Here is a 69,187-nt window from a genome sequence, read left to right on the forward strand (position 1 = left end):
TCTCAGCACCATTTGTTGAGAAGGTCTTTTCTCCAATGTATTCTTTTGACATCTTTGTAAAAAAGCAGGTAGCTATTGTGTGGATTTATACCACCTCAGAATTCAGACGAACAGAAGAAAGCAAGAGTTTCTGAATGCCTCAGTTTGGGGTCATGATGAGATCAAGGTTCACTCAATCAAGGGCTGGAGAGATGGCTCAGTGGTTAAGAGCCCCTGCTGCTCCTGCAGAAGACCAGAGTTTGGTTCCCAGCACCTACATGGCAGCTCACAACAGTATGTAACTTCAGTTCAAAGTAATGTTATGCCCTCTTCTGCCCTCCAATGACATCAGGGACACATAGTGCACAGACATATGTGCCAGCAAAACACTCATATACATGAAAACAAACAAACAAACAGAAACTTCTTTTTCCTTTGGTTTTTCGAGACAGGGTTTTTCTGTGTAGCCTTGGCTGTCCTGGACTCACTTTGTATACCAGGTCTGCCTCCCGAGTGCTGGGATTAAAGGTGTGCGCCACCACCACTGGGCTCCAGAAAACTCTTTAAAAAGACCCATTCAACAGTCCGGGTCTGGTGGTGCACATCTTCAGTTCCAACACTCAGGAGGCAGAGACATCTTTGTGACCTTGAGTCTAGTTCTACACAGTCTAGTCTACACAGCAAGTTTCAGTATAGCTATGACCACAGAGTGAGATTCTGTCACAAAACACAACAGGAGTCATTCAATCAGAAGACATGAAGTGGTTCCACCCTTAGCTTCTCTTTGTTCCTGAAAGGGTCTCTCAGTGCCCCAGACTAATAGCTGCCTGCTTATGTTAAACTTCTTGGACCCTTCTTTAGCAACCTTGCCTTGTCACACAGAGGGGATGCTCACCTTGTTTCAGCAGAGGGCGGTAGCCAGTGGCAAAACTGTTGTCTTCAGGTTTCTATTGTTGTGAAGAGACACCATGACCACGGCAATTCTTCAGAACAAAACAAAACGTTGATTGGGGCTGGCTTACAGTTTAGAGGTTTCGTGCATTATTGTCATGGTAGGACACATGGTGCTGTACAGGCAGATATGGTGCTGGAGAAGGAGCTGAGAGTTCTACTTCTGGAGTGACAGGAAGAAAAAAAAAACAAAAACAAAAACAACGCCATGCTAAGCCTGGCTTGAGCATCTGACTTCCTCCAAGGAGATCACACCTACAGTAACAAGGCCACACCTCCTTATCGTGTCGCTCCCTGTGGGCCTAGGGGGGCCATTTTTATTCAAACCACCACAACAGTTTAAGAAAATAATTTTCATTTTTAAAAGATTTATTTATTTATTAAGTATACGCAGTATTTTGTCTGTATGTATACCTGCATGCCAGAAGAGGGCACCAGATCTCATTATAAATGATTGTGAGCCACCATCCTCACAATGGTGAGCCACAAAACCCCAAAGGGTTAGGGTTAGGGTTAGGGTTAGGGTTAGGGTTAGTTGCTGGGAATTGAACTCAGGACTTTTGAAAGAGCAGACAGTGCTCTTTTTTTTAATTAATTTATTTATTTATTTATTTATTTATTATGTATACAGTGTTCTGTCTGCATGTACACCTGCACGCCAGAAGAGGGCACCAGATCTCATTATAGATGGTTATGAGCCACCAGGTGGTTGCTGGGAATTGAACTCAGGACCTTTGAAAGAATAGCCAGTGTTATTAACCTCTGAGCTCTCTCTCCAGCCCTAGCCTACACTTTTAAATTGAGAAAGACCCAAACCCTATGACCACCTCCAGTGTTACACAAGCTTCATGCAGTCTCCAGTGGGGTAGATCTTCCTGCAGACAAGCTCGACCTGAGTCAGCAACTCTTAGACGACCTTTCCCCTTGTGAGAGGTTAGCATCATGTGACTTGTGGAAGGCTTCTGGAGAGGGAGCGTGGTTGTGAAGAAAGAGTGGGAGTTTGCAAGGTAGCTCTGCTCACACAGAGCAGTTCCACAGGGCTGGGGGCAGAGCAGTGGCATGGCATGGAGTTTGGGATAAGGCTGAGGTGGGGGCTGGGAATGGTGGCAAATGCTTTTAGTCCTGGCAGAGGAAACTCCCTTCTCTGGGAGTTGGAGGACAATCTGGCCTCCATAGACATGTCTAGGCTAAGCCGGGTGTGGTGGCCCACACCTTTAATCCCAGCACTTGGGAGGCAGAGGCAGGTAGATTGCTGTGAGTTCGAGGCCAGCCTGGTCTACAAAGCAATTCCAGGATAGCCAAGGCTAACACACACACACACACACACACACACACACACACACACACACACACAGAGAGAGAGAGAGAGAGAGAGAGAGAGAGAGAGAGAGAGAGAGAGAGAGAGAGAAGAGGTGGGGATATGATGACAGCCCTGAAGTGTGTGTGACTGTCACCTTTAAGGGCTAGATGTTCTGAGGAAAATGGGATGCCTTTAAAGCAGAGAAACAATCTGATCCATCAGATAACCCTTTTCCTTTTGTTTGTTTGTTTTTTTTTTTTAAATCCTCAGTAGTCAAGAGTACTTGCCTCTCTCCCCAAGGACTGGGGTATGAATCTCAGCTCTGGGATCTGATATTCCTTTTTGGGAAAAGTAGTGTTCTAAGACCTTATTTTAGCCAGATCTAGTTAAAACCCGGGTAGTTGTTGGTTTCTAGTAGAATTTGGGAGGGAAGGGGGAAAAGCTCATCGGGCAAAGACGTTACCTCGCTGGAGCCTAAGGAAACTGTAGGTGCGGAACTGTCCTGTCACTCTGCAGCTCAGTGGTGGATCGCTTTGGATCTGGTGGTTTCAAACATTCATTCTTGAAACCGAGGCTGAAAAAACAAGAAAGCAAAGACCAAACTTGCTGTGGTTATATAAGAAAAATAAGGAAGTGATTTTTACAACAGATATAAATGAAAAAACAGATGGTTTTAATTGGCCATAAACGCAGTTTGAATTTAAAGGCGTACACAGAGATCCAATAAATCTTTATACTGTCTTGTACTCTTAACTTTTTGAAACCTATTAAAATACTATTTTGGGTTCTATTTAATGGTTCTTACCACAAGAACATGCTTTGAATACAGTATTGAGAGATAGCTGATCGTCAGGGTGAGGCTGGCACTGTCAGCCCATAGAAAGCTTGCCTAGCATTCATGAAGCCCTGGGTTTGCACTCCAGCGCTGTATAAACTAGGGGTGGTGGTGCATGCCTGTGATGCCAGCACTTGATAGGTTGAGGCAGGGGGATCACAAAATTAAGGCCAGCTTTTGCTACAAGCAAATTCAAGGCCAGAGCGATCAGGAGATAGGAAGTGGTCCAGCATTTTAGGTACTCAGTTCTTGTTCATGTCTTTGGCTCTGTTGTGGTCTGAGACCAGAAAGGCTAAAGGAGCTGAGGTGAGGTCTGGCTTTTCTTGTTCTTTTTCTTCTCCTTTTATAAGACCTTCTGGTCATTTGTGAGGATGTGACCAAAACTGAGGTACATGGACATTGCATGGGAGAGCAACAACACTGACCAGGTCATCCTCCAGGCCTCAACCCAGACAAGCCGTATTAACCCAAAGATGCTCTGGGCTTTTTCACTTTGTCTCCGAGGCCACCACATCCTTCTGCCACAAGGATGCTTACAAACATTGTGGTTGTTTCTCTTCCTCTTCTCTGTCTCCTTCCTCTAGGCAACCTCCAAGAATTACAGCTTACCTAGCTTGTTTTTCTCTCAAACTCTAAAGAGTGTTATCAAACTGCCTTTCAAGTCCATTATTATTATTGTTGTTGTTTGTAATTAATGAATCCCTGGAAGGGTATCCCAGTTTTCCCAGAAACAAGGTAAATGTTTTGTTAAGTTACAGATTTTGCACTGACTACATTGATGTTGATTTTCTTAGAAAACAGGCTCTAGAAATAAACTAAATTTTACCTATTGAAAGTCAAGGGTACGAGAAAATGAGAGGACATAAAAATCTTAATGTTAACCAAATACTTAGAAATAATATACAATTTAAATCTCCTTATTGTATTATTGCTATGCGGTTTTTCCTCCCCAAGAATGTTACCAGAGATTTTAAAAGATTCAACGCTTTGGCTTAGCTCAGCCACTCATCCCAAATATACCAATTAAAGAAACAAGTAATATAAAAAGCAGAGAGAGAGAGAGAGAGAGAGAGAGAGAGAGAGAGAGAGAGAGAGAGAAGATTGATTCAATGTGGCCACACTGGAGAGAGAAACAAATGAGGGGGCTAGTTACACCCAGATCCACCTTCAGGTTACTAACATGACGTTGATATGTAAATAGAGGTCAAGGAGTATGCATAATTAGTTCTGGTTAAGGGCAGGATCCGTCCACACTGACCCACCCCTGATCTGCTCTTCTGTCTGTCCAGCAAGACGGTCTGATAACTATCAGGGTTGTGTGGAATCTTCTCCTGGGAAACAAGTTCCTCCTCTGGCTGCCACGGGGGCTTCCTTCCCCCAAACGTGGGATTCTTGGGGAAATTCTAATTCTTTGAGGTCTATTGTTTCAATAGTCTGAGAGCCAAAGAAAGGAACATAAATGGCCTCCTTTTGTTTTTAGACCTCAACCTTAAGGGGTGTGAGGTGATTTCATGGTATGCATGTGATTCTTAAGAATTACCATTGAGGCTGGAGTGATGATTCAGCAGTTAAGGGTGTTTCTTGTTCTACCAGAGAATCTGATTTCACTTCCCAGGACCCACAACTACCAGTGACTCCAACTCCAGGGAACCTGACACCCTCTTCTGGTTCCCATATGCACCCACACACACACCACACACATGGCATATATTCATACAGACAACACAGATATACACAACTAAGAGATAAGTTGTTAAGAAATGACATTATTTCAACAGGAAACTCAAAATTTAACATTTCTTTGTGTAGCCCTGGCCACCCTGAAACTCATTCTGTAGACCAGACTGGACTTGAACTCAGAGATGTGTCTTCCTCTGCCTCCCAGTGCTGGGATTAAAGGCTTGAGCCACCACTGCCTGGCCAAAATGAACGTTTCCCTATCTATAGTCTAGTTGGCAGAGCAAGATAACGTTCTTGAATAAACAGGGTTTTTCCCCTTCAGCCCCAAATTCTACAGTTAACTTATTCTTCCTTTCTTCTTTCTTTTCTTTTCTTTCTTTCTTTCCTTTCCTTCCTTCTTCTTTCTTTCTTTCTTCAGTTCTGCCATTGAGCTATATTCCCAGCCTCAGCTGACTCTCAAGTGCTTACACTTTAGCTAACCATTTTTGCAAAAAATAAAAAGCGATGAGTAGAGAAAGGAAAGAGTAAAAGCAGAATAGACAAGCGACAGTATCTGTGCATCAATGTAGTCTAAAAATCACCCTCAAGACACACAGGCGAGTGCGTGCGCACACACACACACACACACACACACACACAATTTTAAGTATTCTCTACCAAGAATAGTAATTTTAATATATAGTTAGTGGAAAAAATTGCAAGTCAGTTAATTTAGGAGCTCTAGGAGCAGATTAACTCTTGCCACATGCTGTTTCAGACACAACCTGAAACCCACAAAAACAATTACATTAATTCAGGCTCCTTCTTAGATAACTTATCATAAGTTTACAACTGTTCAGCTAGAATTATCCTAGCACAGTACAGAGAAATCACAGTTTCCTCAACACTATTGTTTGGCACTTTACATCCCTTCCTTGCTATTTACCAAAACAATTTAGGTAGGTGCCTAAGTAGTGTACCAAATTCCAGATTAAGTCAAAAGAGCTCAGGAAGAAAAGCCTATCACAAAACATCAGACACCTGAAGAGTTCAACAGAGCCCCAGTTTGGGAAAAAAAAAAAAGTTCCGAAGAGAAGATGGATCACAAACATCCCCCAAATGGAGCCCCAGAGGTTCAGGCAAGGAGCCATTCTTACTGTCAGACAAGTGGTAGAAATTCAAATTAATTTTAAAAAGACCCAAATAGCTCCAAAGAACCCCCAAACTGATGAGGAGAAGGAAGGGCAAGGCCCCAGTTGTACCCACCAGGCGCTCTTACAAAGGATTGGACTTCAGGGGTGTTGAGGTCACACACCCATTTCTCTGCCTTACTGAATAGTGATGTCACCTGGAGAGCAGGTGACACAGGCCAGACAAAGGCTCCAGGTTAAGGTGATTCCAGCATCTGTGTGGGACCCCTCAACCTTCCCTCTGCACGTGTGTCTGAGAACAAACACCTAAAACATGGCTTTTCTCCCGGCTCAGCAAACAGTGCTGCCAGAGGGTTATAAGGTAAGAGCTGATCCCTGGCAGGTCCAACCAGCCTGGCTCCCCAGCTCCTCTACGCCAACTAGAGAAACAAGTAACAGTCTTTACCAGATGGTTGCCAGTATGGACATGAGCTGCAGCCAGCCTACCATGTTGACCAAGGTAGCCAAAGTGCTGGATGGGATGGGGCACAGGGACGGCGCACACATCTGTCCTAGGATTCATGAGTAGCACCAGCTGCTCCATATTCTCTGCAATACGAAAAGGTCGTTGTGCTGCAGCACGGTCATTGCTTGCTCTGCTGGGGTCAGGCAAAGAGTCTCGGGCTGCACTGAACTTGCTGCAGGATGCTGGATAGCCACCATTTGGCCTGCGGGATGATCTGCAACAGTTAAAGCTTTTGGAGAGAGAGGAGGAGGAAGAGGAAGAGGAAAGGCTGTGGTAGGTGAAAGGGGGCAGGGAGATGTATTCAGTGTGGGCACACTGGGAAGAGGGACAGCCTAGCTAGGGTTTCTATGGCAGTGCCAACACCAGATGACTAAAAGCAACTTGGGGAGAAAGGGGTTTATCATCTTACAGCTTGTAGTGCACTGTCCAGGGAAGTCAGGGCAAGAACTCAAGGCAGGAACCTGGAGGCAGGAGCTGATGCGGACGCCGTGGAGGAGTCCTGCTTACTGGATTGCTCCTAATGGCTTGCGCAGACTGCTTTGTTATAGCTCCCAGGACCACTGGTCCTGGGGTGTCACTGCCCACGAGGAGCTGGGCCCTCCCACGTCAATCACCAGTCAAGAAAATGTCCCCTTTCCTGGAGGCAAGCTCCTCTTGTGCCTGGCACTAAAGCTTTCTCCCGTCAGCCTAGGATTCCTGGGAAATTTTAATTTCATTGTTTCAATAGTATGATAGGCACACCCGTGTCACTTTAGACTTTCTCCCCTCCGTCCAGGGTGGGTACACTTAGAGTGGGCCCATACACCTTATTTGTAAGAGACACCCCTATCTGACAAAGAATACCCACGTGTTGGCATCACTTCCTAAAGTCCAGAGACCTGGTGGTACTTTGTTCAAGGTTATGTGAGTCCACCATTGGGCCAAAAATCAAATTTCCTCTTTCCCTTCCCTTCCCTACTTAGGCAGTTAGAGACAAACCTTCCCTTGTAGTTTAAGTCCCTCGCTATGTTGAAGGTCTTGGCTTCCTTAGAAATAGCAGCCTGGTACTCCCTGCACCCCGACCCCCTTCTCAGTAGACCTCGTCAGACTGTTGCTGCTCTGAAGAAAAGTGACCTGTGGACAGACTTACATTCTGGAGTTAGTGATCCTCAAGGCCCAGGCCATTTGCATTTCTAGAAGGTTGGGGATGGTGGCCTTTGATTTCCTTGGTGAGGTTCTCAGGCTAGGCGGGCGATGCTGCTGTTTGGACCTAGCTGAGATGTCTTGAACCAGAGTCTCTTTAACTCAGCCATCCTCCTCGACTCGCTCTTTGTGGTTGCTTTTCCTCACAGGCCTGCCCTCCCCTGGAGGTGGCATCTGCTTGTAATGTCTAGGGAGACTCAGTTCATGGGGAAGTGGTTATTACCAGGAAACCCTAGAGGGGCTGATAAAGTAATATCACAGGGAGCCACTGAAATGGTGGCCAGGGTGTTAGGAGGAAGAGAAACAAAACAACTGAGAAGAAGGAACAGGATGGGCATGGTGGCGCACGCCTTTATCTCAGCGCTCTGGTAGCGGAGGCAGGCGGATCACTGTGAGTTCGAGGCCAGCCTGGTCTACAAAGCAAGTTCAGGACAGCCAAGATAACACAGAGAGACCGTGTCTCAAAAACAAAAACAACAAAAAGAACAGGCAGAGATTCTACAGGATCGGAGAACCAATCGAAGTTTACATCTCTCATCTACTCTTCTCAATCTGCGGCTATAAACACAGTTGATACTGGAAGCTAAGAGCAGCGAACGTGACTTTTCTAGTCTTTAATGACAGTACTTCTAAAGAGAAAATATGTCAATGCCTTAGGAGTTTATTGTTGTGAAGAGACACCATGACCATGGCAACTCCTATAGAGGAAAACATTCACTTGCGGATGGCTTACAGTTTCAGAGCTTTAGTCCGTTAACGCCATGGTGGGAAACAGTGAGACGCAGGCAGACATGGTTCTGGAGAAGGCGCTGAGAGCATCTTGATCCACAGGCAGCAGAAGGAGACTGTGTGCCACACTAGGTGTAGCTTGAGCATAGGAGGCCTCAAAGCCTTCTCCTACAGTGACACACTTCCTCCAACATGGCCACACCTCCTAATAGTGCCATTCCTTTTCTGCCAAGCATTCAAACATGAGTCTACGGGGCCATCCTATTCAAGCCTACCGGCCAGTCAACTTTTAAGTGGACCTTTATTCATGCACTGCCTTATTAATCTTTACAACATAAATACTGTTTAAAAAAAGAAAACAAAACAAAGGCTATAGTAGAAGCTGACTTGTAGTTTTAATGAGTTTTATTAGGAGGCGGCCAAGGCCACCTTCAGCCTCAAGGTGGAAGAAGTAAGACTTTAATGGGGAAAGGGGGTTTCCCTCTAAAGCTCAGAGCAAAGACTCAGTCATACTGAAATAAGAGCGAGCTCTGGGGTAGGTGGGGGCATACCATGAGAGGGATGGTGGAGGTAGGCCAGGTAAGCTTCTTCGGGGAGTATCAGCCTTCATTCACCTCTGGACCAAACCTCCATGCAGAGTCTTGGACTGATCCCCTGTTGTTTAACAAAATCTCAGTCTTTCAATTTTACCAGTAAATACTTGGGATCCAGACGCTGGGTGAATGCCTGCTAGCTCAGAGAGTCAGAGAAAGCACCAAGCTGACCTTCCTCCTCAGTCAGTGTCCCAAAAGCAACGCTTCTTCCCCACACACTCTCAAAAATCCCTCAAACTGAGTCTCCCTCCTTCTACTTCTTGTGCATCTCTCTATCCATCCTCCTGACTTCCTCTTCCTCTTTATGTTTTTTTCCCCCTACATTCACTCCCTATCAACTGGTTGCTTCCTCTATCTCTTGACCTATGGTTGATTTTATTTAGTTCAAGCAGAGAGCTCTTGGATTAAAGGTGTGTGCTAGGACTGAGCCACACCACAACTAGAAACTGGTTTTTCCAGGAAACAACACAATCTTGGGGTTCACAATGTGATCAAATATCCTGCAACAATCCCCAGAACAAAGGAAAAGTCTGACTTTTTGTAAAGTTTTGGAGGGGGCGGGAAACTTCGTATGATTTAGTGCACTGTAGAGCATGTGACAGAACATGGAGAAGCCAGGTACCATAAATTGAGAGCTGTCAAGTCACAACACAGAATGCTCCTTAACTCTGATCCAGTGAGCTCTGCAGAGAGGCATCACCTGATTCAGGCCTTGGTATCAGGCCTAAAGGCTTGTGTTTTAACACTAAGAAAACCCTCCATTTCACAGAGCTTGGAAACAATATATCCAGGACTGTGTGTCTGCTGAAGGACCAGGCTTTTGCTCTGCGTCTGTTCCTGAAGCCTGTGATCTTTAGTTGTTATTCTTGTTTGTTTTAATAATAAAAAAAGAATTATTTATTATAGTGTTCTGCCTTCATGTACACCTGCATGTCAGAAGAGGGCACCAGATCTCATTATAGATGGTTGTGAGCCACCATGTGGTTGCTGGGAATTGAATTCAGGACCTTAGGAAGAGCAGCCAGTGCTCTTAACCTCTGAGCCATCTCTCCAGGATGTTTGTTTTAATTTTTTTTTGAGATAGGCTCTTTCTATGTAGCCCAGAGTAGCCTTGAATTATTATGTTATCTAAGTTTTTATTGAGTTTACCATCCTCCTGCCTCAGTCTCCTGAGTGCTGAAGTTACAGATGTATACCGCCATGGTCATCCTGTTCTTTATCAGCGGACTTTCATGATTTCTCTTTCAGTTAGACCTTTCCTAGGACTGGACATACACACTCTCTATCTCAAGCCCCTTCTGAAGAATTTTCTTTTCCGGCTAGCATATTTCAGTTTTCAGTTGTTTATCTTCATGATTACAACCATTTCCTTTTATACGCATCTCCTGTGGTGTCCTTTCCCAGCTGTGATGGGAAGAGATTCCTAGTTTCAGTTTAGTATTCCTGGAAATGCCCTACTTGGCCTTGTGACTATCTTATTTAATAGGTTGTCCAAATGCTATTTTCTCATTCTTCCATCTCAGTGAAGTGGTTGGGCCTGAGAAAATTCAGAAAAGTAACGTGCAGTGTGCAAAGCTTTCTGGCCATCTTCACACCTGGGTGCTCAGAGAAAACCACACATGCAAATGAGGCTGTTGACAGCTGGCACAAGTGTGCCATCAAGCCGTTCTGGAGCACGAGGGACACTCAAAGGGTGGGATGGCAAGTATTATGGGAACTTGACACGAGGTAGAGTCATCTGAAAAAAATGCCATGAGATCAAAAGTAAGACTTTTTGAAAAGATTAATTTATTTAGTACATATACAATGTTCTGCCTGCATATATGCCTGCAGACCAGAAGAGGGCATTAGATCACATTATAGATGGTTGTGAGCCACCATGTGGTTGCTGGGAATTAAAATCAGGCCCTCTGGAAGAGCAGTCAGTGCTCTTAATCTCTGAGCCATCTCTGCAGCCCAAGTCATTTTCTTTTTCTTCCTGTCCCTTTTTTTTTTGTTTTGAGACACAGTTTCTCTATGTAGCCTGGGCTGTTCTGGACTCACTTTGTAGACCAGACTGGCCTGAAACTCATGGAGATCCACCTGCCTCTGCCTCCCGGCAGTGCCGGGATTACAAGCATTCACCATGACACCAAGGATAAGGCATTTTTAAAATTAGTGATTGATGGGGGAGGGCCCAGCCCATTGTGGGTGGTGATATTCCTGGGCTCGGTGTCCTGGGTTCTATAAGAGAGCAGGCTTAGCAGCCATGATGAACAAGCCAGTAACAGCATGTTTCTATGACCTCTGTCTGTATCAGCTCTAGCCTTCAGGTTCCTACCTTGTTTGAGTTCCTCTCCAGACTTCCTTTTTATTTATTTATTTATTTATTTTGGTTTTTCTATGTAGCCTTGGTTGTCCTGGACTTGATGTGTAGACCAGGCTGGCCGTGAACTCATAAAGATCTGCCTGCCTCTGCTTCTGCCTCTGCCTCCCAAGTGCTGGGATTAAAGGCATGCGCCACCACCACTGTCCCAGACACTCTAAAGTGATGACCAGCAGTATGGAAATGTAAGGCAAATAAACCCTTCCCTCCCCAACATGCTTTTTGGTCATGGGGTTTTGTTGCAGCACAGAAACCCTGAGTAAGACAAACGGTTGGCGTAGACGTTCCCAAACACAGGCACGAAGGTAGTCTCTGAAGAGTTTGGAAAGCTGTAGTGAGCAGGAAATCTTTAACGCTGAGCACACCCGGCTTTGTCTTCTGACTCTGTCACTTAGGGTCATCTGGCCTGGAACAAACCATATTGGCTTCCTTGAAGTGCAGTTCTTCATGAGCAAGTTGATGGTGATGATGCTTTTGTGTAATCACCAGGGAAGTCCAGCGCCTCCTTCAGTTAGTAATAATTGTCAATTTTGTTTCTTAGTATGTTAACTACGTACTGTTCTTATGTTTTCATTTCTTTCTCTTTTTTTTCTCTTAAAAGGTATATATTTTTATTAAGTTACCAAAGAAGAAAAAGTCACAGTTTGGGGGGGCACATCACTGGAGTGAGACTGGTCATGAGGCCATCTTTTTTCCAGATGGATAAAATGTATTTTATTTTTTTAAAACTTTTTATTGATTCTTTTTGAGTTTCACATCATCCACCCCAGTCCCACTCATCTCCTCGTCCCTTCATATCCACCCTCTGCCTTTGCAACCTCCCCCTAAAATAAAAAAAATATATGTACACAAAAATAAACAAATCAGCTGGGTGTGGTAGCGCACACCTTTAATCCCAGCATGTGTGAGGCAGAGGCAGGAAGATTTCTGTGAGTTTGAGGCCAGCCTGGTCAACAAAGTGAGTCCAGGGCAGCCAAGGCTACACAGAGAAACTCTGTCTCAAAAAACCTAACCTAACCAAACCAAAAATCAATCAAACAAACAAAACAAGTCAAAAGAGAGCAGAGAAAACATCTCATAGTGGACGCTGCAGTGTGTCACGGTGTGTCCCACAGTATGTCCCTCTGTCCACACGTCTTCACTTGCAAATGTTCATTGCAATAACTCATTGGTCTGGTCCAAGGTCTTTGGCTTCTGTGACACCATCAATACAGGATCCTCACTGGGACTTCTCCCCATTACCCTGTTGTTGCCCTGTGTCATGGAGATGATGCAGCTTTGGATCAGCAGAACTGGCCCTTTCATACATCCTAACGGTTCACAGTGAGGGGCAGGCCAGTTCTGCACAGCTCCTGGACATCCACGTGGTCTCAGGCAGCTGCCCAGACCAGGGGCGCCCCACGGTCTCCAGCGGTAACATGAGCCACGGACATTGTTGGCTGATCCCTGCTGCTGCTTAGCCCCAGACCCAGACATGGCCCTCAGCAACAGCGCCATGCGGCCTCACCATGGCCGCCTGTGGCGGGGCTGGCTTTCTTACGACAGGCTGTTCCTCTCCTCCCTCTTGTCTTCAGTTCCCTCTCCCTTCACAATGCCCAAGCTGCCTGATTCTCTTTCTCTCCCGACTGTCCACCACACAGTTGCACACTGTGGTGGCTCTCGCTGCAGGTGGGCCCCTGGGTGACCTTCTCTGCCCTCACTGTATGGCATAGCAGTAAGCAGGTCTCTAGGTGTCTACAGCCGGCCCTGGGCCCATGCGGCATGACAGCATAGACCAGGCGGGTCTATGGACATCTTCGCCCGTCTAGACTACTTGGAGTGGTGGCAGCCGGGCCTCTGTGAGTGTCTACAGTCCACCCAAGCCTCGCAGTGTCAGGCAGAGCTGAGCTCTCTGTGGGCAGCCTGTCCACGCTGTGGTGGATGGAGGGCAGGTCTCTGAGAGTCTTTCCCCACCAGCAAGCACCAGCACTGTGTGGCATGGCGGTGGGCAGGCCTCTGGATATCTCCTGAGCTTACATTTAACCTCCACTGCCAGCAGCACAGCCCGGGGACACCGTGATGACCTCCTTGTCGCTGACCTCAGCACAGCTGGCAGAGGTCGAAGCCCAAGGCAAGTCAGGATGCTTTCTTATCTAATGATATTTTTAGCGTACTGATGTCATGCCATTGCTCTCTGCCCATATGTTAAAAATCAGATAGGAGCTGTCAGGGGTGGGGCGGGGAGGTAAGGTGGCACCAGTGGTCAAGTCACATGGTAGATAGGGTGGAACTGGTGAAGGTTTCTGAAGACCACAGAGTCTAAGATGGTTTTATAATGTCATTTCCTTGAGCATTACAGCTTGCTTCCTGAAAGGGCATTTGAGAAAGAGGCCCCAGAAGAGCACCCCAAGACTCACCCCAGAACATCCTATCATCAGAGGATGCTGACAGGAGGCAAGAAAAACAAAAATAGCATCCACTCACGATGCAGTCATATCCTTTTCTATTTTCCAAAAACCTTGGGTTCAGCTGGTTTTTCACTAGTGACAGGTTTGCACACCTTAATCAGGGGAATATTTATCAAAGTCTTAGGTCTCTTTTCATTCACTACTGAGAAATATCTCGGCCACATCCGGCTACTAAACATCCCACAATGCACAGGGCAAGCCCTCACAGGAATTATGTGGCAGCTGCTGCAGTGGTGCACACTGCAGTCCTCCTCTCCTGGAGGCTGAAGTAGGAGGAGCCAAGCCTGAGGCTACCTTGGGCTACACAGCCAGTTCCAGGTCAGCCTGGATTATATAACAATACACTTCTTAATTTTTTTTGTGTGTGTGTCCTACAAATGTCAGTGCTGTGGAAGCCAAGAAACTGTGTTTTAGTGGGTAGAAATGATTTTTATTTTACAGACCAAGGGCCAGAGGTCTCAGAAGCTCCCTGATGCTCAGACTTAGAAACCTATGGTCTTTTACCATGCCATAGTGATGGGGAAAAATAATCAGGGCACAAGCTGGGAGTGGTGGCACACACCTTTAATCCCAGCAGAGGGAGGGGGATCTCTGTGAGTTCCAGGCCAGCCAGCCTGGTCTACAAATTGAGCCCAGGACAGCCAGGACTACAAGAGAAACCCTGTCTATCTAGAGAAAAACAAACAAACAAACCCAATCCCCCCACCTCCACCCCCCCCCCAAAAAAAGAACCAGGGCACAAGGGATGCTCCCTAGGTGCTTACTGAGATGTTCAGCGAATGAACAGAGGAACAGCTAGAGGGAAGTGCCCAGGGCCAGTGTCCTACAGCTGTCCTGGTCCTATATTCTTGCTTTTGGTCCACGATACAGACACTAAGCTGGGGACTATGACAACAGAGAAACCCACATGATGGTTGGTGGTCTCAGGAACCTTGGCTCAGTTTCCAGAGGCTTCCAGATTCCAGACACTGGCCCTCCAAAACGAAGAAGTGTCCGAAGATGCTTGTCCACCTTCCTCCATCACCTTTCTTGAGGACCGTGGGGAGCGAGGCAAATGATTTCTGAGCTGAGTTTGGGTGACCACTTCCCTCTCTGTACCAAAGGCCGGCTAAGGCTCCAGCAGAGCCAGAGGGGAGTCACTTCTCAGTTTCCAAGTCTCTTTGTGATTTGAGCTGAAGCCAGTTGGTTCTGGTCAGTCCTGAATCTTCTAATAGGGAACAGATGAAAGAGAGGTGGAAGGGGCGGAGCCCGTGATTAAACAGACCGTTTCTTTTCACTTCCCCATTCGGACTCCAGAATTTATCAGTTCTCTGAGTACAGGCAGCCAAGCCTGGAGAGAAGCCGGTGCCTGCAGCTGACTCGCTTCAGGGATGATGCGAATTTCACTCTTCTTACCTCTCCCCATGGAGAACAACTGGACGGCCCATGTGCTCTCACGGACTTTGTGCCATATGCTCCTGTGGACAGCTGTGCTAAGTAAGTCAGGACCTCCAGAAGGGAGGCAGGGGTGAGGACACCTGGGCTGGGGTGGGACTTGTGTAGGGATGAAGGTGGCACAGGAAGCGTGTCAGCAGAAACAGGAGTAGGTAGTGGGCTGTTAAGGGGACTGTGACTTTAAGCTGGCTGGCCTTTGAAAACCGGAGTTGGCAGGACAGTTTTATTGTTACTTGTTTTCCTGTCACTTGGTACTCAGGACACTGATGCGCTCCCTCCTTCCCCTGTAGAACCTACTGTCACTCGGTACCCAGGACCCTGATGCACTGCCGCCCTCTCCATCAGAACCTTCTCTGACTGAAATCTAGTGTCCTAGACTTGAGTAATAAATTAGACCACCAGTTTCTCTTTGAATTTGTGATTCACACAGGACCAACTCTTAGGCAAGATGTCTAGTACTGCTTTAGACAAGGGTTGGGAGGAAGCTCTAACACGCATTTGAGGGGGTGCCATGGAAATGCTGTGTGCCCATGACGCCACTCTATCCATGGGAGGAACCCTCGCCCCCTTTATTGTATAAGGAAAGGCATAGGAAGGTCTGGGTTGTCCTGGAAGCTTGGGTTCAGAGTATCACAAACAGGGCCAAGTCTGGAGTTGTTGTGCGGCCAGGGAACTCTCCGGTGCCTCCTCCATCGCATCGACCATGGCACTTGGTCTCGGCCCTGCTTAGTAAGGAAGTGAGGGTCAGGGGCATAGGCTGAGATGGAGGAAGGTTTTCTGGTCCTGGTCTCATCTGTGGACCAGAGGACAGAAACGGATGGGGCTGGGTGATTAGAAGGATCTGAGTGAAGCGCAGTAAGGGAGTTCTGATGCAGGACCATCTTCTAAGCTCAGTTCCTGGGGCTTCTACCCACACTGCTGAGAAGAAGGCGCACAGCCACCTCCAGCCCCTGCCCCAGGTTACTTGCTATGACTCATAGTGAAATCTGGTCAGTGCCCAGGGACCTCAGTTGTCAGGGTTTGTGGCATGTGGCTACCAGCGAGAGAGGTATGGAAGAGAGACTATTTTGCTACAAGTACTATGAAAGTGACACCGGATAGCTCCATTTTCACACAGGAAGGCTTAGTCTTAGAGAGGCAATACAATATGCCTTTCTATTTGTGCTGTACAGCTATCAATCACCTGGTGAAGACTCTTCCATTTCCCTTTGGGAAATCTCCATTTTCCCCCATTCTTCTCTGGGCCTCCACACTTGAGACTTCATCGCTTGATTCCATTTTATAACACCCTCTCACTATGTCTTGGTTGGTCCTGACTTGGGTCTTGTGTAGCTATAGAATCTTCCAGTACCTCTACACGGAGGCGTACAGCTTTCTAAGTACCTTCAGTGTGCCCCACTGTCTCACAATAAAGCTCCAGTACTGCCCGGCTCAGCAAGTTCCCGCTTCACCCACAATGGATTTTCCTCAAGTAGGTTGTGTGGTCACTACACTTGGCTTTTCTTACCTGTATTTCTGCTGATTCTTTTTTTTTTTCCCCAAGACAGAGTTTCTCAGTGTAGTCCTGGCTGTCTTAGACTCCCTTTGTGGGCCAGGCTGTCCTCAAACTCACAGAGATCCGCCTGCCTCTGCCTCCCAGGTACTGGGATTAACGGTGTGCGGCACAACCGCCCAACTCTGCTGATCCCTAAAGTTCTTTATGCCACATACTGTTCTGGGTTGGGGTCACGCCAGTGAACAAAACAGGCAAATTTCCTGACTTAAAAGACAAGGTATTTGTCTTCCTTCCAATGAGTACATTAGACACGAACATAATTGTCAATGCTGTCAATTGGATATAGAATGAATGTAAATCATGGCTTCTCCATTCCGCATCTCTTTGGGTTTTTTTTTTTCTTCTCTCTCTCTTTTTCATGCACTGTACTATCCCCCTTGCCAATCCTACATATTCAGGGGTTTTAACTATTACTTCTATGTCACTAGTGCCCGAACTTACTTGTCCTTCCTTCCTCTGTATACTTTAATTTCCCTGTGTGTTGATTAGATACCTATAATAAGATTTGTCAGCCCAGAAACAATTTTTTTTTATTCAAGATTCAATTTAGCATCATTTCCTTACACATTTTCTTATCTTTCTAATATTTCCATTTGTATGAGCAAAGCCACTTTTCCCTGGTCCACTTTTATCAATCTCATGCTTCATTAAATGCCAATTTTTCTTCAGTGCTGCATCTTAAGTGTCTCTCACATTTGAGCCTTCTTTACTTCCTATTGCCAATAGAGATGAGCAAGCAAGGTCATAGGGGAGCATAGATACATTGATGGGGTCAAAAGGTAAATAAGTTAAGGGATCCATCTATAGTATTTGGGAAGTAGAGGGAGGAAGAACTGGAGTTCAAAGTCAACATGGGCCATATGACAAGTTTGCAGCCAGCCTGGCCTACATGGGACCTTGTCTCAACAACAACAACAACAGCAACAAAAAGATAAAGGGATTTGCAATAAGGTGATGGAGATGTGTGTGCACACACATGGGCATGCACAAAGGCAAATGTGGACTTAGAGGTGGACAGTGGAAAGATTAAAAAAAAGAGTAGTGAGATGATCATTTGCCACATATACTTGGGCAAATAGAGGAAAGGAGGGGGAGATGGAGGATTGGGACTGAAGCCTGGAACATTGGATTTTGTGGGTTTGAAGTTGGTGTGGTTTGCAGTGATGATGACAAGGCCTTGAGGTGTAACATGGGCCTGTGTGGCTAAACTGTATGAGAAGATTCACTGCAGATGAGTCAAGGAATGAAGAAGCTGGATGTTGCACAGGCCACTAACATGCATTCTAGGCCACTGTTAACCATCTTTCTCTTACTAATCTCTGGTACTTCCTCTGTCCCAATTAGTCTGACACAGCATTCTCAGCTCCAAAATGAGTGGCTTGTTGTTTACTGAAATAAACAGCAAACATTGGACATTTGCTTATGACAATTTAAAAGGTATCCCTTGCCTGGATCATCACCTAATCCTTTCAACAATTGAAGGCAGGGGGATTGCTGCCATCACTTCCATTTATAAGCAAGGGAAAAGCAGAGAAAAGTAAAGTTACCTCTGCAAGGTCACTGTACATCAGTTGTCTTAATTACTTTTCTTGTTTCTTTGATAAAACACCAGGCAAAAGCACCATAAGAAAGGGTTTATTTTGGCATATCATTCGAGGGCATTGTGGTGTGAAGGCATGGTGACAGGTGCCTTGGCTGGTCACCTCACACCCAAGGTTAGGAAACAGGGAGAGACAGATGCTAGGACACAGCTGGCTTCCTCCTTTTCTCTGGTGTATTTGGGCCAGGGTCCCAGCCCGCTGGGTGAGGATACTCATATGCAGGGTGGGTCTTACCTCTTAAGTTAAGCTGCCATCCACTTCCATTGTCAGCATTGTTCTCCTTACTGAGGGTGTTTCTTTTTCTTTTTCTTTTTAAAGAGACCAAAGCAGCAGTCAGGCTGCAACTTGCAATGACTGTTGACAAGTATCCATCAATCTTTCTTAGGGAATATTCCTTCTCTGTTTGTCACAGTTATACAATACTTGAAGCTGCATGACAAACTCCACTTTCTCATTTTCCCTCTTAGACTAAATGCAGCCAAATACAAAGCCCTAGAGTGTCTTCCTCCTCCAAACTTCTGTAGCATTTGTCCATACTCTCCATCCCTCCATCCATGTCTCCATCCCTCCATCCATGTCTCCATCCCTCCATCCATGTCTCCGTCCCTCCATCCATGTCTCCATCCCTCCATCCATGTCTCCATCCCTCCATCCATGTCTCCATCCCTCCATCCATGTCCCCGTCCCTCCATCCATGTCTCCGTCCCTCCATCCATGTCTCCATCCCTCCATCCATGTCTCCATCCCTCCATCCATGTCTCCATCCCTCCATCCATGTCTCCATCCCTCCATCCATGTCTCCATCCCTCCATCCATGTCTCCGTCCCTCCATCCATGTCTCCATCCCTCCATCTATGTCTCCATCCCTCCATCCATGTCTCCGTCCCTCCATCCATGTCTCCGTCCCTCCATCCATGTCTCCATCCCTCCATCCATGTCTCCATCCCTCCATCCATGTCTCCATCCCTCCATCCATGTCTCCATCCCTCCATCCATGTCTCCGTCCCTCCATCCATGTCTCCGTCCCTCCATCCATGTCTCCATCCCTCCATCCATGTCTCCGTCCCTCCATCCATGTCTCCGTCCCTCCATCCATGTCTCCGTCCCTCCATCCATGTCTCCGTCCCTCCATCCATGTCTCCGTCCCTCCATCCATGTCTCCGTCCCTCCATCCATGTCTCCGTCCCTCCATCCATGTCTCCATCCCTCCATCCATGTCTCCGTCCCTCCATCCATGTCTCCGTCCCTCCATCCATGTCTCCGTCCCTCCATCCATGTCTCCGTCCCTCCATCCATGTCTCCATCCCTCCATCCATGTCTCCGTCCCTCCATCCATGTCTCCATCCCTCCATCCATGTCTCCATCCCTCCATCCATGTCTCCGTCCCTCCATCCATGTCTCCATCCCTCCATCCACGTCTCCATCCCTCCATCCATGTCTCCATCCCTCCATCCATGTCTCCATCCCTCCATCCATGTCTCCGTCCCTCCATCCATGTCTCCGTCCCTCCATCTATGTCTCCATCCCTCCATCCATGTCTCCATCCCTCCATCCATGTCTCCGTCCCTCCATCCATGTCTCCATCTCTCCATTCATGTCTCTGTCCCTCCATCCATGTCTCCGTCCCTCCATCCATGTCTCCGTCCCTCCATCCATGTCTCCATCCCTCCATCCATGTCTCCGTCCCTCCATCCATGTCTCCATCCCTCCATTCATGTCTCCATCCCTCTATCCATGTCTCCATCCCTCCATCCATGTCTCCATCTCTCCATCCATGTCTCCGTCCCTCCATCCATGTCTCCATCCCTCCATCCATGTCTCCATCCCTCCATCCATGTCTCCATCCCTCCATCCATGTCTCCGTCCCTCCATCCATGTCTCCGTCCCTCCATCCATGTCTCCATCCCTCCATCCATGTCTCCATCCCTCCATCCATGTCTCCGTCCCTCCATCCATGTCTCCATCCCTCCATCCACGTCTCCGTCCCTCCATCCATGTCTCCATCCCTCCATCCATGTCTCCGTCCCTCCATCCATGTCTCCATCCCTCCATTCAGCCGTCCTGTCCCATGCTTGACTTCTACTTGGGAAGCCCTTTGCCTTACCATGTATCCTTCCATGTGCTACCACAGTATACCAGTATACTTTTACTTTAACTTTTAGTTTTCACAAATGAGTATTTTCTTTGCATGTGTGTCTGTGCACCATGTGTATGCCTGGTACCCGAGGAGTCCAGTAGAGGATGTCAGGTGCCTGGAGCTGAAGGTAGAGATGTCTGTGAGCCACTGTGTAGGTGCTGGGACTCAACCCAGGTCCTCTGGAAGAGCAGCCTGTGCTCCTAGCTGCTGAGGGTCTTCCAGCCCTACAGTGTCCTTTTGTAGTTTCTTCCTTTTATCAGATTTTTCTAGCAGCAAAAACTTAAGTGTTAAGCAAAGAAGGCAGGTGTGATGGTGCACGCCTTTAATCCTAACAGTGGGAAGACAGAGGCAATTGGATCTCTGTGAGTTCAAGGCCAGCCTGGTCTACAAAGTGAGACTAGGATAGCCAAGGCTACACAGAGAAACCTTTTCTCAGAAAAAAAAAAAGTGAAGCAATGGTGATGTGAAATAAAATCATAGGAATGTCAAATTGTAGGATAGGGCACAATTGCTAAAATTACAACATAAAACACTATTCTGGTATGGCCTCTTTGCTTTTTATCTGTATACAAACATTACACAAATACACACACACACACACACACACACACACACACAAGTTTTTGTGGGGAAATTCTAAGGACACATATACTAGATGGTAATATCTTGACATGAGTAATTCCTATTTTTCAGTAAAGATTATGGATTACCTGTGTAGTCTGTAGTTCCTCCCCACAAAAGGACAACCCTGCTCTCAAGATGGACCTTGGCAAAGTCTGATGTACTGAAACACACATCATATGTGAGCTTCCACAGGGACCTCCTCAGTCAAAGGCGCTCAGCCAAATGAAAATGTCACAACACAGGTGTCCCAGAGGAAGGCGCTTAAGTGTTTCTGAAAGTGCACTTCACGCAGGCAGTCCCAGGGCAGGGCCATGTCATGAGCGTTGGGCTGTGGGGATGAAGGGGGCTCGGGTCTGGGCAGGCACGTCTGCCTGTGGAAGCCTGGGCCCTGGTTGATGTCTGTTTCCTTTCTTACAGATCTTGTCGCTGGGACACATGGTAAGTCCTCGGTTCTGTTTTCTGTCTTCCTACTCTCCTATGTAGCACCTCCCTCTCCTCCCTGTGGTCTGTGGAAATATTCCGCATGCCCCTGCCACCAAGCTCAGGACCAAGTCAGGACCAGGAAAGCGCCACTGTTCCCAGAAGGCACCCTGCTCTCTCCTCTTTCCCTCTGCCTGGGGAGCCAGGTGGTCAGAAACCATGGCTCCCTAGTGTCTGGGCGCTTCTAGCTCTGTTCCAGTGAGGTGTGGATAACCAGCACACAGGATGAGAGCTCTTGTTCTCAACTGCCTTCCACTCTCCAGGTGAAGCTGAGAGCTTCTGGAAGCAGAGCTCAAAGAAGCAGAGAGTAAATGACAGAGCCTTGGAAGGGTGGAGGAGGGGGTGATGACGGAGACGGAATGGTTGGTGGGGGCAGGCACAGAGTCAGAGAGGAGGGTTAAGTTCTAATGTGCTGTAGCGAGAAGGGTATCTACTGTTAGGGTTTCTATTGCTGTGAAGAGACACCACAACCACAGCAGCTCTTATAAAGGAGAACATTTCATTGGGGCTGGCTTACAATTCAGAGGCTTGGCCCATTAACGCCATGGTGGGAAGCAAGGCATTGTGCAGGCAGACATGGTGCAGTGGGGGAGAGGTAGCTGAGAGTTCTACATCTGCAGCTGTAGGCAGCAGGAAAAGTGTGAGCTGCTGGGTCTGGCTTGAGAATCTGAAAACCCAAAGTCCACACCTGTGACACACTTCCTCAAAAAGGCCACACCTCTTAATAGTGCCACTCCCTATGAATCTATAGGGGGCACTTTCATTTAAACTACCCCAAAGGCTAATTGTGGCTGGCAGTTAACTGTACATCTTACAATAGCTAGTATAGAGGACTTGAACATTCTCAATACAAACAGATGATGTGTGAGGTGACAGACATGCAGGTCACTCCGACCATTGCACAGTGTGTGCATGTGCTGAAGTGTCTGTCATACGGTTCCCTGCAAATAAGTCTACTTATTATGTATCAAAAAAATTTCAAAGCCTTGTTAGATTAAGAAAAACAAACAAACACAAACACAGATGTGTGTGCGGGGCACGTGTTTTTAATCCAAGCGTTGGGGAGGCTTTGCTTTGAGTATGTCCTATCTCCAGAGTGAGTTCCAGAACAACCAGGACTACACAGAGAAACCATGTGCCCAAAACCTTAAAACCAAAAACCAAAAACCAAAACCAAACCAAACCAAAACAAAAAAACCAAAGAAGACCCGGAAACCCTGTCTCTCTAAATAAGATTCAAGCACATATAAAACCGCACTGTCTGCCTAGATTGTCTGGTACGTTGACAAGTCCTCTACTTTGTGTGGGTCTCAGGGCTTGTCTTAGTTAGGGTTTCTATTGCTGCAACAAGACACCCTGACCACAAAGCAAGCTGAGGAGGAAAGGGTTTATTTGGTTTATACTTGCACAGCACAGTTCATGGCTGAAGGAAGTCAGGACAGGAACTCAAGCAGGGCAGGAACCTGGAGGCAGGAGCTGATGCAGAGGCCACGGAGGGGTACTGCTTCCTGGCTTGCTCCCCATGGCTTGCCCAGCCTGCCTTCTTACAGAACCCAGGAGCACACAGCCCAGGGGTGGCATCACCCACCATGGGCTGGGCCCTCCTCTGTCAATCACTAATTAGGAAAATGCCCTACAGCCGGATCTTACAGAGGCGTTGTCTCAACTGAATTTCCCTCCATTCAGATGGCCCTAGTTTGTATGTTGAGATGACATAACACTAGCCAGCACAGAGCTGCCAGGCCTGTTCTTCTGATGCCGAGAGCCATCTGCATGCAGGGGAGTAAGTGACAGGAGGCAGGGACAAGAGAAACGGAAATATATCTTGGTAAGAGATATGGATTTCTGGGGTGTCTCCTCTGCTCCCTCCCATCTTCTCTCTTGCTCTACTCCTGCTAACGATCAATGCATCCCTTCTGAGTTCTCATGGGATGGAATAAGTGGAAAGATTTAATGGAAGAATCTTCCTGAGTCTGGTCCTGCACCCTGGTGCCATTTTCACCTGAGACTCAGAGCCGGGTTAGGGTCTTGGGTCTCCCTTGCCTCATACTGTCTTCTCAATTCACAATTCAGCGGATCTTCCCAAGGCTGTGGTGAAACTTGAGCCCCCGTGGATCCAGGTGCTCAAGGATGACAGTGTGACACTGCAGTGTGAAGGGACCCACAACCCTGGGAACTACTCTACCCAGTGGCTCCACAATGAGAGATCCATCCCGAGCCAGGTCCAGCCCAACTACACATTTAAGGCCACGGTCAACGACAGTGGAGAATACCAGTGCCGAATGCAGCAGACTCGCCTCAGCGACCCTGTACATCTGGGAGTGATTTCCGGTTAGTAGGGGCAGGCGCAAGGAAGAGCTGGGGTACCAGGAAGTTGGGGGTGGGTTTGGGGTGGATCTGTTTACTGCAAGGCTTTCAGGAAAAGGGATTGCCTGGTTTCTGGGAAGCATCACTGCAAAGGACATTTGTCCAGTCATTTCCCTTTTAAGTAGCCCTTTTGCTTAGCGTGCATGTGCAGGGCATATGAATTCCTGAGAAATTCCTCAGAATGTGTGAATAGCTGCTTATTGAGCAAGAGAAGTTTATGGACAAAGACAGATGGCTAAATGTGACAGAAAAAGGAAGTCCCAATTTCACAGAAACCCTTCTGTTTCATGACACCCAGAAAAATGTCAACAGCCTGCCACCGAATCCAAGACCATGGGGCTAATTTATTAAACCTTGAGTCCAGCTTTCTCAGCTCTGTTCAGCTGAGGGTGCTAATGCCTCTCTTGGGAGGTCCTGGGAAGCATGAGCATTTTCCTCCGCAAACTCCTGCCCTTGCAGTCCTGGGTGGCCTTGCCTTTCTTTTTCTTCCTTCAGCATTGGGCACTTGAGGTGAAAGTCTATGTCTCATCCATGTCTGTATTTGCAGTGTCTGAACCAGGGCAGGGCTTATTAAATCTTTGCTGAGTGATTTTTACAAGGTTCCTGGCAAAAACTAGGTTTTCCCCCACAGAAAAACCACCAGGCGACTGCATTAACAACTGCTACAGCTGCCCCTCTTTACTTAATTCCCTCCTATCGCCTGATGCCAGTTTTTCTTCAAAAGTGTGAGCACAGCAAGCTAATATTTGCCCCCGACCCTGCTGGACTGTAGTCCCACATTTATTACTAGTCATGAAGGGTACCAGCATTTTTCTAGGTTCAAGATGTCCCACTATCCCGCAAGCAGAAGGCTCTGCGGGAACCTCCTCATCTTTGTCTCCTCAGTCAGACTGGAGTCCTTGGCTTCCCTGCTGGGAAGAGATTGCATCCCGTCTCTTTGGTTCTTACTGATGGCCCTGGGCAGCAGCTGCCCCCTCTCAGGGGAGGAAGGGAACAGGGATGTATCTTGGAAACCTGTGGCACATCAAGGACTGCTGTAGCCGCAAAATCTAATCACGCCCATTCTCGTAGATGAGGAAAGCGAGGCCCAGGAGAGTTAAGTTACTTGCCCAAGATTGAAGAGCTTACAAATGGTTGGGGCTAGAACCAGAGACCAAGATTGTCTAATGCAGGCCAGGCTGTTAGTGCACAGGCGGTGGCACTAACCTGCCTCGAGGGGCCTAGGAACCGCTTATGTCATCATCTGCCACCACCGCCAGGTACCTATCAGGTGTGTGCAGGATATAAGGACCCCCACCACCCCAACTTTCCCTCCCCTCCCCACCTCTGTCCTTCTCTGCCCTCATAGTTCTGCCCCTGTCTGTTTGTCTGTCTGTCTGTCTATGTGTCCAATCAACCATCTGCCTCTGTCCCTCCTCTTAGAGGCCCTAACTCCTCTCCCCTTCCCTTCTCCCAAATAAACTTCCTTATACCAGATACGCTGTGTGCCATTAACCATTATCACAACACAGTAGATGGTGGTGCAAGCTTTTAATGCCAGACCCTGGGAGGCAGAGGCAGGTGGATCAGGTAAATTTGAGGCCGGCAGAGTCCACAACGAGCGTTCTAGGACTACCAGGTCTACACGGAGAAACCCTGTCTGGAAAAGCAAAACAAAACAAAACAACAACAAGAACAAGCACAAAAAAAATTTTTCTTATGTTAAACTAAAGCTTTTTCCCTTAGCAGACCATATTCTACCAGGAAGCATGACCTGGGTCTCAGAGCTGAGCCAAGGCCCTCTGAATACTAGGGTCCTTTTGTGTCTTCCAGACTGGCTGGTGCTCCAGACCCCTAAACTGATGTTTGATGAAGGTGAAACCATCATGTTAAGGTGCCATAGCTGGATGAACAAACACCTGAACAAGATTGTGTTCTACCAGAATAAAAAATCTGTGAAATTTCATCATTTTGAAGATACCTTCTCCATCTCAAATGCCAACCACAGTCACAGTGGTGACTACTACTGCAGAGCACGTCTAGGAAGGTCAGAATACAGTTCCAAGCCTGTGACCATCACTGTGCAAGGTATGTGGGCTCTGTCGAGATGTTGGAAAGGGAGAAGAGGAGATAGACAAAGGCCCCACATGGAGATGCAGAAATGCCACAGAAGCAAACTAGGCTTTGAGGCAAAGGGGAGAGGTGTGGAGGTGTTGCCAAATGGCAAGTGGGCTCAGCCCAGAGCTCTTCACTTGCAGGTGGTGGGTGAGAAGGCTGCCAGGCAACAGTAAAACAGGACTTTATTATTGGTACATAGCTTCTCCAAGCTCCTGGTCACTCATAAGAGTTGAAGTGTAACCTCTTCTTGTACCTCGTGGAATAGTCAATCAATCATGAAGGCCTGGCACATTCCACAGCATAGTGGCACCACCAACTCTGGGAGGCTTCAGATCTATCCACTGCCTCTGAGGACTGTCCCTCCTGCTACTACTCTGTCACCAGTGTCCCTTCATAAGTTTGGTGGAAACACTTGGTTATGAGGGAGTCTGTTCACAGAAACCTATGCAGATGAGGTTTCAGGGTAATGTACTACACCTATGAGTGACCCAGACATAGCAACTCTAGGTGACAAACACTGGGGCATCACTTTGGAGGAGGGGCGGATTCACATGGATTACTTATTACTTGTCATTTTGTCTGTTTTCTCCAGGACCCAAGTCTAGCAGGTCTTTACCAGTACTGACAATTGTCGCTGCTGTCACAGGAATTGCCGTAGCGGCCATTGTTATTATCCTGGTATCCTTGATCTGTCTCAAGCGAAAACAAGCTCCAGGTTGGTGGCTCTCTCTGGTCTCTCTTATTATCAGCTCCTACTCAGCTGGGGCTAGCTGGGGGTTAGAGACTCATTTGCTGTTGATACAGTCTCATCGTCCTCATTCATCTATTTACAAATCCATCTGCTGAACGAGACTTGAACAAACTGGATGATGTGCCATGGACTGTGCTAGGTACTGAAGTGTTTGGTTCCATTTCTGCCCTCAGCTGGTTCTCAGCGTTGTTAGGAACATGGACACACACGTGGATGCTTATAAGAAGTGATTAGAGTAATGAAATGATAGAGACATGATTATGATCTGTAGGTTGTAGCCGATTTCTGTATTCCCAGGGCAGTAAGGCAAAAGGCAGTCTGAGGCCAGGGCCAGGGCCACGGCTCAGGTGCTACAGGTGCTGGCAGTATAAGCCCTGTGGTCCTACTGCAATCTCTGGTACCCAAGGTCAGGTGGGAAGGGAGAGCTGATCCCACAAAGTTACCCTCTGACCTTCATAGATGTGCTATGGTGTGCACCGCGCCACAACCCCCCTCCCCAACAATAAATAAGTTAGAAGGTCTTTTTCAAGGAGTCTGAAGTTAGCGTGGGCTGAAGGATGAGTTTGAAGCCAGCCTGTGCTACGTAGCAAGACCTTGCCCACATATAAAAAAGAGAGAAGGGTCTATAACCTCATGTGTTGATCAGCTTTCTATGACTATAACAAAGTACTTCAGATAATCGTCTTACGAAGAGGAAAAGATGCTAGGCATGGTAACAGGTACTTATAATTTTAGCATTCAGGAGGCCAAGTTTAAGATCTTGTCTTAAGTAAGTAAATAAGCATGAAAGTTTATTTTAGTACAGCTATGTAAGACTCAGTCCGTTATTGTTTTGTTTTGGCCCTATTGTTTTGGGCATGTAACAATCAGTTATATCACACGGGATATACACAACAAGATAGCACTGCTTACCTTACGGCCAGTAAGCAAAGAGATCAAGGAGGAGACTGGGGAATCCCAAAGTCTTCTTCAAGAGCATGTCTCTGATGACCCAAAGACTTCCCACTAGGCCCATAACGTTAAAGCCTTGGCTTCCTCCCAATTACCCAATCTGGTGACCAAGCCTTTAACACATGAGATTTTAATGGACATCTCCCATGCAAACATTGGCAGGAAGCCTGGCTGGAGCAGTTGGGAGGGTTTCATTGGGGGAGCCAATGTGATGTAGCAATAGAAATACACAGTGGGGAACCAGATTGCTATGGTTCAAATCTCGGCTCACAGCTCACCAGATATACAATGTTGAGTAAGTTATTTAACCTTGGCCCCTCACTTTTCTTTTCTAGAAATTAAAAAACAGTCTGGGACCTAACAGGAAGGAGTATTATGACACTGAGTAAGCCCAAAGCCTTTGTACTAGAGCCTGACAGACAGTAATGAATGTGTAAGTCGGGGCTGTAGAGATGGCTCAGTGGTTAAGGGCACTGGCTGTTCTTCCAGAGGATGCAAGTTCAATTCCCAGCACCCACATGGCAATTCACACCTGTTTGTAACTCTAGCTCCAGGGGATCCAACATCATCCCACAGACATATATGCAGGGAAAAAACACCAATTCCCATAAAGTGAAAATAAATAAATCTTTAAAAAAAAAAAGAACACATAAGTATAAGATGTCTCCACTGTGTTGAAGGGTGACATCTGCAGGTAGCCATTAGCTTGGTAAAGCAGAAGAACATTCTAGGAACTGTGGTCAAGGCATGGAAATGAGGAATGCAGTAGGTAGGTCAATGGAAGCCATTGAGAAAGAAAACACTAACTAACACCTAATACCTCACAGCACACCTCACAGTTGGTTCATAGGAGTTCTGATATGGATGATAAGGAAATATTGAGAGACACAGAGAGAAAGACACTTTTTCCTTGCAGGCAGAGTCTCACTGTGTAGCCCTATGTAGACCAGGCTGGCAAACTAAAGAGATCCTCTTGCCTTTGTCTCCTGAGTGCTGGGATTAAAGGTGTGCTCCAGCACACCCAACCAAAAGTCACACCTTAAAAGACTGAGGCCACTACACCCAACCAAAAGTCACATCTTTAAAAGACTGGGCAAGCCCAAGAAAGATGCTTTTTTTGTGACATCCCTTGGAGTTCTCTTGGGTTAGTCACTATGGCCTGTAGAGTGTCCTGGGCAGGGGAGCTGGGGAGTGGGGAAGAGAAGGGGGACAGCGTGAGGGAAAGGCCTCTGTTGCTTTTAACTCTGTTCTGACCCTGGTCCGAGGTCCTGATACCTAGGACTCACCCCATAATCCTACTAACTTCCTACATGCCCCTCCTAGCTCTCCCAGGAAACCCTGATCACAGGGACATGGGAGAAACCCTTCCCAAGGAAGTAGGTGAGTACAGCATGCCCTCTGAGGGCGCAGTGCCAGTGCCGGTCAGCCCAGGGCCTCCAAGTGGACTGGACCCAGGAAGCAGCAGCTTGTGTGAGTTCAGTTGGGGGTGCAGGAGAGGGAGGAGCAGTGGGAGAATGGCTGGGACTCAAATCTCTTGGGCAATGCTGAGTCTAACTCTTAGACCTAAGGAGGATCTCTCTAGATATGAGGAAAGGGTTAGCAGTCCTAGGATGAAGGCCACTGGGTACCTAAGACAAAAAGAGGAGACTTGACGTGACCCTGGAGACTTTTTTTCAGGACTCTGTCCCTCTGTAGCAGTAGGGTTAGGCATAGTACAGCTCAACTTTTAGTAGAATATTGAGAAAAGCTTTGAGTTGAGGAAATTCTGGAGGATTAGAGCTATTCATTGGTTATACTTTGTGAGCACCCTGTGGCCCTAACACTTACTCAATGCTGGTTTATCAAACATTGGCCTGATCCTTCCATCCAGCTGAGTCTGAAGTAGATCGCTCCCCATAACGGGGTAGAGGTCACTTCTCTGAAGAAATAGGTTTGGTGGGTGAGTGGTTTAGATGCCCTCTCAAGCTTTCAGGGTCCGAGATTTGAAAGCCAGTGAGTGACCTTTCAACCCTGGTGCAGGAGGAAGGACATAGAAGGACTGAGAACATTTCAGGCAATTGCCTGACTATAGTTAAAGACAGAGCATAAAGGCAAATAGTGTTTTCTCCAGGGGCTTCCATGACAGCAGACATAGGCAGAAAAAAGAGTTCCTTTGAGATTCCTCTTCAGGGGGCTGGAGTGTGACTCAGAGCAGAGCCAACAGATATGAGAGCTTGTGCAAAATAGCATGCCCTTAGCTCTGCTTTCAGCAAGGCCCATGCTCCTCAGCTGGGCCATGTGGATCCACACTCAAGATCAAACCAGGTCTACAAAAAAAAAATGTCTGTCACAACCAGATTCACTTCCTTGCCTGGCTTTGTTCGCTCTGGTGTAAACACATTCACAAGGCATCTGCGCAGCTTGGTGCTGGGGCTGGTGGTTTCATTAGCTGCTGGGATTCCTAAGAAGTGTATAAAGGGGATGGAGGGCAGGGGGAGTTTCTGAATGTGTCGTGGGGCAGAATTTGGAAGATGGCAAATGGGGCTCTTTGTGTCCAGGGATCCAGTGAAGAGACTGGAGGCATTGTCTCAACCTCTCCCCCCCCCCCCACTTCCCAAAATGCTGCTTTATAGACACTGGACCTGCTTTTCATACTGGCAAAGGGAACCCTGCCCCCCTCTTCCATCCTCCCTCTCTCTCCTCCTTTTGTTTTTCCTTCTCCCTCTTCTCCCTATTTTTCTTTTTACACAGAGCACCCGGTTCTTCGGTGCTTCAAGAAGAATAAACTCGACTTGTCCAATATGGAATAGACCATTTTGTTCTCTCCCTACCGTCTGTAGCAAGCAAAACTCTGGACTTTATTTCACTCTGATCTAAACACTTGCCCATTCTCCAACTTCCCAGAGCCTCAGAGCTGCCTGATTTGCTGCTAGGGAAGTTTAGTGATTGTCTGAAAAGGATGCAACAAGCGTCTGTTTCCCTTTGCCAGCGTGGCCAGTGGGGAAGGCTGCGTCCCAAGATGGTCAGGGAAGGGCTGTATGGCTGCACTGTGTGGCCCGATGGCCTGGGTTGGGGTTGGCAAGCCTTGTCTTAGCTCGGCTTTGCGCTTTAGTTTTGCAGCCTCCATGACAGCACACCAGGCCCTCTTTTCCAGCAGTGCCCAAGATGATCACTTTTTTTTTTCACCCACAGACAATCCTGATCATGATGAACCTGCCAAAACTGAGGTGAGTGAGCCCAGCCGTGTCCCCTTCCCTCCCCCTGCTCTGCTCTCCCCGCCACCCCTCTGCAGCTCTCATGGCTCATTTCTGCTTCCTCTAGGCCGAGAACTCCATCACCTATTCACTTCTCAAGCATCCCGAAGCTCTGAATGAAGAGGAGGAGCATGATTACCAGAACCGCATCTAATCTCTTTTGTCTTGGCTTGGGACTGGGAAAAGGCGACCAGAGAGGCCAGGATCTAGTGTCTCCTGGTCAAAGGGATGCTGTAGATACTAAAGAGGAGGTCCAGAGTCACCTATGTGAGTCCCGACACCAGCAGACCGTGGTTGACTGTCCTAACAACGCGCATGCCTTACCACCTCCCAACTCAAGATTCCTCTGCTATAGATCCACACAGCCAATAAAATTAACCAACCTATTGTCATTAAGAGACTGCATCAACACAGGAACTGCTTATATTCCAGGATACATGAGAACAATTATGTTAGGACACGTGATCTAAGCGATGATAAAATAGACTGGTACCAACATGTCAAAAAGGGGATGCTTCAGGCTGTCAGAATGAATGATAAATGACTTTTATTTTCTATAAAGGTCACATGTTAATTTTATAGTAAAAGACTGTAAAGACAACATTCTGTTTACTTTTTCAAGGCTGCAGTGACTGGAGTGTAGACAGAGCTCCCTGGGGTTTGTTGGTCTTATGTGAGAAGAATCTTGAGGAGATGGGTAAATTTTTCCCAGGGGAGACATAAGCAGCTCAGATAGGGCGCTCATGGTAAACCAAGGTACTGATCATATCCAAGTCTGCTTTGGGTATGATGATAAACCGGTGAGTTTATCGGGCTTATTTATGGGAACGTAGTGAAGGGTTCCTTACAGGGGTGTGGGTGACCTTGAAATAGCAGTCTAGCACAAATGGCAACTTCCTCACAGTTGCATAGATGGTGACCACCCCCTTCCCCCCTTCAGTTAGTTGATCTTTGTCAAACTCTCAGTCCTGAAGCCGCTGCCTCCAGAGCTCTATGGTGACAAGAATGTGCTACTGTTCACCACACCAGCCTGGTGGTCACTGATAGGATGCAGGGGAGAGGCCAGATGGTGATTTACAGTAGAGGGCAAGTAGTGCCCTCCCTCCGATTCACACTGGCCATTCTTCCAGAGAACCTGCCTTCTTCTTCTTCTTCTTCTTCTTCTTCTTCTTCTTCTTCTTCTTCTTCTTCTTCTCTTCTTCCTCCTCCTCCTTCTTTTGAATTTTGACCTTAAAAATTTAATAACTTTTATACTATATTCAACTTATTTATAATCATATTCATTTTATAGTATACTTTAATATCAAACATTATTATTGTTAAGACAAAATTTAAAACCTATTTTATGAGATAATTTTTTTAAACAAATTGTCACTCTAAAAATTATTTCATAATACATGAAACAGAGAATTGGCCTTGTAATAGCTCTTAAGTTTTTTTTTTTTTACCTTTCCTCCCTTTATTTATTTAGTCACTTTTACAGCCTGATCTCAGTCCCTCCCTCTGCTCCTCCTAATTCCACCCTCCTCTCTCTGCACCCCCCTCCCAGTCTCCCCTCTCCTTCTCAGAGAGGGTTCCAAACCACCCTGGTATCTCATTAGATCTAAGCCATCATCTCCCACTAAGACCTGACAAGGCAGCGCAGTTAGGGGAAAGGAATCCAAAGGCAGGCAACAGAGTCAGAGACAGCTCCAGCTCCTATTGTTATGAGACCAACATATTGAACAAGCTATACATCTGCTACATATGTGTAGGGGGTCTAAATATAGCCCACGCATGCTCTTTGGGTGGTGGTTCAGTCTCTGTGATCCCCCATGGCCCCAGCTTAGTGTACTCTGTAAGTGTCCGTATGCTGTCCTTGGCTCTTTGTTCTTCTGTTTATTTATTTTTTCTTATAGTACATTCTGATTACAGTTTCCCCTCATTCAATTCCTCAGAGATCCTCCCTAATTCCCTCCTATCAGCATGTACAGTGTATCTCCTTAAGCAGAAACCTAAAGAATAATAAAATTATATTAAAAAGATATAACAAAAACAAATCAGAATAGGACAAAACAAACGGAAGAAAAAGACCAAAAGAAAAAGCACAATAAACATATAAACTCAGGGACATCATTTGTACAGGAATCCCATAAAAACACAAAATGGGAAGCAGTGATATATATACAAAGGCCCTGTAAAGTTTTTTTTTTTAATCTAAATGATGTTAAGAAACAAACAAACAAAAAACCAAAAAAAGCAAAAATAACCCTCCAAAGATGGCATGGAATTCATTATGTGTTGGACACATACTGCTGCACACGGCCTGACCTTAAGAGAGTTTTGTATCCTCGGTGAGACTGTTGGAGAAAACTAATTTTTAATTTGCAAGTGCTTATCAACTAGAGATAGCTTCTGGCTTAGGGATGGGGTCCAGTGTCCACTAGCACTAGGACCCCACCAGCCATAGGTGCTTGAAGGCCCTTTCAAACACAATCTCTGGGAGTTCCTATGTTGTAGGTTCTGCAGTGTTCAGAAAGCCTTGTATTCTTAAATTCTCCCATGCCTTCTTGTTCTTACAATCTTTTTTCCCCCAAGCTTATTTATTTATTCACATTACATCCGAAACGAGCACCTTCCTTCCCTCCTCCCAGTCCCACCATCCTATTGTCTTCCCTCTTTCCCTCCTCCACTTCTCAGAAAAAGGGGAGCCCCCCCCACCTGGTTTCAACCCACCCCAGCATATTGAGTTGCATCAGGACTAAGACCATTCTCCTCCGCTGAGGCCAGGCCAGGCAGCCCCACTAGGGTACAGTGATCCAAATTCAGGCAATGGTGTCCATGTCACAGACAGGCCCCACTCCACTTGTCCGTTACATATGTGTAGGAGGCCTAGGTCCAGTCCATGCATGCTCTTTGGTAGGCGGTTCAGTCTCCATAAGCCCCCATGGGCCTAGGTTAGTTGACTCTGGTTTTTTTGCTCTTGTGGAGTTCTTGTCCCCTCTGTGTCTTTCTATCCTTCCCCACACACTTCCACAAGACTCCCCTAATGTTTGGTTGTGAGTCTCAGCACCTGTTTAAATCAGATGCTGGGTGGAGCTTCTCAAAGAATAGTTATGCTAGGCTCCTGTCTGCAAGCATAGCAGAGCATCTTCAATTGTGTCAAGGGTTGGCTCTCTCGCATCGGGTGGGTCTCAGGTTGGGCCAGTCATTGGTTGCCCATTCCCTAAACCTCAGCTTCATCTTGATCCCTGCACTTCTTCTAGGCACAGTAAATTTTGGGTCGAAGGTTTTGTGGGTGGGTTGGTGTCCCCGCCCCCCCTCCACTAGGGGTCCTGGCTAGATAGAAGGTGGCCTCCTCAGTCTCCATGCCCCACCCAGCTCTTATAATCTTAAGCCTCCTCATCCTCAGGGATCCCTGAGACCTGAGGGGAGAGAATTGAGAGACATCCCATTTAGGACTGAGTGCTCCAAGGTCTCTTAATCTCTGGACGTTGGCTGTATTTGTTCCCTTCTACTGCAGAAGGAAGCTTCTCTAATGAAGGCTGGGCAACGCGCTTGTATATAAGTGCAGAGCAGAATGCCGCCAGGAGCTTTCTACTGCCATGCTACTTTAGGAGAACACTAGTATTGGGTTTTCCCCTCGATCCCTGGCCTATCTAGGGCCAGGTTCTTCCACAACCTCAGCAGTGTTGGGGACAGTTTCCCTCTCATGGAGTGGCCCTAAAAACCAATCAGGTATTGGTTGGAGTTGCACTGATCTTGCAGGCAGGTCATCACTGTAGACCGAAGGTTTTGTAGCTGGGTCGGTGTTCACCTTTCTCCTTTGGTAGTGATCAGAGCACTTCCCAGTATCATGAACACTAGTCCATATGGGCGAAGCCTCTGTGTAGGCAGCATCTCGGAGTCTGTGTTCAGTGAGTTGTGTAGGTCGTCTTCAGAAAGAGGGCCTTACTCTGAGTTTGTGGAGAGCAACCTATACACTTGGCAACAGTGTGGGTTAACATCAGAGCTCTTTGGCCAACAACTTGATTAGACAACCCATTTCTGCTATCGGAAGGGTCCGTTGGTGCCAAGAGATGTCCAACTGGGGCTGTTTCGCCAGTGTTCTCGTGATTTCATTAAGACTGCATCATAGATGTACATATTTTTGGAAGCTTCTACTGTATTAGGTTTTTATACAACCCCTCAAATACTCCTTGCTTAATATGTGCGACTCCACGCGGCCCTCCCACTCATCCCTTCGTACACACATAACTGTACTCTGTAACGGCTTCCTAGGGGCATCAGTTCTGCTCCCCAGTAGTCCCTCTCTCCATACCTAACCTCTGCATGCTTCCGGAAGAATGAACAGAAAACATCCACCAGTGAGGAAACACACGCCCTATTTGCCTTTCTGAGTCTAGGTCACCACACTCATGATGATACGTACTTCAATTTATGCATTAAATTCATGATTTCATTTTTTGAAAAACTAAGTAATATTCTTTTGTGTAAAGGTCCCACAACTGTCTTCACAGGTGTCATCCAATAGATTATGTTTAATTAGGCTGTTTCCAATTAACATTATAAAAAAAACTCTGGAAGAATACAGCTTTCTTTGAGAACAGGCTGAAACCTGCAATATTGGGGTCACCCGGTCCAGGCCTCCTCCCACAACTCTACTGGACTAAAACCCCACAGGAGAACCAAGCAGGCCTGCTCCTCCACCCCGCCCCCCATGACAAGTACACACAGGCAATGCCCTGAGACCAGACTTTAGGCCACGCTGAGATTTGAGTGAGAGAAGCAGCTGTAAAGGCTCCCCCTACATGACTATCTGTGCTCCCTACATGAAGGGCCTTGTCTGGAAACATTTCACACACACACACACACACACACACACACACACACACCTGAGCCTGGAGTCTGATGGAAAGCTAATGGGGCCACTGAAAACCATGGTCTTCCTGCCTGTGGACCCAGGTCTGTGCCTTTGTGTATCTTGCCGTCTGGGTTCTGGAGGACCAACCGCAGCAGAGGCGCACCCCTCCCCCCAGCCCCAGGGACTGGAGACATCCACAACATTGCTGCAGAGCCAGACCAACCAGGCTTTAATGGCCAGGGCTGGGCACAAATGCAACTTGGAGCTCTCTCAGGAGATTCAAATGGACCAAAGGGCACCTGCTACTTGCTCTATTCCAGGCTGGCCTTGAACTCAGATCTGTTTGCCCCTGTCTCCTGGATTAAAGGCATGTTTGTATTCCAGCCGGATCACATAGACCTAGGAGATCTTTGGATGGGATCTCTTGCCAGAACAGCCATGTTCTAAATTAACATTCTGTGTGTGTGTGTGTGTGTGTGTGTGTGTGTGTGGTTTTTTTTTTTTTGAGACAGGGTCTCTCTGTGTTAGCCTTGGTTGCCCTGGACTCGCTTTGTAGACCAGGCTGGTCTCGAACTCACAACGATCCTCCTGCCTCTGCCTCCCAAGTGCTGGGAGTAAAGGTATGTGCCACCATGCCTGGCTTCTAAATTAACATTCTTTACAGATGTCCAGTTGATCAAGGCTGGGCTGTCCTGTCGAACTTGTCTTCTTGTGGCCACACCTCCTTCTTCTCTTTCCTCCTGTGACAAGCAGAATAACCATCACTCTGTTTTGTAACACGAGTTCTGAGGAAGTCAAACTTCATATGGAAGCCAGTGGGACCTGAAGGGTGACCTTGAACTGATATTGAAGCCTCTACCTCCAGAACTGCTGGGGTTAGCTGGTATATGTACTTTTAATATCGGACCACTTTATATACTTTCATATGTTCACAAAATCACTCAAAGAGAAACTTGAGCTTGTAACCACACATGTTCCAAGAGCATAAATATAAAGGAGAAAAAAGCAGAAGTCCCCTGTTGACTTTATCCCCTTTAATTCTTCTCTCTTTTCCCTCCTCCCTCTCTCTCTCTCTTTAATGAATAACTGCTATTGTAAGTTTAGTGTACATTTGGATTTTTGTATGTATATTTACTATATCATAGTTTTTAGAAAGCCTATACATAAGATACTTTACATATGATTATGCTGTTGACTTATTTTTCTAGGGCTTTCTGGATGTCAGCCTGCCTAGCCCCAGGTTCACTGAGAGACCCTATCTCATAGAATTAAGCTGAGAGAGATACAACAGGGTACCAATGTTTTCCTTTGACTCCAGTACACTTGCACAGAGGCATCCCCACATTGTGCCTACCGCAGACACACAAACTAATTAATTAACACGAACCCTCAGCTGGGCATGGTGGTACATGCTTTTAATCCTAGCACTCAGGGAGGCAGAGGCAGGTGGATCTCTGTAACTCCGAGGCTAGCCTGGTGTACAAAATAAGTCCTGGACAGCCAAGGCTACACAGAGAAACCTTGTCTTGAGAAACAGCCGCAACAGAACAAAGCAAAAACCAACAACCAAACAGCAACAACAAAACAAAACAAAACAAAAACCCTCTTCAGAATTTCTGCTTTGAACTACTTGATAACTGAGGCAGCTGTGTGGATCTTAGTGGTTGAATCCAAACACAAAGAACAAATAAGCTTATTTGACACTAGGGAGAATGACCCCAGAAGCCCTTGTATTCCTACTATGTACCGTTAAGTACAAGCCTTACACGCCCCGTGGTCTCTAGTGAGTTCTTTCTCACATCCTCCTTAGCAAGGCCTCTCTTCACCACTGCTATTGCTTTTTATTTTCTCCATGGTACAGTGCAGGTCATTAAGTAGCCTCTTGTTCATCTATTCTCATATATACTAAAGTGTATATATGGTTTTTTCACTGTGTTTTCATTATTCACTAATGTACTCCAGAGACGAGAACAATGACTGCCTTGTTGAATGAATCAATGAATAAAACTTTCCTCTCAGTTTCCGGGTGATTGCATCTTCTTGCATGCTGGTCCAGTGTTCTGCCACGGAGGTATCTGGCCCAGGTGCTATCTGATATTCTGAATACTGTGGCCTGGATTTGTTCCCCTGAAGCCATGTACTGGAAACATAATCACCAAATGCAACAGAGCTGGGAGGTGGGGTCCGCTGTGGGTGACGAGCTCACAGGCAGTGCGCTGTGGGAGCAGATTCCTTTGGTGCCTTTTAGGCTCTGTCTCCCCTTCCTGCTCCATTACCCTCCCTTTAAACCAATGGGACGATACAGCAAGAGAGCCTTTACCAGAGTCTGGTCCCTCAGCCTTGAACTTCTCGGCCTCCAGAACCACGTGTTAATAAGGAATTCCCCGAGTCCGTGGGATTCTGTCACAGCAACCTGGGGAAGGCCTTCTGAATCTCAAGAGTCCCATTAAAAACCTACTTGTTATTTTTCCTTGAACCCTTGCCAAATTTATCTAAAATTCTTAAATGCTTTAGAAAAGATCAGAATCTAAATCCAGTTGGAATTTGGTGTAAGGTAAACACCTAACTTAATTTCTTCCTATCTCGGGGTCAGTTATTCCAATGTCATTTCTTTAACAAATGGCTGGAAATGCTGCCAGTGCCACTAACTCCCACACACGCCTACATCCGCTGCCAGCCTCTCTTCTGTGGCCTTATCCCATTTGTGTTTTTCCTGCCTCAACAGTATGCACTTATTTACTGTAGCTTTATAGAATATTGTGACACAGAGAAAGCTCAATTTTCTCTTAATAATTTATTTCAATATTTTCTTGGCTGTTGTGCTTTTTGTCTTCCAGAAGGACTATAGACTTCCACATACCATAGGGTGTTGGGAGAATTCCACTGTCTATGTAGATTACTTGGGTAAGGTTTGACATCTGTGTTATATTGAGACCTCTCCAGTTACAGCTTCTTGTTTGTTTAGATAACAGACCGCTCCTATAGCATATGGCCTTTTATTTTTTATTTTATTTTATTTTGTTTTTTTGAGACAGGGTTTCTCTGTGTAACAGCCCTGGTTGTCCTGGACTCACTTATAGATCAGGCTGGCCTCGAGCTCACAGAGATCTGGCTGCCTCTGCCTCCTGAGTGCTAGGATTAAAGGCTTGTGCAACCACACTCGGCCCCTATAAAGTCTTTTACTGCACTAGAGCCTAGACTACTTTTTTCCCCCTTCATATCACTATTATTTGGTGAGAATTTTCTATTATATTTGAAGCCAATTTTGAAAATGTGTTTTTTAAGCGGGCGTGGTGGCTCACGCCTATAATCCCAGCACTCGGGAGGTAGAGGCAGGTGGATCGCTGTGAGTTCGAGGCCAGCCTGGTCTACAAAGCGGGTCCAGGACAGCCAAGGCTACACAGAGAGACCCTGTATCGAAAAACTAAAAAAAAAAAAAGTGTCCTGGAAAATCACACATTTTATTAATTGGTATTTAGCCAAATGCTGCTACCCCCTTTCTTTTCTTCCTCTCCTTTCCTTCTTTATCCTCTCTCTCTGTTAGAATCTTATGTAGCCCAGGCTGACCTCAAAATCACTCTACATAGCTGAGGATGGCCTGAATAGTCCTGCTTCCTCTTCCCAGATGCTGGAATTACAGGTGTGTGACCAACGCCCAGTTACGTGGTCCTGAGGCTCACACTCAGGGTTTCCTGCCACTGAGCTATCCCCCAACCTAAATCCAACCTCTTCTTGTTTTCTTTTGTGATTATCTGTGTGTTTATACTCATGGACTCCTCCCCCATTTCTAGTTTCTGTCTTTTATCAGGATGCTTGGTTGAGAACAACAGGAAGTCATGGTTAAAATTAAACAATAAGGAAATCGATTATCTCTCATAACAAAAAGTCCAGAGACAGAGCGTCGTCTCCTTATATCAAGATTCTGAGTCCTTGGTTTTTTTTTTTTTCCTCCCTTTTTTTCTTTCTTTGAAATCCTCTGGCTACTGCCCTTAGGCTAGCAGGAACACACAGCAATGCATAATGTCATATCCTGGTATCTAGAAAAAAAGGGACTACTTACTTTTTTGATGTTCCCCCTGAGAGCCAGGAAAATGTTCTCAGAAGCCCTTGGTAATGCTCCTGTCATATTGTACTGATCAGGACAGATCATTCTTCAAGCACTGATGTAAAAGTAGACTAAGATGACCATCGCATTTATAACTTAATCCTTTCAAAGTACAGTGAGTGCTGAGACGGAAACACCTGGTCAGTGTGTCTTTGTCCACCCTAGAAGCCTTGCTAAAGGTGGGCCTGTGTAGAGGAACGTTCATTCAGAACATGGCTGCTCTGGCAAGAGATCATACCTAAAGGTCTTCTAGGTCTATGTGATCCTGCAGGAATACAAACACACCTTTAATCCAGGAGACAGGGGCAAACAGATCTGAGTTCAAGGCTGGCCTGGCATAGAACAAGTATCAGGTAAAGAAAAGCTTAGGTCCAGGCATGGTGGTACATGCCTTTAGCCCTAAACTAAGGTAAAGTTAGTTTGTAGAAGGAAGCACTCAGGTTTGGAAGTGATGTCTAATTGAGTGGCAGAAAAAGTGACGAATCAGAGAAGATTTGGCAGAATAGGATACAACCAACTCTCAAGAGAAGAGAGAGGAAAGGGAAGCTACTGAAGAGGCGGTGTTACCAGGACAGTAACAGAGAGATAGGTTGCAGAGAGAGAACTCAAGGAAATACGGAACGTGCCAGAAAATGAGAAGAAGCCAGAAGATTGGAGCAGATTGCTGAGTTAGTTTGAGTCCAAGCAGGGCAATTCCAGGCCAAGGGAGAAGCCAGATTGAACAAGTCAGCTGGGAGAAGAGTTAAGCCAGAACAGCTGAGTTGAATCAGCCATCTCAGAGCTCAGAAAGAACAAGAAAGGGTGAGCTTATTAAGCAGTAAGTCTCAGAGGCTGAAAACATTCTAGGCCTAGGTTAGATTGTATGGAGGCTGGAAGCTTCCAGGACTAGGCCCAGGTTAGCAGAAGGAGGCAGTAAGCATCCCAGACAACAATTGAGCCAGGAGAATAAAAGTTATTTTACATGTCTGTTTTTTTGTTGTGATAACTTTGATTTATTAATCAAATATTTCGCTTTTTGCTTGTTTTCAAGCACTCTAGTTTCTACTTTATTTAGAGTTATATGTTATATTACCTATTTCTAAATTTATTGTTTTTAAACAAACCAAGAGGCAGGTGGATCCCTGTGAGTTCGAGGCCAGCCTGGTTTACAAAGTGAGTCCAGGACAGCCAAGATAGCATAGAGAAACCCTGTCTCAAAAAACCAAAAAAAAAAAAAAAAGGACTGTAATTTTTCCTCTATGATAGTCTGACCATAAGTATTTGATTTAAATATGCATGTCTTTAAAAATAATTTACAAGAATTATAACAATAATACATTCTCTCTGCATAATTTATAATTTTAGTTTTATTTCTTCTTTTTTTAAGCTTTATTTTTATTTGTGTGTGGGGGTGTTGTCAACTTGACAGCAGCCAGGGTCATCTGGGAAGAGGGAGCTGAGAACATGCTTTCATTAGATTGCCTGCAGGCATTTTCTTGATTAATGATTGAGGTGGGAGGGCCTAGCCTACTGCAGGCTGTGCCACCACAGGCAGATGGCACATGTAAGGAAGCAGGCTGACCAAGGCGTGGGGAGCAAACAGTAAAAAGCTCTCCTCTGCGGCCTCTGCCTCAGTTCCTGCCTTGAGATGCTGCCCTGCTCTCTCTTCACGAGGGACTGTAAACTGTAATGGACTCTTTCTTTTCTAAGTTGCTTTCAGTCAGGTTATTTTATGACAATTATCGAAAGTAAACCAGTCAGGTGTGGTGGTGCACACTTGTGATCCCAGCATTCTGGGAGGCAGAGGCAGGCAGATCTCTGTGAGTTCGAGGCCAACCTGGTCTACAAAATGAGTCCAGGACAGCGGTGGTGGCTACACAGAGAAACCTTGTCTCAACAAAACAAAACAAAACACACTCAAAACAAAAAAACAAAAAGCAAGCAAACAAACATGTGCACACGCGTGCGCACGCACACACACACACACACACACACACACACACACACACACACACACAATCTGAAGAATGAAATGCTCTAAAACCAGAACTTAGCTGGGCATGGTAGTGAAAGCCTGTAATCCCAGCACTCTGGGAGGCAGAGGCAGGCAGATCTCTGTGAGTTTGAAGCCAACCTGGTCTACAAAGTGAGTCCAGGGCAGCCAAGGCTACACAGAGACCCTGTCTCAAAAAACAAACAAACAAACAAAAATGAAAGAGAGAGAAAGAGAGAAAGAAAGAAAGCCAAGATTCTGTGTGCATGTGTGTGCATGTGTGTGTGTGTGTGTGTGTATGTGTGCATGCGCACTCGAGAGCGCACATACATGCAGTATGCACAGAGGCTGGAGCTGGAGTTACAGATGTGAGCTGCTGGGAATTGAACTCAGGTCTTCTGAAAGATCATCAGGTATTCACAACAGCTGAACCATCTCTCCAGATCTTTTCCTCTCTTCTTAACTGAAGCTAAGCATTTTCTGTGTTGGTTTGGACACTCTTTCTTATTGTCTACTTTCACTGCACAGTGGCCAGCAAGCACGGCCTGTCTGACTTCTCTTCATGAATATCTGTAGGTGCATGTGTGAAGACAAGGCTGTCAGTTGACAAAGCGATCATATTTTGCGGTACTCCCACTTAATTTGAGTTGCATCACAGCACAGGCACATCACAAGGCAGTTTGACTTCCTTCTTTCCCCACATCCTCTCAGTCCTGTACCCCATATGGAACCATCTTCAACTCTTTTAACTGTGTCTTCTGAGAACTCACTTCTATATTTCCAAGAAATACCCTGTATTGCTATTCTTTGAGGGTCTATTTCCCCCATGTTAATATCACCCACTTGGTTTCCTGCTGTAGGTCGTGGGGACCGTTCTTGTCCCATTGTGCTTACCTGCTTCCCACTTTCTCACCAAACGCTATCATTGCCTGTCACACTTGATGGTCACTGATTATTCCAGAGACACTTGTCTGATTACATTTCCTTTCTTGAACAATCTACTCTCTGCTCCCCACCGCCCCCCCCTCCCCCCCAGACAATCAAGGTTTCTTTTTTGTCACTTTCTTAGTTGAATGCATGTCTATTATTAGCTTTTTCCTAATACTGCAAAGGGAACACTGCAAAGAAACTTAATATTGTTTTCTGTCTGGTAAGATGTACAGGGTACTTACTGCTTCTTTTTCTTCAACACAATGTCCCTCCTCAACACTAATTTGCATGTTTCATCTCTAAGGGCTCTTGCTTAGCGTGTCCCTGGGACTTCTCGACATTGGCACTAAAGTCCTTTTATCCCGAATCCTGACGTCTATCTTGGTTTATATTCTTGCGAGGCTAAAGTATGTTTTCCAGGGGCAGTGTAGGAAAAGGTGCATGGGAGGTATAGGAAATACCATTGATGTCTACCTCACAGGCATGGCGCTTCTCTGAAGTCACCTGCGGCTCCTGGCTGGTTCACATTTTACTGAGAGTTAAGCTATGGTAGGAAACATTAGTCACCTGCAAACTGTCACTCTGGGTAGAAAGATCCTTAAGAATTTAATTTCTCTTATGCAGACTTTACAACTTCCCCCTCCCCCCAGATGGCTCCTGTGAGACAATAGCCAGGCTGCCCTAGAACTCACTCTATAGACCAGGCTGCCCTAAAACTCACTCTGTAGACCAGGCTGGCCTCAAAGGCATGCTAATCCTCCTGTTTTAGCCTGTCAAGTGCTGCCACGTGCCACTGTGTCTGATTGCTTTGGAATTTTTTCTTGTGTTCTCTTTGTCTGATTTCTATCTCTATATTTGAATAATTTTTAGTATTAACTAACATTATTTTCCTACTTCTGATTTTTTTTTAAAGAGTCAGGGTCTTACTATATTGTCCAAAACAGAGTGGTAGTAGCTGCCCCACAGGCACAGTCTCATTACTGGGACTATGTAGGCAGACATTGTAGCCCCTGTCCAGTGGCCTCAGGAGATCCGCCTGTCACTGACTTCCAAGTATCTGGCACTATATATGTGCACTAACAAACCTGATTGTGTGTGTGTGTGTGTGTGCACATGCTCATGCCCATGTGCCATGTGGATATCAGAGGACAACCTCGGGTATTAGTCCTCACCTCCCATCTGGTTTGAAACAAGGTCTCTTGATGTTACTGCTGCATTCGTCAGGCTAGCAGGCCACCAAGGTTTTGGCAATTTCTATCTCAAGCCCCCTTCTCCAGTAGGTGTGCCCTGGGATTACAGGTGTCTGTGCCACTGTGCCTGGCTTTTACATAGGTTCTGGGAATCTGGGCTCCAGGCTTCGGGCTCTTACAGCTAGTGACTTACTCACTTAGCCATCTCCTTAGCCCCAGAAATGATTTCTCTTCTATGTTGAGGTTTTCAACCTTAACATGCCATAATATTTGGATAAAATATTTTAACAGCAATAAGCAAAGTAATGAACACACTGCACTAGTCAAGAAAATTACAATCCTTAACTTTAAAGATGCAAACTTCAAAGCTAGGTGTGGTGACATATTTGTAAGCTCGGCACTTAGGAGATGGAAGCAGGTCATCCTCATCTACGTAGGAAGCTTGGGCTACGTGAGGCCCTTAAAAATAAACAAAAACATTTTAAGATGCAAATTTCATCACTAATACAAAAGGAGTTACTGAAAAGATATCTCACTTTTTTTCTAATCAACATGGGTATTATCCATCTGTAGCATAACTGTCGCTCAAGAATATGATTTGGGAGCACTGAAGAGATGGCTTAGTGGTTAAGAGTACTGTCTGCTCTTCCAAAGGACCTGGGTTCAATTCCCAGCACCCACAAAGCAGCTCACAACTGTCTGTAACTCCAGTTCCAGGTGATCTGACACCCTCACACCAATGCACATGAAAATAAATAAATAATTTGTTAAAAGAATATGATTTGGTGATGTATTAAAGAGTTTTATATGAGCCAGGCGTGGTGGTGCACACCTGTAATCCCAGTGCTCGGGAGGCAGAGGCAAGCAGATCACTGTGAGTTCGAGGCCAGCCTGGTCTACAAAGCAAGTCCAGGACAGCCAGGGCTACACAGAGAAACCCTGTCTTGAAAAACAAAACGGAAAAAAGGAGTTTTATATGAATTGTTGACCTTGTTTTCTTAGGTAAAGATATGGGCTCAGCACAAAACACTTGATTCAACACCACTACCGCCACCACCGCATTCACCACAGAGGGGAAAAAAGAACCTTGTATAAATATTTGTAACTGTTTACCAACTTTCTTTGTTAATATCAATCTGCCTTTTGAACTAAAATAGTGCTAAGAAGGCCTAGTGAGACTCCTTTAAGAAATGTCATGTGCTAAAAATTTGTTTAAAACATATTTTATTATTTTGTGTGTATGGATATTTTGCCGACATACATATCTATCTGTACACTGTGTGCATGGAGACCAGGAGAAGACATCAGAGACCTTGGAACTGGAGCTACAGACAGTTTTGAGCCACTACTTAGGTACTGGAAATCAAAGCCAAGTCCGCTGGAAGAAGAGCCAGCGTTCTTAACTTCTGAGCCATCTCTCCAAACACCAAGAAAAATTATCTTAAAGGATGTGGTTTATTTGGTTATCTTTTCTTTTCTTGTTTTTGTTTTGTTTTGTTTTTTGGTTTTTCAAGACAGGGTTTCTCTGTGTAGCCCTGGCTGTCCTGGACTCGGCTTTGTAGACCAGGCTGGCCTCGAACTTACAGAGATCCGCCTGCCTCTGCCTCCCAAGTGCTGGGATTAAAGGTGTGCGCCACCATGTCTAGGTTATTTGGTTATCTTATTTCAGAATTTGGTGGCTAGGCAATAGTGCTGTAGCTGGTATCTCTGTATTAGCATGCAGAATAAGTACCTGTAACACTGCCCTGTCAGTCTTGAATCAGAAGCGTATCACAGACACTTTTACTTCCTTGGCTATGCACGTTGGAGGCAAGAAGCCAGTGGGTTCCATACTCTACCTACTTGTTTCCAGGATCTTATGGCCATCAGGGAAAGAATCCAGAGACAGGACAAAGTAAGGAACTGAGAGAAAGCCTTACTGTAGAGCGAAAATACACACTCCAGAGGCGTTTCATGTGTTTCTCAAAGAGTGTCATTGCTGGGGCTTTGCACAGATTGTCTTATTTATAAACTTTAACGGAAGGAAGGCCTTGTTCATGAGGTAAGGTGTGCATGGAGTATGGGGACGTCTACTCAAGGAGTAGAATGGAATTTTCCTAAGAATAGCATTGCTCAGCCATGGCTGGCATGGAACTCACTGTGTAGACCAGGCTGGCCTCAAACCTGGAGATGCACCTGCCTCTCCCTTCTGAGTGCTGGAATTAAAGGCATGCTCTTCTGTTCTTATTTGAGGGTTTTGGATTGACATGGTGCCTGATGCAACGATGGGGACATGAGACTTTGCACCACAGAGAACATGAGGGGAAGACACCACAGTGAAGCAATGACAGCTGTGGTTGTCTTCGTATGTCCCGTTGGTTCCTACCAACTTGGGATGGTCTTGTTTCTTCCCTGTTTGGGTGGTCACATGATGTGTGCTGTAACACAGTCCTGTGGTTGCATCAATCTCTAGCAACTACACAGTTTGCTTTTTTTTTTTTTTTTTTTTTTTTAGTCCAAGACAGACTCACACTGTAACCAGGCTAGCCTGGTGTTCAGAGTCATAATCTTGCCTTAACCTCCAGAGTCCTGGGATTACAGGTGGGAGCCACCACACCTGGTACCTTTTTGTACCCTACACATTCTAGCCGATTTCATTTCCTCCAGATATTCTGTTTCAACAATTATTTCAATTCATTAACACATTAAGTGAGAAAATCCGTGGTGGCTGAGAACTAAAGCCTGGGTCCTACGCCGGCAATCTCAAGCAAAGCTACAAAGGAAGCAAAGATAACCCTTCATGTTTAGCTCTAGCTAGACAGAGCCCACCTGCCTGCCTCTAGCCTGTACCATGCAGAATGACCAAATTTGCCGAGTCACCACGGGATGCCCATGGGAAGACCGACATGAATGTGGGTAGCACATTCCATGGGCTGCAGTCCTGACCATGGGATTGCAACCAGGGCCTTGTACTTGCTGAGAATGTATCCTACCACAGAGTCACACCCCAGCCCCAGGCATATAAATTTAAAAGCAAACTATGGCCAGCCGTGGTATTGTAAGCCACCTTTAACTCTCACTTCATAGTAAGAGCATCAGAGTAGTGAAAATGAGGCAGTTTATTTTACGACCTGACTGAGTGCAGAGACCACTTAAGCTCTAAATGTGTGACCCTTTCTATATTTTTGAGTAATCAGGAGGCCCAGTCTTAGGTGTCATTCAGGTCATATCTTTCCATCTGTCACTCATTGCTCCCCTCATCCACCAAACCCTGTGTGACTTCATCTGAATGTTTCACATCCTGTTTGCTTTAAAGCTTGTCACATACATGACCTCTCAGACAGGCCTAGATGTTGATAGTTTTCTACTCTTCACTTGTAGTTTGTGTGGATGTGGGGAAGAGTAGCAAGACTTGTAGGCATTGGCAAGGGTCTAGGGTTTCCTAGTTATTTATATCTTGACCTAAGTTGGTTTGAGGAACTTTTGAAAATGAACCATCAGATTTTATTTCCAAAAGAAAAAAAAAAAAGCAAAGAAAAAAACCCAGACATTTATCTACAAGTCATGAATACGATGACAGAAACATCAACACATGTGCGTCTTTTCACAATAAATTCACAAATGTGGTGGGTTTGTTCGCAACAATTTGCCAAGTAGTTCCTCTTTCCTTGACAGCTGCCTATACAGATGCAAGTTCTTTTGTTCTAATCTTAATTACTAATATTAACACTCAGATCACTCACACATTACACATCACACTGTGAATCCATAATCTATCTTCTATCTATCTATTATCTATCATCTGTCTATATTTATCATCTATCTAGCTATATCTATCTGTATGTATGTATTAAATCTATCTATCTATCTATCTATCTATCTATCTATCTATCTATCTATCTATCATCTGTCCACCTACCTACCTGTCTAATCTGTCTGTTTGTAGGTTACAGGATGGTTGCAAAGAGTTAAGTGGCTCCTTAAAAATTTTCAGAGCAAACCTGAGAGGCTGAAGCTGGGACACTGATGAGTATATAAAGTCTCTTCAGGAATAAGGCTGAGGGTCTGCTGGGAACACTGTGCCCACTATTGCTGTAGAGTCAGGACGCAAGGTCAGAGCTGAGCTTCAGAAACAACGTGTTGGACCATGGAAGCTATAGAAGCAAAAAGCAGGAAGTGGTCCACATGAAAGAACAAGAGGCCAGATGGATGGGTGACACTCCAGGTAGGCTGTGCCAACAGTAGGCTCAGGAGTTCTCTGGCTGTCAGTCAAATGACAGGTTGGGGAGGCCAGTGCCATTGCAACACTAGGAGTCCTCCCTTTCATGGGTTCAGATGAAGGACTGAGGGTGCCTTGTCCTCAGTTTGATGGGTCTAATAGGTTCTTGGGCCTGGTTTCCTTGATACGGTTCTCATACCCCCACATTCCCACAGTTCCAGTTTGTTTTGATAAATGTATAGGGTGGCAACCTTATCAGTTTGTGCCTCTGGGTGGTACTGGAATGATGGTGTTGTTTACGTGCCCATCAAGGTACAGAGTCACCCTACTTCTGTAAGAAATTAACATTTGAGTCAGTAGTTTGGGGAAAGAGGATCTGCCCTCATCCACTGTGGGTGGTCCACACCCATTCCATTCACAATCTGGAGAGCAGAAAGGCAGAGAAGAGGGAAAGGGGGAACCTAATTTCTCTTTTTGAGCTGGGCTGGCCATCTTCTCCTACCCTCAGATAGCAACACTGTTGCCTCTCACTTCTTCTTCAGGTTTAGCTGGAGAAACCACAGACTTCCCTGGCATCCGGGCTTTGGGACTTCAAGTGTACAGCAAGCTTTCCTGGTTCACCTGCCTGCAGAAAGGAGGTGGCGCTTGCTGGTCTTCGTAAGCACAAGGGCCAAAATCTAGAATAAGTTCCTCATATATTAATATTAGTTTCATTTCTATGCAGAGCTCTGAATGAGGCAATCTGGGGAAGTGTTTAGCATTTTCCTTAAATTTAAAAACAAAGCCAGATATGGTTCATGCCTGTATAGCACCCAAGAGGCTGAGGCAGGAGGATTGTTGTGAATTCAAAATCAGCCTGGGCTAGATGTGAGTCCTAAGCCAGTGTGATCTACAGTGTAAGACCCTGTGCCAAACCATTAAAAGAAAAGGGGAGGGGGGGCTGGAGGAATGGCTCAGTGGTTAAGAGCATGGCTGCTCTTGCAGAGGACATGGGTTCAATTCCCAGCACCCACATGGTTGCTCACAACCATCAGTTGCTCCAGTTTCAGGAGACCTGTTGCCCTCTCTCTGGCTTCTGTAGGTGCACATTCAGACACAGAAGATTCAAAAAGCAGCACTTGAGAGGCAGAAGCAAACTAGTTTCTGTGATTTTGAGGCCCACCTGTTCTACCCAGTGAATTCCCTAACAGTCAGTGATACATAGAGAGACTCTGTCTTAAAAATAAATAAATATATAAAGTAAAAAGTAATAAGTTAAAGTATAAAATACATAGCTAAATGTACCTGTATGGATCTACCCTGTCCACTTTAAGGTACCCAACATAAATAAAAGCTCGTGTCCATGAAATAATGTGTAGCTAATAGTGCATAACAACACCTTTGTTTGTCACAGCCATAATTAGAAACAGTCCAATGGCTAACTAGTGCATCAGTGGATAAGCCGAGTGTGATATAGCTATACACCATGAAAAGAGGTAATGACAGATGCAACAACAATGCATCTGTAAGCTGTTATACTGAGTGAGAAAAAACAGACAAAAAATGTGCTTTATAATTTATACAAAATTACAGCAGAAAACATGCTATAAGACATAGTGACAGTCAAAAAATCAGTGGTTCCTTGGAGAAGGTGAAGAGTTCCCAGAGGGCCATGAGAAAGATCTCAGGAGCCACTCCTTTGTTTATCTTATTGTGGCAACAGTTTCACCTTGCCTACTTTATCCAACTTCATCACAGTCTACTATTTAAACGTGTGTATTGTGTGTATGTCTTTATATCTCAATAAAGTGTTCTTAAAACACACAAAGTGGGGCTGGGGAAATAGCGCAGTCTGTGAGTGCTTGTCTTACCATAAGGACCTGAGTTTGACCTCCAGTGCCCACATTAAACAAACAAACAAACAAACAAACACCTGGTATGGTGGCCCACACTTGTAACCCCACTGCTGGGAGGTGGAGACAGGAAGTTACTGGCTAGCCAACCCAGCTTAATTGGTAGGACCCAGGTCTCGGGGAGAGACAGCTAGGGAGATCGTTTCTGAGGAATGACAGCCTCGGTTGACATCAGGCATGCATAGGCACCTGCTAATACATGAGCACATATGCCGTCCATATACCCCCAAATAGAAAAGAATGCAGAAGGAGAGTCACAAACTGAAAAGCATTCATAGCACATACAATTGAGAAATGATTCATATTTACAACAACTATAGATTCCTGAGCTGATGAAATGGCTCAGTGGGTAAGGGAGCTTGTAGCCAAGCCAGACACCCTGAGTTCAACCCACAGGATGTGGTAGAAGGAGAGAAGCAACTGCTACAAATTGTCCACATGTGCCATGGTCCTTGCACACACAAACATGCATGAACAAACACTCATGCACACCCACATCCATGCCCATGGCCACCCCCACACCCCTACACCCATCCATCCACCCACGCACACCCACAACCACGCACATGCACATGCACATGCACGCATACATATACACACAAATAAATGGACTGGAGAAACGGCTGAGCAGTTAAGAACACTAACTTTTGCAGAGGACAAGGGTGCAGTTCCCAGCACACACGTAGCCTGCTCACAACCGCTTTTAACTCCAGTTTCAGATGCTCCAATGTTCACTTCTGGCCTTTAAGGACACCTGCATGGCCTTGATGCACATACAGACAAGCAGGTCTACACACAAACACACACACACACACACACACACACACACACATATATATATATATATATATATATATATATATATATATATATATATATAAATAGAATCTTCTTACCATAGATATATTGGCTCACTCGTGACAAGCCAAAAGAACAGTTGAGGATGGCCTCGAAGAACTAATTGGCCTTGGGATGGATGAGGGCTGGGATGTCTTCCATGTCTGGGGGGATCTGGATAGAGAACCAACTAGCTCAATGAACTGAATTTGGTTTTCTGGCACACGGTCATCCTAATCTCGCTCCTTTGAGTTGCTTTGATGTGGGGAGTCTACAGATATTCAGAATAGTTCGTTGATTATAGTCAGCTATGTGAATCTTCTCCAGGACTAAGTGGATAATCAGGTGGAAGGAACACGCTCTTCAAGTGACACCTTCCGAGGCCTTCTTGCTTTCCGCATTGACCTTTGGTTCTGTAAAGGCTGGGACAGATGGCGTGGGGAGCGTTTATGAAGGGCTTGTTAGGGAAGGAAAAAAATTGTAGCTTTTCAAAAGATTTTTGTCCTGTCTAATGAGGTCTCTTATGCAGTTTTAGGGGGGGGGGAAAGTCTATCTAAACACAATTCATTTAGTTGGTTTTTCTTAGGGCTGGCTAGATTGTTCTTCCTCTTCTAGGCTGTTGGGTGTCTCTACCACATCAGCTGCAAGACTTACTGCCTCACTGCCTTCCCCCACGCCCATTCAACCAGCTCTGGGCTCCCTGGGGCCATCTGCACAAAAACACGTGCTTCTTACATAATGGAATATTTATTCTTTTTTTTTTTTGAGACAGAGTTTTTCTGTGTAGCCTTGGCTGTCCTAGACTCACTTTGTAGACTAGGCTGGCCTTGAACGCACTCACAGCGATCTACGTGACCCTGCCTCCTGAGTGCTGGGATTAAAGGCGTGTGCCACCATGCCCGGCTGGAACATTTATTGTAACTGCTTATACTACATGGAGAAAAATGCACTATCCCATGCCCATGTTGCTGACCTGCCTGCCCTGGCCGAGCAGTTGCACCCCCTGTCTGCCTTTAAGATCCACACTTCTGATGACACACCTGACCTTCAAACACACCTGGGACCTGGGTGTGGATGGTATAACAGATGAGAGTAAAAGAATGTGGTCTCTGTGCACAGAGGCACAGGGCCTGCAATTGAGCAAACAGTTGGAGTTAGAGACCAGTGGGTCCCATAGGTCCCCAGGGAGATGAAGGGAGATGGTGTGGCCTCCACATTCCCCATGTTCTCCAGTCTCTTTGAGTTGTTCAAGGACTGGGCACTTCTTGACGCCAAGTTCCTTAGATTTGGTGCTTTGCACTTCAGCAGGGAACCCGGGTATTGGGCTTGTTACTGGGGCCTCTGGGAATGGATTTTTCTTTTTCTTTTCACTCTTTGCCATGGTACTAAGTCTGCCTTGGATTCAGACTGAAGACACTATGTTTGCTGCAGAAACAAAGCTAAGACACAGGTCAGGAGAAATTTGGGTACAAGTTTGAGTGGGCTTTGGATAGGCAGAGCCAATATAGACTAATTCGACACCAGCCCTAATCAATCTGCCCCCTGATGCATTTTAATCACTAGATGCAGGTAAAGCTTAGGTCAGGAATAGTGGAATACTTCCACATTAAATCATCCACTCCCCGGTGTTTTTCTTCTGTGAATTTCCTGCCTTCTGTCTCCAGTGAGCTGGATTAGTGTCATGTTGACCTTTCCCAGAGGTAATATGAAGGCCAATTGATCATCAATCAATAACATGTTTGCAAAAGCTCCTGAGCTCAACAAGGAAAAAAAAAATCAATTGAGAGCCTTAGAGTTTCATCTACAAACCAAAGGGTGAAGATGGCACCAGAACCAACTGGGCTAAACTTGTATGACAAAAGCCAATCACAGGCTTGGCCACAGGTGTGTGGAGAGAAGACTGTTAGATTGATTTCCTCTTTTCTAATTTGAGAGGTTTCATGTTGAAGAAAATCAGTATGCTGGGGTGGCAGGAGGCATAAACACGGTCACCATGAAGCTGAGCTGTGTCCTCATGGTGTGGGCGCTTTGTGTTTGTCCCGCTGTGCTCCTGGCAACCCAGATGTTACTGGGTAAGTAAAATGTTTGAGTGTTGGTGTGGAAATGAGATAATGCCTAAAGTTGAGAGAGAGAGAGAGAGAGAGAGAGAGAGAGAGAGAGAGAGAGAGAGAGAGAGAGAGAGAGAGAGAATCTCAAGTGTAAGAAACTTGGACTGATTTTGACTTTGCAAAGAATCACTCCTGTTCAGGTGCGACAAAGACAGCCAGAAGACAAGTCTGGTGTGCATGACTGAATGGGGCTCTTTCTAACTATAAAAATTCAGATACTTTCCACCCTAAAAGTCCCTTCTGACCATGAAGCCTTTGCCAACTGCAAGTCTTATATCTTACTTTTCTAATACCACTTTCTTGGAAGGGTAACGCAGGCCTGCTAGCTCCACCTCCCGTCTCACTCACCCTCCAGGGTTTGCAGCGTGACTTCCACTAGAGTCTGGTTTCTGTGGGGTACAGTGACCTCTGTGCTAACCAGGTCATTGTACACTTTTTGGTTCTTATCCTGGTGGATTTCTTTGTTGCCTCTGGCCCTATTGGCTGCTTGTTATCTCTTACAGCCTCTATTTTCCTGCCTCTGTCCATTTTTCTCTGTGTACTGTTTGGATGTCTTTTGGTCCTTCAATAGCTTTCTTTCCCCTCCTATAAATCTCTAGTGTTCTCTATAGTTAAATTCTTACCTCTTTGCTCGTCTTTCTTTTCTCAGTCTCCTAACGAGACTGTATGAACGTATCTGTATGATTTTTCTGCAACAGTTATATAGTTCAGAGCCCTAGGACACATTTCCAGCTTTAATTGTGCTATTTACTTTCACATTTGAATATTAAGAAGACATGTTGACCTTGTGTGTCACTGGTACCAACACAACATGACCAATGGTGAAGTCATCTGTTCTCCAGATCCACTCTTCTCTTAATTCACTTCTTACTTTATCTCATCTCATCTCACTGGTACTCACGTGGACCTTGACTAGAGACCCGAACGGCATTCTGAGCTCTTTGTTTATCATTCTCTGAATCATGAGCTTTGGCAAATTTTATCTCCTGAATTGTTTTCACAACCAGTTCCTTCTCGAACCACTACAAATGCTTTCTTTCTTTCTTTTTTTTGGTTTTCGAGATAGGGTTTCTCTATGTAATCTTGGAGGTCCTGGACTCCCTTTGTAGACCAGGCTGGCCTTGAACTCACAGTGGTCCACCTGCCTCTGCCTCCCAAGTGCTGGGATCAAAGGCGTGTGCCACCACGCCCGGCTCGAATGCTTTTTTAAAGACCAGCCTTTATCATGTGTGACCGAGTTGTGCAATCACTTCCTTACTTCCTACCTTGTCTCAGCCCTGTCTTGTAGAATGAATTCTCTCTGTATCCAGAGTGACTTCTGAAACTCAAGCTCTTGTCATGACACATGATCCCAAACCTGGTACCTACTAAATCTCTTCAGCCTCTCCTTCACCTCCCTCAAAGCCTTCCCATTCCTTCTCTAACAAAATCTCAATAAGCCCACATTTCCATCCACAGCTCAGATTCTTATCTGCCTCTGAGATTTTGCTTATATGGTTAGCTCCATCAAAAATGGCCTCTACCATGGTTCTCCAGTCTCCTCCTGGATTACAGACTTCTGGGCATCATTAAAGACTCCATCTTGGTAGCATCTTCCTCAAGAAGCCTTGCTTGGTCCCCAGTGGCTTCCTATGACTCTTCGTTCTTATTGTTTCCATCCGCACACCACAACAATTCTTTCTTATGCTTGGTCTTCAAATAAAACCAAGAGGTATTTGTGGGAAGAGCAGGGTTTTTTATTTTGTAGCAAGAACTGTGATCTTGGGATCATATACTCTGACTTCAAGCCTCTCTCCTAGTTACTAGTTCTGTATCACTTTGAAAAAGTCACTTTCAGTTGAGCATAGAAGCAGGTACCTGTAACCTCAGGACTAGGGAGCTTGAGGCATGAGGACTGCCTTGAGTTCAAAGTCATCCTGAGTTACATTGGAAGTACCAGACCACCCAGGGATGTATTACAAAATCCTGGTTAAAAATCACTTTTACTATATCTGATTTCATTTTTCTCTATTGTAGAAAGGAGAATGATAACGCCTCCCATAGAACCATGTAAGGTTTATTGAGTAGAGAGGCCAGCTAGGCCAACAAGGCTTTACCTTTTGTTAATGAGCTAGCTCACTATGTGTGACTGTTTTGCCTGCATGTATGTGAATGCCATACGCATGCCTGATGCCTGCAGATGTCAGAAGAGGGTGTCAGATCCCCTGCACCCGGAATTATGGATGGTTATGAGCCACCCTGTGCATGTAGGAACCAAACTCTTATCCTATGCAAGACCAACGAGTGTTTTCCACAGCTGACCCAACTCTCCAGCCCCGAGGCTTTTTTTTTTTTTTTAAGAAAGAAAAACAAAAAGAGGCTGAGTGTAGTCATGTGACAGTGAGGGAACTGAAAAGAGGTAGCATAAGAGAAAAGACAGCTGAGAAGAGCAAAAGAAAACACTGGGTAGGTACTGAAACGATGAGAACTAGGAAGTAGACTTGATAGGGAAGTTAATGACTTGGGAGGAGTCTCGCTCGGGCCACTGGAGTGGATGAGAACAAAGGTGCCTGGGACAAGAGAGAGCGGAGTGGACAAATAAGCACATGTGAACATGGGGCTGGAAGAGGAGGAGAGGGACCAGGAGGGCCAAAGAGCAGTCAGATCTGGGAGAAACGACATCTACCTCCCCCGAGTCAGTCATGGACCTAAGGGAGAGATGGTAGAGATGTGGGGGCAGGGGGTGGGGAATGTGCTAAATTTCCACCTGGAGGCAAAGACTTGCTCCTTGGCTACCAGTGCATCATGACAGTAAAGGGTCACTGGGAGGGGAGGATGGAGAGAGAGAGAGAGAGAGAGAGAGAGAGAGAGAGAGAGAGAGAGAGAGAGAGAGAGAGCTTTGCCATTGATATGGGCAGTTCAAGGGCAGATGGCATCAAAGTAAGAGGTAAATGACAAAGGAAGCCTTGGCTAAACAGAGGTGGCACACACCTTCAATCCCAGCACTCAGGAGGCAGAGGCAGGCAGATCTCACAGGTTGAGGCTAGCCTGGTCTACACAGCGAGTTCGAGGACAGCTAGAGCTGCGCACAGAAACCCTGCCTCTAAAAACCAAGAAAAAGAAAAGAAAAGAAAAAAAAAATGAAGACTTGAAAGGGGAAGCAAGGAGGGAGGAAGGACATAGCTACCTCTTTGACAGACAACATATTCTATGTTAAAGAGCCAAGTAAGTTTTGGAAAAATGAGAGTGGGGGTGATATGTTGCCAAGGAAAAGTAAAAGGGTGGAAGTGGACTATGTGCAGCAAAGTTAAATGAACACTGCTTTTGAACTTGGACCTCTATTCTTGACTCTTACGGTGGTGCCGTTGCTAAGAATCAAACCCTGGGCCTCTTGCAGGCTAGGCAAATGTTCTGACACACACCACCCCCAGGCTTGCCTGCCAGCCTGCTTGCTTTCCTTTTTAAATGTACTTGTGTGTCTATGTGGGATGCATGTTTGTATGTGTGTGGGTGCACATGCACCTCTGTACATGTGTTAGTGTTCATCAGAGAACACATTTCTTAGGACTTAACTACTTTTTATTTTATTATTTTATTTTATTGAGACAAGGTCTTTCATTGGCCTGGTCCTTACCGAGTAGCCTAGATTAGCTAGCTGGCTGGCCAGCAACCCCTGAGAACCTTGCCTGTCTTTGCCTCCCAAGCACTGGGGTTACAAGGCGGTGTTTGCTCCTCTTATGAGCAAGCTAAGCAGTTTTCCAACTGCACTCTCTCTCCAGCAACCCCCCAAGTCTTTCTTTAAAATCTTTTTTATCTTTTAAATCTGATTTTGTAGAACTGCTTTTTTTTTTTTTTAAAAATGTATAGGGTGGAAAACTGGGCATTGTGGTTTACACCCGTGGCTGAGGCAGGAGGCTTGTTGCAAGTTCAAGGTCAACCTGGGCTATGCAGTATGTTCCGGGTGGACCTGGACTGCAGAGTGTGACCTTGCTCATAAAACACCACCACCAACAAGAATCCACAGCTGAGGGCGGAGTCACACAGCTGAAAGGCTTGTGAAGACTAAACAGTGCCTGGATGGATGTGCCAGCCGTGTGTGACATCCGGTGGATGCTGCTGGAATGTGACGTCCATCTTTTTGTCCTCTCTCCTACCTGCCTGCTGTGGGGTCATGGCTGTCACTGTCCTTTGGTCTCCTGAACCACCAGCTGCTGCATGTCCTGCTGGTGAGTTTACTGTCCCTCCATCCTTCCCCATCCCTCTTCCCTTTTCACTGAGAGGCCTGAACGCCCGTGAACCAAGGTCACGGGCACCCCGTCGAAGACCCACAGAGGAGTCTCTTAGAGAGGTTTGATAGCTTCCTCTTGTTTTCTGACAAGAAGATTCCCTGGGGCAGAAGAGGAACCTTTGTGGAGGGCCGTCCTCATCCTCTTTCTCTAAGCTGCACTGTCATTTTCTGCTTCTCCCTGGGCCATCCGTCCTCAGCTGCCCGTTCAGAGACTCTGAAGTGTCAAGAACCTGCTGGCATTGAACAGAGCCATGATGATGATGATGATGGTGATGTGACCCACTCCAGTGAAGCTGGCTTCCAGTTCAAGGGCTACACGTTCAGTAAACCCTTCCATCTCATCGTTTCCTACGGTGAGGTCCCAGGAGGGTTGGGCCAGTGTCTCATAGCACTCCTGCTAGCTCCCAGCCCACTCAGGAAAGTGGCATAGGTGGGAGTGCTTAGTTCCCCGTCCTCAGCTTCCAGGAGACAGAATGTCCTCAGTCCTAGGCCCTAGAGTTGTTCTCTTGACACTGGGTCAATCATGATGGCACAGGACAGGGTGAGGACATGTGGAGAGCAATCCATAAGTTCTCAGTTCAATTTCTAAGCAAAAAGTATTCCCCAGATACATGGACATTTTGGGACTAGCGGGCAGGAGTAGAGGGGGAAGGCAGAGGTAAAAAAAGAGCTTTGCTGTTGTTATGTGAGTTCAAAGGGGGCAGAGAGTATTAACATGAGCCAGAAAGAGTTAAAAGTGACCTGGATAGGATAGAGGCTCAGTTCTAAGCATTGCTTGGGACCTCCTGAGAGAGGTGGACAATACTCAGCTCTTACTCTGGGCCACAGACTGGCTGATCCTCCAAGGTCCAGCGACACCAATATTTGAAGGAGACCCATTGGTTTTGCACTGCCGTGCCTGGCAAGACTGGCCACTGACTCAAGTCATCTTCTATCGAGAGGGCTCAGCCCTAGGTCCTCCTGGGCCTAAAAGAGAATTCTCTATCACTGCGGTGCAAAAGTCAGACAGCGGACACTACCACTGCAGTGGCATCTTCAGGAGCCCTGGTCCCGGGAGCCGAGAGACTGCATCCCCTGTGGCTATCACAGTCCAAGGTGAGAGGCTGAGGGAGTGTTGCTGGGGAAGATTTTGGTGAGAAGGAACAGGGAGACCAGAACCATCCAGATCTACACATTCTGATGGTCACAGATCCGGAGCCTGAGTTGTTGTCAGATTTGCTCATCTATGGATTTTTTTCCAGTCCCTGACTAGAAGGGAAGGAAGTAGGAAAAGAAGGGAGAAGGGGAGGAGGGAGGAAAGGAGGAGGGAGAAAGGGAATAAATAAGAAGGGAAGAAGGAAGAGTAAGAGAAGAGAGAGACAGAGACAGAGAGACAGAGAGACAGAGAGACACACACAGAGAGACAGAGAGGCAGAGACAGACAGACAGATAGACACACACACACACACACACACACACACACACACACACACACACACAGAGAGAGAGAGAGAGAGAGAGAGAGAGAGAGAGAGAGAGAGAGAGAGAGAGAGAGAGAGAGAGCTCTTGAAAAGTTCAAACGGGACTTTCCTGAAAAGAACCCATACCCAATGGAACCAGAGGAAAGGATGGGTAGCGGAAGCTATGGGTCTGCGGCACACAGGATGGTTGAACTCTTCTCTGCTTGTCTTCCCCCTAGAGCTGTTCCCAGCCCCTACTCTCAAAGCCTTACCTTCTAGTGAGCCCCAAGAGGGAGGCTCAGTGACCTTGAGCTGTCAGACAAAGCCGTCCCTGCCGAGGTCAGCTTCCCGCCTCCTCTTCTCCTTCTACAAGGATGGAACGCCACTGAGTATCAGAGGCGTCTCTTCAGAACTGCAGATCCCCAGAGCATCGGAAGAGCACTCCGGCTCCTACTGGTGTGAGGCAGCAACTGAGGACAGGCAGGTTTGGAAGCAGAGTGCACAGCTGGAGCTCCGGGTGCAGGGTGAGTTACTGTGTGCGCGTGCCTGTGGGGTGTGTACGGAACAAGACTAGGTTTATCAACTGAACTCCAGAGGAAGGAGATGAAGAGGGGATGTAGGAGAGATGGGCAATAACCCAAAGCCCCTGATGGCGGAAGAGAGCACAGAAAGAGAATGTCTCCCTTGGACCGCAGAACACACCAAACCAAGACCTGAGCTGGCCCTCGATGGATCTCCCTACAGGATTCCCATGTAATCTGAACATTTATGGAAACATCTTATGTAGAATACAGATAGTATCTAGAAAGGGCCAGCCAGGACTGCACAGTAAGATGTCATCTCAAACAAAGAAACAACCTCTAGAAAGAGTAGAACGTGTGTTGAATTCTAGAAGTTACCATTAGGAAAGCTGTATTTGACTTAACACATGCCTAGACGGAGTTGCCTGGGCTGGTGAAAAGGCTTGAAGGCGTGTCATATGGAAATAATGGGGGGACACTTGGGAGACAGAGGCAGGTGGATCGCCAACCTGGTCTACAAAGGGAGTCTAAGATAGCCAGGGCTACACAGAGAAACCCTGTCTCAACAAACAAACAAACAAACAAAACCAACCAAACAAAAAAGGAAATAGCGGGGGAGAATAGTGATATTCAGACTAAAGAAAGAATCCCTCGAGGGACCGACGCAGAGGATGGCTGAAACAAAGATGAAAAGCTAGGCTAATGTCACGCACAAGAAAAGATTGTCCCCAGAGTGTACTTCCAGAAATTAAATTCTGCCTTGAAGGCGAACAAATGGACTGTGTAGTGGTGAGGATTCCTCACTAAGTTTTTTTTTCAAGCAGAGACACTCAAGCCTCAGACTAGAATTTGCATTTGGAAGGATACGAGTTCTCAAGCCCTGGCTGCCAGTGAGAGAAAGATTGATTCTGTAACCAAGCACAGCGGGTTCACATCTTGTCGAGTTCCATACCAAACTAAGTATAGCCAGATGTCTTAGTTAGGGTCTCCATGGCTGTAAGTGACACGATGACCACTTAGGGAAATCTTATAAAGGAAAATATTTAATTGCAGCTGGCTCACAGTTCAGAGGTTTGGTTCATTATCGTCATGGTAGGAAGCATGGCAGCATGCAGGCAGACATGGTGCAGGAGAGTACCTGCGAGTTCTACATCTGGAGCTGCAGGCAAGAGAAAGAGAACTGGCTTGAGCTTCTAAGACCTCAAAGCCCAACCTACAGTGACGCACTTCCTCCAGGAAGGCCACACCTACCCCAACAAGGCCACACATCCTAATAATGTCACTCCCTATGGGCCTCTCGGGGACCATTTTACTCAAACCACCACACCAAGGCATACAAGAGTGGAGAAGGATTTGTTATTAGTGTCAGGCAAGGAAAGTGCAGAAACTATTTCCAAAGCAAAACCCTCCCTTCTCAAACAACAAAAAAAGCATGGGATGTTTATTTTACACACACACACACACACACACACACACACACATATACACATATATATATATGTAAAGGTTGGTCCATTCTTAAACATGCTCAGTTAAGCAGTGCATTCTGAGCATGCTCAGTTTAAACTCACGAGTTAAGCAAAGATGGTAGAGATGGGGGTGTGCTGAGCTAAATGGAATGCATGCTTGAAATATTAAAATGATAGACAAGAATACCTCTGGACATTGGTGGCACCCAGAGGAAGGATAGCAGGCCACCAAGAAGAGACTTGATACCCTAGGATCATATACAGGGGGAGGAGGTCCCCCTCAATCACAGTCATAGGGGAGGGGAGTAGGGTGAAAGGGGGAGGGAGGAAGGAATGGGAGGATACAAGGGATGGGATAACAATTGAGATGTAATATGAATATTATCAATAAAATATATTTTAAAAAGGAATACCTCTGGGCATGCTGCATTTGCATTCTAGGGTTTTAGCTGAAATAAAAGAAAAAAATATAACAAAACACTTTGAAGACACCTTCATATAGGAGTTTGCCCGGAAGGTATCTGCCTCACTTAGTAGCTAACAGTGTGAAGGCAGGGAGGCTTTTTTTTTTTTTAAGACAGGGTTTCTCTGTACACCCTTGACTGTCCTAGACTCACTTTGTAGACCAGGCTGGCCTCGAACTAACAGTGATCCTCCTGCCTCTGCCTTCTTAGTACTGGGATTAAAGGTGTGTGTCATCACGCCCTACTTTGTATCCTTAGCTGACCTGCCGCTCACTATGTAGATCAGGCTGGCCTTGAACTTGCTTTTTTGTTTTTTGGTTTTGTTTTTTGGTTTTTTTGAGACAGGGTTTCTCTGTGTTGCCTTGGCTGTCTTGGGCTCACTTTGTAGACCAGGCCGGCCTCGAACTCACGGCGATCCACCTGCCTGGATTACAGGTCTGCACCACCATGACCAGCCAGATTTCACTTGCATGTGCTTCCTGCCTATAATTCAGGTCCCTTAAATTCTCTTGATTCCTCCATCTTGATCCCAGCTCTTCAGAAACCAGCTGCTACCAAGACTCCTGCTACGGAGCCCTCTGGTCCCTTGCCTGCATCACACGATCCTTCTGGCGAGCACCTGGGGTTTTCCTCCTCAGACCCCCACCTGCAGCACCAGATACGCCTTCTTCTCAGACAAATGCAAGATGTAAGAGTTCTCCTTGGTCATCTGGTCATGGAGCTGAGGGACTTGTCTGTCTACCTGAAGCCTGGTGTCACAAAAGTTGCTGACAAATGACATCAAGCTATTCGTCTGTGATCTCCTCAGCCACCACAAGAACCCCAGCTCTTCAGTACAGCCCATATGCAGGAACAGTTTTGCACGCTGTCTTGATACTTCCCTTGGAATAATGGAAGGGCTTGAGTGCAAATAAACACATGCGTGGTGAGACTCAGAGTTTGCCTATCACTGTATAGTCTCTTTGACCATGACAAGGTCATTCTGAATTCTAGACCAGGAATTTCTTTCTGTTGCCCAGAAGAGAATTGAAAGAGAAGCAATGAGGTGGATTTAATACTGCAGTCTCGACTGGGGGCAATTTCTCTTCCATATAATTCCCACAGGAAACATTTAGTTATGTCCCCTAGACATTTCAGGTTTCACACAGGGTGGGAAGAACATATATGCTCTTAGATCTTAATAAGTTAAGTCATTTACAAGCCAAGGAGGCTGCTGACCATTCTATAATGCATAAAACAGCCCTTTTCTCCAATAAAACATTGTCTGTCCCCAAGTTTTATTAGTGCTAAAGTTATGAAATATGAAGCTAGTAAAAGGTGTTAATTTGAGACTTTTTTCTTTCTTTTTTTTTTTTTTTTTTTGGTTTTCAAGGCAGGGTTTCTCTGTGTAGCCTTAGCTGCTGTCCTGGACTCACTTTGTAGACCTGGCTGGCCTCAAACTCACAGTGATCCACCTGCCTCTGCTAGGATTAAGGCATGCACCACCATACCCCACAATGAGACTTCATATCTTTGTTTCTTTGTTTTGTTTTTCGACACAGGGTTTCTTTGTGTAGCTTTTGCTGTCCTGGACTTGCTTTGTAGACCAGACTGGCTCCGAACTCACATCAATCCACCTGCCTCTGCTTCCCGAGTGCTGGGATTATAGGTGTGCGCCACCACACCTGGCTCAAGACTTCAGGTCTTTTAATTACTCTCCTTCAACAAGAATTAGTTACATGCTAATGTTTAATTCATCCTGTGGGTTAAATTTTCATATGCTGCCTCTTCCAAATGCCTATGCTGAAATCTTTTTTTTAATGTATATGTATGTGTATATGCTACATGTGTGTAAGTCCTGTGGAGACCAGAGGAAGGCATCAGATCCCCTGGAACTGGAGTGTTTTTGTTTGTTTGTTTGAGACAGGGTTTCTCTGTGTAGCCTTGGCTGTCCTGGACTCATTTTGTTGACCAGGCTGGCCTCGAACTCACAGAGATCCACTTGCCTCGGCCTCCCGAGTGCTGAGATCAAATGCCTGCACCACCACGCCCGGTCACAAAGCTGGAGTTCTAAGCAGTTCTGAGCTCCTGTTCTCTTAGGTCCTGAGCTATCTTTCAGCTGAAATATTACTCCTTAAGGTGACGGCATGAGTGAGTGGAGCCTTTGGGAGGTGATCAGGTAGTGAGAACTGAGTTCTCCTCATTAGGATAGGTGCCTTTATAAAAGAAAGCCACAAAGTTACTAAATCAGTTGCTTTTGCATACTCTGATCAAAAAAAATGACAGAAACAATGTAAGGAGAAAAGGCTTATTTAGGCTCACAGTTTCAGGGGGTCTCAGTCCACCATGACAGGGAAGCACAGCAGCGAGACTCAGACCCTGGTAGTAAGAGTATGTGTTCACATCTCAGTAGGCAAGAAAGAAAAGGCCATGGCCAGAACCAGGGGCAGGTATATCCTTCAAAGTCCTACCCCCAAAGACTTAGGTCTGTCAGCTAGGCTCCTCCTCCTAAAGGCTCCACAGTTGAACTGTGTTGAATCTAGGCGCCAAATGTTCAAAACAGGAGCTGTGACATCAAATCCTAACATTCCATCCCTGGCCCCAAAGGCTTTTGACTGTCTCATAAGGTAAAGTGCATTCATCCCAACTTTAAAAAACCTCTGTAGTTTTAATAGACCCACCACTATTTAAAAACCTCAAGTCTCTTTTCTATCGCTGTGATAATATACTATGACAACTTCCAGAAGTGTAGTGGTTTGAAGGGACATGGCCTCCTCAGACTCATGTGTTTGAATGCTCAGCCTATAGGGAGCGGCACTTTTAGGAGGTATGGCCTTGTTGGAGGAGGAAGAGTTTCACTGTGTGGGCAGGCTTTGAAATGTTATATATGTTCAAGCTATGCCCAGTGTGGCACACAGTCCCCTCCTGCGGCCTGTGAATCAAGATGCAGAACTCTCAGCTCTTTCTCCAGCACCATGTCTGCCTGCACGCTGCCATGCTTCCCACCATGATGATAATGACTAAACCTCTGAAACTGTAAGCCAGCCCCAGTGAAATGTTTTCTTTTATAAGAATAGCCGTGGTCATGGTGTTTCTTCACAGAAAAAAAAGAAAGAAGGAAAGAAAGAAAGAAAGAAAGAAAACAGAAACAAAAGCAACAACAACAACAAAAAACCCTAAGACATTCTTTCTAGAAGAGTTTATTTGGGGCTTATGGTTCTAGAGGGGTAATTGTTCACTGCTGCCGCAGCAGGGATGCATGGCAGCAAGCACCAACCATAGTGGCAGGAGTAGCTGAGAACTCAAGCAGCGAACAGAGAGTGTGACCTCAAAATGTCATGAATATTTTGAGCCTCACAGCCTGCCGCCCCCCCCAGTGACATACTTCCTCCAGCAAAGCCATGTAAAATATCACTTAAAAAATATTTATTTATTTATTTAGTGTATATGAGTGCTCTAGCTGTATGTACACCTACATGCCAGAAGAGGGCATTAGATCACATTATAGATGGCTGTGAGCCACCGTGTGGTTGCTAGGAATTGAACTCAGGACCTCTGGAAGAGCAGCCATTGCTCTTAACAGCTAAGCCATATCTCCAGTCTGTAACTGTTACTTTTAATTCCTCAGAGGAAGGGATGAGATGCGAACCATATCCAAGCTTTATGAATACATGGCATGGGCTGAGCCCAGAGCATTTTATCTAACTATCCCTAGGCCTAGGCCTGGAAGCTGATAGCCTCCACACAATCTAATCTGCAAGCTCAGACCTTGAAAGACTTCAGCTTCCTGTCTCCATCTGCTAACCTAGGCCTAAAATATTTTCAGCCTCTGAGACTTACTGTCACCCTTTCTAGCTCTTTCTGGACAGCCGGTTCAAGTCACCTGTTCTGGCTCAAATTCCTTTCCAAGCTGACTGATTCGAATCGGCTTCTCTCAGCTTCTGACTAAATTGCTCTGCTTGGGAAAACTGCCTCTGAAAGCCACCAACTGAGCTGCACTGACTGCATGAAGTAAACAGAACCGAACGGAACTGCATGAGCTCAACTACACGCAACTCAACTGAACTTCACCAAACTCAAATCAACTCAGTTCTCCCTGCACTGCTCTTAAGTAGCCTCTCTTTTCTGCTGTTCTTGTGTGAGAGAGTATCCTATCTCTCATATCTTTCTCTGATTCGTCACTTTGTCTGCTCTTCAATTAGATGTCATTGTTTGGGATTAAAGGTGTGTACTAAAGGCATGACTGTATTTCAGCCAGAGAGATTAAAGGTGTGTCCTAAAGGCATGTCTATATTTCAGCCAAAGGGATTAAAGGTGTATTATTCCAGCTGGATCTCACAGACCTAGAAGCTATTTGGTTGTGATCCCTTGCCGGAGTAGCCATGTTGCTGGATTAAAATTCCTCTACAAGGCCACATCTCCTAAATCTCTCCAAACAACCACCAACTGGGGACCGAGTATTCAAACGTCCAGACTATATGGGGGAACACCTCATTTAAACCACGACACTCTAGTTCCAGCATCCCGGGCATATAGAGTCATGATGTGGGCTTCAGTGGGCTTGGGCAGCCCTGTCCCAATATGGTCCTGATATTGCAGCACACATGTGCCCTCTCTTTGACCAATTCCACTTGGTGCCTGCAGTGTTTCCTGGCAGACGTTCCACATTTGTTACCTCCAACATCCTGAGGTCCCCATTGCAATTAAGTTTCACCCTCACAGCTTTACACACAGCCTGCTCGGGCAGGGGCTCTCTGCATGGACTCTGACCGTGCAGGGTTTGCATTGCTTTGCTTTACAGACTTCTGTCTGGAAACTCCGCACAAGCCATCATGACCCCTATCACTCACTGCATGCCTGCAAAACCAGCACCATGTGGACAAAATCAAGTTTCTGCTGACATCTGGAAGGTAGCCAGGCTCTTTTTATTTTTTTATTTTTATTTTTTAACCATCAATCTATATTGCATTTCCACAACATGGTCCTTTCCCAGCAGGGTCTCTAGGAACTTCTTTCTTTTAGGCCCACTTCAGTCCCTCAGAGAAAAATTTCCCTACAGCCTCGTCTCTATTAACGCAGTGCAACGTTTTTTGGCTTCTCTTTAGTGATGCTAATCTCCGGAAGGATTACAGCTGCTTATCCCACTGTTACTTTCCTGCTTTTAATCATAGTCTTACTCCTTTGTTCTAAACTTGGATTACTATTGTCCATCCTCAAATGGCAAGGACTGGACTTCCAAATTATGCAATAACCTTGGCTAACATAATCTTTAGTTGATAAATTAGCACACCATGATTTGATGGCCTTAGTGAATGAAGAATACCATGTTATCCTGGATTATTTAGATATATTTTTCCCATGTGGCCTCTCTTTGTGCTATTTATTTTGTGTGCTGTAGCCTGAAATAATTTACAAATGTGTACATGATTGTTTTAGCTATACCACTAAGAAACAAAGGAATGAGATAAATTTTAGCATCTTCAGTGATGTGATGATTATTTTTTTAAAAGATTTTATTTATATGAGTGTTCTATTTGCATGTACACCTGTATGCCAGAGGAGGGCATTAGAGGGTATAGGTGGTTGTGAGCCATCGTGTGGTTGGTGGGAATTGAACTCAGGATCTCTGGAAGAGCAGACAGTGCTCTTAACTGCTGCCATCTCTCCAGCCTGTGATAATTATTCTTTTTTGTTTTGTTTTGTTTTGTTTTTGTTTTTGTTTTTCGAGACAGGGTCTCTCTGTGTTAGCCTTGGCTGTCCTGGACTCACTTTGTAGACCAGGCTGGCCTCGAACTCACAGCGATCCGCCCGCCTCTGCCTCCCGAGTGCTGGGATTAAAGGCGTGCGCCACCACACCCGGCTATGATAATTATTCTTGATTGCCATTTTTATTGGATCTTGAATCAACTAAGAGCCCTATTTCTGGATGGGTCTGTGAGGAGATTTCCTGAAAAGATCTGAGGATAGGAGACATAAGAACTATGTGCCAATTTATTTTGTTAAAGGTTTATTTATTTATTATTTGTACAGTAAGTATTCTGCCTGCATGTGTGCCTGCACACCAGAAGAGGGCATCATATTTCATTATAGATGGTTGTGAGCCACCATGTGGTTGCTGGGAATTGAACTCAGGACCTTTGGAAGAACAGCCAGTGCCCTTAACCTCTGAGCCATCTCTCTAGCACCCTCCCCCCACCCTCAATTAATTTTTTTAGGGCTTCTTCTAGTTCACTCATCCAGCTCTCATAGCCCACACCAGAGAAGTTTACTGTGTCATTATTTGTAGTAGTGGAGATTGGGAAGCAATCAGGACGCTAGGAAGTAGATAGGTGTCATGTGGAAGAAGCATGAAGCAGTAAATATGATATATGTAGAGCAACATAAATGGGTTTTGACATGGAATTAATTTTATATAAAGAAAACACAATGTTTAGAATATACCATTTATGTAAATAGTGCGATGAGAGTCTTCTCTGAGCAGCATCCTGGATCCCTAGTGAGAGGTGGACTTGAAAAAACAGATTTCATTTCAGAGTGAGGCTCCTCCTCAAGTGTCCCTGGTGTTCCTGTCACCTCAGTTTCCTCACATGTAAAACAGAAGTACAACAACCCCTCCCTCGGGGTGGCCTGTGAGGAATGGCCTGTGTAACTTTCCCTACCTGTGAAGCATTGACGTGGTACCTGCCACACACTGGTGCACTCCCTTGAAGAGAGCTACTCTCATGGTCTCTCAGCATCCTCGAGAGCTTTCTACTTGCCACACTCCTTATCAAATGATGGCTCACGCTGCCAGGAAGTTCTGTTGTGACAGACTTCAAAGAATTCAAAGAACTGCTCAACCCCAGTGTGGTGGTGCTTGCCTGTTGTCCCAACACATAGAGGACCAAGGAAAAGAGGAACATGTCAGGCCACTTCAGCGTTTGAGACTGGCCTGGAGAGGCTAGCAAAGCCCTTAAAAGCGGGGGGAAAAAAACCAAAATCCTGGGTAACAATAATTTCCAAGCTTGTCTGCATACTTAAGGACTTGGCAATATGCAAAGAAGTAAAGAATTACAATCCTTATGGGAAGAGTCCTACATAGAGAAAAAGACTCCCTTTTGAGAAATTCAGAGGAAAATGTGCAATAAACAAGTGTTGGACAGGACACTTTTCGGGTCAGATTCTGAGCTTTATCTGTGTGGCTAATGAGCTCTGAGACTGATTCCTGTTAGCTCAAGAGAGACTACATAGCACATGAAGTTTTGGTGTGATCAGGTTTCTTCTGGAATCCAGTAAAGGAGGTGAGATGTCTGTTATGGCTTCTGAGAAGGCAAAATCGTCTGCTTGAGTAGGCTGTGAGAACAGCTGACAGATGTGTGGCACTTTTACTGTAGAGGTAGTGGGCTGTACAGAAGTGAGACCATGGGGACACGCTGTGGTTGATGTGAGGAGTCCCAGACTGGTCCCAAGATGAGGCAGGAAGCACAGGAGCATTGCCTAACCAGGGCATTCATCTCCACTCTCTGTATCTAGTTCTCCCTCCCCCTCACCGCCCCCCCTGCCCCCCCCCCCGTCACCTTATCGGATACTTTCCTACATTTTAAACCTACATAATAATTCTTTCTCCCTCCTCCCTGGTCAGCATAATTTAAAAGACGGGCCATATTTTCCCACGAGGCACACTGCACTGAGACATGAGGGAAGTCTAAGAGGAAACCTTGGTGCATCAGCAAAATTGGATGATGCGATCTTGGAGAGCTGACCATAATCTGATCGCTCATCTCCTCCCTGCTAGAGTTCCAAGGAAAGCAGGTGTCCTGGTTCCAAACAGGCGCGAGTGTGGACAGGACAGAGCCCAGGGAGACACACTATCTATCAGCTTGGAAACTTCATTAAATATTTACCTGAGATTCAGGCTCCTCATTGCTCAGGTGTGGTCACATGGCTCAGAGCGCAGGAGAACCAGAGCAGAGAGGTCGGATTCGAGAAGCCTCTTGGGGGCTGATGTTCGTGACTTCTCTTCCAGGCCACAAGCCCTGGGACTAGGACGTGGCTGGGAGCGGGTATT

At 46.0% G+C, this 69,187-nt stretch overlaps 2 protein-coding genes across 5 annotated transcripts; both read left to right on the forward strand.

The window, feature by feature from the left end:
• The first annotated feature begins 14,992 nt into the window (after window positions 1-14,992).
• On the forward strand, window positions 14,993-31,527 carry LOC311604035 (low affinity immunoglobulin gamma Fc region receptor II-like). 2 transcript variants are annotated; one of them, XM_084793514.1, is made up of 8 exons: window positions 14,993-15,172; window positions 21,465-21,485; window positions 23,601-23,858; window positions 25,707-25,961; window positions 26,584-26,706; window positions 29,017-29,163; window positions 30,865-30,899; window positions 30,994-31,527. In XM_084793514.1, exons 1-8 carry the CDS (start codon window positions 15,067-15,069, stop codon window positions 31,078-31,080), a joined length of 1,032 nt encoding a protein of 343 aa, XP_084649640.1. In that variant the 5' UTR covers window positions 14,993-15,066; the 3' UTR covers window positions 31,081-31,527. The 2 variants fall into 2 exon arrangements, with proteins under 2 accessions (XP_084649640.1, XP_084649641.1); XM_084793515.1 differs by lacking the exon at window positions 29,017-29,163.
• A 21,308-nt stretch (window positions 31,528-52,835) lies between these two features.
• On the forward strand, window positions 52,836-62,092 carry FCRLA (Fc receptor like A). 3 transcript variants are annotated; one of them, XM_084776327.1, is made up of 6 exons: window positions 52,836-52,965; window positions 57,189-57,206; window positions 57,466-57,591; window positions 58,097-58,363; window positions 58,947-59,231; window positions 61,695-62,092. In XM_084776327.1, exons 1-6 carry the CDS (start codon window positions 52,887-52,889, stop codon window positions 61,937-61,939), a joined length of 1,020 nt encoding a protein of 339 aa, XP_084632453.1. In that variant the 5' UTR covers window positions 52,836-52,886; the 3' UTR covers window positions 61,940-62,092. The 3 variants fall into 3 exon arrangements, with proteins under 3 accessions (XP_084632453.1, XP_084632452.1, XP_084632454.1); XM_084776328.1 differs by having other exon boundaries at window positions 52,848-52,965; window positions 57,466-57,621; XM_084776326.1 differs by lacking the exon at window positions 57,189-57,206 and having other exon boundaries at window positions 52,845-52,965; window positions 57,466-57,621.
• Window positions 62,093-69,187: the final 7,095 nt, after the last annotated feature.

This window comes from Acomys minous (genome assembly GCF_964271855.1).
Source record: "Acomys minous genome assembly, chromosome: 1".
NCBI lineage: Eukaryota > Metazoa > Chordata > Mammalia > Rodentia > Muridae > Acomys > Acomys minous.

Bases quoted from the DNA above. Each gene is read 5' to 3' on its own strand.
- FCRLA (XM_084776328.1), top strand. From the start codon at position 52,887: ATGAAGCTGAGCTGTGTCCTCATGGTGTGGGCGCTTTGTGTTTGTCCC. The intron at 57,622-58,096 runs GTGAGGTCCCAG...TCTGGGCCACAG, and splicing joins CCATCTCATCGTTTCCTACG to ACTGGCTGATCCTCCAAGGT. The intron at 58,364-58,946 runs GTGAGAGGCTGA...TCTTCCCCCTAG, and splicing joins TGTGGCTATCACAGTCCAAG to AGCTGTTCCCAGCCCCTACT.
- LOC311604035 (XM_084793514.1), top strand. From the start codon at position 15,067: ATGATGCGAATTTCACTCTTCTTACCTCTCCCCATGGAGAACAACTGG. The intron at 25,962-26,583 runs GTATGTGGGCTC...TGTTTTCTCCAG, and splicing joins TGTGACCATCACTGTGCAAG to GACCCAAGTCTAGCAGGTCT. The intron at 29,164-30,864 runs GTGAGTTCAGTT...TTTCACCCACAG, and splicing joins CCCAGGAAGCAGCAGCTTGT to ACAATCCTGATCATGATGAA.